We start from the raw sequence: 53,609 nt of genomic DNA, 5'->3' as shown, positions 1-53,609 counted from the left end.
CAGGCTCACGTTCCTACAGCTACCAGAGCTTCAATCCCAACCAGGTATCTCTGACTTCAGCGAGGTGACTAGGGTTGTGTCTACAAAATGGAAATGGAAGGATTTACAAAATATGCTGCCGTGAGGATTCAATGAGCTCATGAAAGTGAAAGTGCTAATAGAAGAGTCACTTGAGGGAAGGAACGACCTTTTTTGTCTCTGCATCACCAGTGCCTGGCATGTTGTTGGTAATCAATACATTTTTAAAAAATATACCTGTGAATGTATAGATTAATAAAAGAATGAACAAGTAAAGAAATGAGCCACCTAGCAGAGGTGCCTGGAACACAAGAGGTATTCAATAAATGCTGCTTTTCTTCCCTCACCCTGGAGGGTGGCAGCCATACCTGCAATCACTGTGCCTGGCACTTGCTAGGCCCTGATGAGTGTGTGTCAGTGGGATGAGAGAGTGAGGCAGCGGGAAGGCTTGTAAAGGCCCTCAGGCTTCCACTAAGAGCTGAGCACAGTTGGTCTGTCAGTGAGGGTTGGGAGCATATGGGAGCACGGAGCCTTTGAGGTAATGGGGAAATGCATGTCTCTTCGGCCGCAAGCAGAGGCTGGTGCTCCAAGCTCCAGGGAATGGCATGCCACGTTGGCCAGGGTTTCCCTCCACTGCAGGGTGAGGGCCACCCACGTTTTAAGCCTACCCTAGCCTAGTAGTTACCCAGACTCAGTGTCAGGCCCAGCTGCACACTCCAGGGGAGGGCAGTGGCAAATCCTCTGAGCTGTGGAACAGCCGGCAAAGGGGATGTGGCCACCGTGAGCAGAGGATGTTCTCTGCCCAATCAGACCCAACTTCATTCTATCCTTCCATCCCGCCTGTTTCTCTGTCTTCTTGGGGCTTCAAATCTCAGTCCCCTGTTTCTGGTGAGTTAATGAGTGCCTACAAGAGTGCCTGGAAAATAGTAGGTGCTCAATAAGTATTGGTGGAATGAATAAATGAATAAACGAAAACAGGACCGAAGGAAGAGACAGGCCGACTAATGCGTGTCTATTTATTGGCACAGGGTCCTACAGGGCCAAGACCATACCCTCCCCACCCTCTTCCCTGTAAAAATAAACTCTGTCCTTCCCTCTCCCTGTTCTGTCTGCTTTCTGGCTTGGTTCAGGGAGACTCCCCTAAGAGTTGTGCCCCCAGACACAGGAACTAGCATCCCCTACACATACACACTTCCACTCTGAGCCCAGGGAAACCAGGAGGCAGCAGAAAGGCTTGTAAAGGCCCTCAGGCTTCCACTAAGAGCTGAGCACACTTGGTCTGTCAGTGAGGGTTGGGAGCGTATGGGAAGCAGCAATATGAGGAGCAGGAGGTGGAGGGCAGCCCCTGAAGGGGATGCTGAGAGCTGAGTCCACTCCCAAGTGAGCACTGTGTGAGCCTCCGGAAGAAGCATGGAAGGTGCACCACCCAGGCCCTGCATTGTTAGAGTGCAGCAGGCACAGCAGGCCCCATGGCCATCAAGCCAAGTGAGCTTGGGACTAGAAAGGCCGACTCCTTCTTGTGGGAGCTGGTGCCCCTCCCGCCTCCCTGCCCAGGCCTCCTTCAGGCAAAGTGACATGGAAAGATGTCACAGTGAATGGTAGGGGCTCTGCTGGAGGCAGGGGCACCCCCAAAGCAGAGGCACAATGTGGTGGTTAAGCAGGGACTGGGACTTATGTCACCTGTGGTGTGGAGGGGCTAGACCTAGTCTAGCTGGCATTTGCCTTCTCCAAACTCCAGAGCAAACAGCCTTGCTGGGAAAGCTGCCCCAGGCCCTAGCAACAGCTGGCCATTTCTCCCTGGACCCAGGTCTACCACACTTCACACAGCTGCCCTGGGTTCATGGGGGAGCCGACAGGGCAGCCGAAGTGCCGCAGGAAGTCACGGGAGTTGGAGAGAGTGCCCAGCACGCGGAAGCGGGCAGGGCTGTGGGGGTCTGTCACCAGCCCCTCGTGAGAGCTCTCGGGTGTGCGGACCGAGCACCACACCTGCGGGCCAGGACAGACACGGGGACATATGGTGTCTAATGCGGGCAAGGTGACAGACTGGGCTGCAGCAGAGCCATCCCAGGGACACAACCACCACTGCCCCGTCCCTCAGCTCAGGAGGCCTCAGGGACACAGGCAGGGGGCTCAGCCAGCATCTCAGCCCCAACTGCTTGCTATTAGCTCTAAGGGAGGGGACTGTACCCTCCCTCCCAAATTCTTTGAAGGCCCTTCAAAGCTGCCCTGGAAATGGGGTTGCCCAGGATCCTCGTGTCTGAGGGGAAGAAGACCACCCCCCAGAGGCTGCCTGCTGTAGTGCAAAGTACCTAGAGGAGACCCTGCCTGAGTCTCACTCTGCCACTTACTTTATTCCTTGGTAGCCCCGGATGAGCCACTTTGTCCCCGAGCTTTAGTTTCCTCCTCCACAGCCACCTCACAGGAACATGGTGAGGATCCATCCTGCTCCCCACCCCTACCTCTCAAGCAGGGCAGCCCCGCCCTTTGAGGTCTGCAAAAGCCTCCTGAAGACTTCTCCCTTCTCAGGCTTCCTCACATGCTTTGGTGGGCCCCAGCCAAGAGGCTCTGGGTATGAGGTTCCCCAGACCACCTTCCGCCCCCCAACTTTGGCCCCATATCCCAGTCGCTTTCCTGCATGCCCCAGACTTCTAATGACAGGCCCAGGAGGGAGTGGGAGAGGGGCAGACCCCAGGCCTCCCAGGAGGGCAATACCTGGGCAAATCCCACAAAGAAGAGCTGGTGGTTGGTGAGCCCCACGGCTGGCAGCTGCTGCTCCTCCCCGTGCTTTCTCAACCACGCTTTGTAAGCCTGCGTCGGGCACAGGAGCGGTAAGTCCATCAGGGCCTACTCACCCCCTCCACCCCGCTGTCTTCCCCCGAGGGCGGGTGGGCCTCAGCCACTGGAGGGCTGGCCAGGCCACTCACATTGTAGGCAGCCTTAAGCCCTCCGTTGTCAGCAATGTTCTCCCCCAGCGTCTGGCGGCCATTGAGCTTCTCCCCATTGACCCGGTACTGGCTGTACTGCTCCTCCATGCAGGCCGTGTGATTCTGGAAGGCTGCCAGTGACTCATTCTGCCACCATGGCCGAAGGTTCCCTTCCTTGTCATACTCACGCCCTGAGGAGAATGAACCTTTGCACCCCACTGAGACCAGAGCTCAACCCTCGGGGTCAGGAGCTCCCCCATCCAGGGTCCTTTCAGCCTGCTCCCAACATCTCAAGGCCTTGCAGGAGCCACTGGGAATTCTAAGCTGAAGGGAACAACTCCATGGGCCTGTACCTTGGTCATCAAAAGCATGTGTCAACTCGTGGCCCATCACCACACCGATGCCACCAAAGTTCAGGGCCCTGGTAGGTGAGGAATACTGAGTGAAGACATGGTAGGGGGATTTCTGGATCCCACCTCCAGCCCTGCTCCCAGCCCACCCATAGGCCCACGCTCCAACACCCAGCCCCTCCTGCCTCAGACACACTTGGGGTGGTTGCGGGCGTAGAAGGGGGCCTGCAGGATGCCGGCAGGGAAGACAATTTCATTCTTGGTTGGAAGGTAGTAGGCATTCACTGTCTGGGGGGTCATGCTCCACCTGGGGGAGGGAGAGGGAAAGGCTTAGTCTCCTGACTCTGTTCCTCCCAGCCCAGCAGCCTTGACCTACCTCCTCCAAGGACCTTGTATCACTGGTTTGGGATCAATCTTGCCCATCCCCCCAAGCCCTGGAAACCTCCCCTGCCTCTCTTGCTGCCCAAAGTGTCTACAGCCCCCTAGTCTCACTGGTCCCGGCTGGGAGGCTTTCGGAGCTGGTCAGCCATCACTTTAGCAGAGAAGTTGTACAAATTCAACATGTTCTGGAAGAAGGAATCTTCAGAGACTTCATACTATGGGAATGGTGGAAAGGAGAAAACAGACAAAAGAACATGTTGAAGAAGATAATAGTGGCAGTGTGGCTACTACTTAGCACCTCTGTGAGCTTCAGTTTCCTCAACCATAAAATGTGAGTACAATATGTAGTAAATAATAATCGCCAATACTTGAAAAGCACTTATGAAGCAGGTGCTTTTTTTTTTACACGCTGACTCTTTTTATTCTCACAACAACCCTATGAGGTAGGGTACTAACAGGACCCCCTTTTTTCAGATGAAGAAACTGAGGCTCAGAGAGGTTATATAACTTGTCCAAGGTTACACAGTCAGGTAGAGGTAGAAACAGGATTTCATTCGGGTTTGACTGCAAATCCCTGCTGGTTAGCCCTGATTCTACTAGCATCTGACCTGCAGCCTAGCACAGAGCCAGCACTTGAGCGATGTAGGTTGCCTGCATTGCCTCTGAAAGGAACCAGCAAGCACCTCCTTCCCTGCTAGTGCCTGAGCTCCTATTATTGAGCCCAGACAACAGTGCCCCCCATGGGGTTGAAGTTCAAAACTGGTGAGCAGAGGTACTCACCCCATCATAAACATCATCCAGCTCTTTAGGCTCCAGAATGAAGTCCGGGAAACCGATCATATCATAGATGGCGTCTGCCTGAAGGGACCGGGTTAATGGTTTCCCCAGTCCCCCCAAAACTGTATCCTCCACCCCCACCTCAAGATGGCGCCCCAACCCTGGCCACAGCTTACTTTCTCCTTGGCTGCCAGGCGGGTCTTCTCATCCATCCAAACCAACTGTCCCAGGGCCTCTTCAAAGGCGGTTCGGATCTCGCCGATCATCCCCTCTGCCTGGGAGGGAAGGGACATAAGTCTGCCTCCCACTCGCATTAATGAAGCCTTTCTCCCCAATCCACCCTAGCGCCCCACCCCTGTCCTTCCAGAGGAGTACGTGGGAGTGCCCAATTCTTGAGTTAAGGCTGACCATCTGGGGAGATGAGAAGGAAACACAGTGTGTGAAGGTACTGGGAACGTGGGTGACTGTTTTCCTAATTAATCAACTATTTTAATTGACAAATTAATTGAATATTATAGTTTAATACAGTGCATTGACTTGTATCTGATTACGAAGGGAAGGCATGAACAGCAGAAAATTTAGAAAACTGAGAATTGAAGAAGGAAATAGACCCCTTATAATCTCTCACTCAGGTAACTTCATTTAACATTTGATTACCTACTTCTAGTGCCTTTGCCTACCTAGAGATGATTAGATAGATAGATAGATGATGAGATAGATAGATAGATAGATGATAGATAGATAGATAGATAGATAGATGATGGGTGGATGGATGGATGGATGGATAGATAGATAGATAGATAGATAGGAAGAAAGAATGAATATGGGATTATGTTGTACAACATATATATATTTTATAACTTTTTTTTCACCTGATAGATGATGAAAGAAAGAAAGAAAGAAAGAAAGAAAGAAAGAAAGAAAGAAAGAAAGAAAATGGGATTATGTTGTACAACATATATATATTTTATAACTTTTTTTTCACCTAAAGATATGTCATCAGTTTTAAGGCTGCCTCATAGTCTCTCCTAACTACAGTTTATTTTTCCATTCCCCTACGATTAGGCATTTAAGCTGTTTTCATTCCCCCTTATTATAAACAACACTGCCATAATCATCATCGTAGGTAATACTTTAAGCACATTCATTACCCTCTCCTAATAAAAAATACATAAAGCCCTGGCCAGTGTGTCTCAGTGGTTAGACTATCATCCCATGACCCAAAGGGTTGCAGGTTCTATTCTCAGTCAGGGCACATACCCAGGTTGCAGGTTCGATCCCCAGTCAGGGCACCTGCATGAGGCAACTGATCAGTGTTTCTCTCTCACATCGATGTTTTGTTCTCTCTCTCCCTCTCCCCTCCTCCCTCTCTACAATCAATGAAAAACATACCCTTAGGTGAGGATTAAATAAATAAATAAATAAATAAAATTTGTTTTTTCTAATTAAACAGGTAACATAAACTCATTATAGAAAATTTGGAAAATGCAGTGGACTTCAAAGCACAAAAATAATTGTCAAAATCTCCACACCCAAAGTAATCACTATTAACTTGTTAATGAATTTCCTTCCAGTTTTTTCCCCTATATGTACTCACGAATATGAACAGTGAATTTTAACTAAAACAAGGGGTAGTGTTGGAAGAAACTTGAAGACTCACAATTTCCTTGCTTTGCCGGTCAAATGTTGCCTTCACAAAGAGGGAGCCCAAAGCAAAGCCAAGGGCGTCATCCGTGTTGGAGATGCAGGTCTGCCACCTTGGCATGCAGGACTGTAGGGTACAAAGAGCCAGGCCTCACAGAGATGGCCCTGTCCTCCAGGCTGAGGGCCTCTCTGTTTCTGGAGCCAGCCCCTCTCAGCTCTGGACAACAGAAGCCTGGATTTGGATGCCATCTCTTCCTCAGACTCCAAGGAAAATGAGGGGGCACTATCACAAAGAGTGCCAACCCCAGCAGGGAAACCTCAGGAGGAACACGTGTGCTGTGCACTCTGTTCCAGGCACTCTCCCACCCTTAAGTTCCTAAGAGGCCCATTAGGGTCCAGACATTTCTTTGCTCAGCTCCACATTTCAGTCTTATATCAGTCAATCCCCCATGCCAGAAACCCAGGAGTCACCAGCTTCCTCCATCTCCCTACTCCTACATTCAACTTACCACCAGTTTCTACAAACTCTAATTCATAATCATCTCTCCCATCTACCCTGTTGCCTCTTCCCTGCCCTACAACACTATCATCTCCTCCCTAAAGAGTGCAGTGTTCTCCTAACTGGACACTCCAACTCCATTCTCGTCCACTCTCCTCCATCTTCCAGTTAGCCACCAGAAAGATGATCTAATACATAAATCTAACTGGGTTACTCCTCTCCTTAAAACCATCCCATGGTTCCCCACCCCTGAAAAAGTCAGTGCCGGACTTCTTAACACAGGCCCCTTCTTATTCAGATCCCTTCATGGATTGCCCCAGGCCCATCTCCCCACCCTCAGCTTCTCAGTTGCCCTGTCCTCAAGCTCACACCAGAACACATGCAAACCCACCATGCTCCCTGTGGCCTCTAGGAATTTGCACATTCTGTTCCCCCTGCCTGGACTGCCCTTCTCTCTCGTTTTCTTGGAGAACTCATTCTTCAAATGTCACCTCTTCAGAGAAGCCTTTGCTGATGTCCCCACCTCCCAGGCAGAATGTCCTGTCCCCACCTCTGTCCTATAACACCAAGAAGGTCTTTCACTCAATATGAGCTCTTATCACCCCTAAATAATTTTACATGTCCATTTTCCCCACTTAATGGGGCATCTTGAAACTAAGAACTGCATTTATTCATTGTGCAGATATTCCTGTTTTACAGACCAGGAAATGAGGATTCAGGGAGGCTAAGTGACATGACCAAGGTCCATTGGCTAAAAAATGGAGGAGTTGGGGTTGTAACCCAAGTCAGCTTGATTCCTAATCCTGTGCCCCATACTGCACCATGAGGCAGTTGGTGCCTGACACACAGTAAGTGTGAAGCATCAGCCAGACTGGATGGGAAAGTGGGAGCAGAGAAAGAGTGCCTACCTTTTTGGTGCCATAGAGGGTCTCCAACAGCTTCTCTTGTGCAGATTCAAAGCGTCGGTCTAGGCTTGAGGTTGTCTTCTGCACCAGGTTCCAGATCAGGTAATTGTTCAGGATGCTGGCATCCAGACAAGAACATAAGGAAAAGGCAGGTGGGTTACCATTTCTACCCCAAACCAGCTCTGTAAATGTGCAGGCAGCAGGGGTCCTGAGAGGCTTATGTGGGAGCTGTCCCAGAATCCCTCTCTCACCCTGGAACCACACACCTGCTTGCAGAAGTCAGGTTGGAGCAGAGATATAGACCACAAGTAGACCCCTGAAGCCCTGGCCCAGGGGAGTAGCCCAAAGATATTCCATTTTGATGTTTGGAATGTCCAGGGCCTTGTCAATCTTTCTGTGTCTGGTGTGCCAGTTCCCTATGGTCAGTTCCTGCCTGGGGCCTGCACAGAGCCCTGAGCTCCATCCCCCCCCATACCTTGGCTCCGTGTGGTTGATGAGCTCTGACACCTGTTGCAAATAATCTGTCCCATACACCACAACGGGCTCAGAGTCACTCAGCTCCAGCGGTGACAGCAAGAAAGACAGGAACTCTAGCCAGTCCATGGAGGGCGCCAGGGCCTGGGAGCAAAAAATATTTCAAGCCTCCCTGTTTGCCTGCCTGACTTCGAGCAGACCCTTCACCCATTGACGTACTGGAGCCCGGGAGTCCTTCCCATTGCCAAGGTAACAGCTATTAGCTGCTTTGTGGCCCCTTCCTTCAATAAACCCTTTTCCAGGCCTGAGCACCCCTCAATCTCAGAGCCCAATCACTTAATACACAGAAAATCACCATTTGTGATATTTAGCTAGGGCACAGATATTCACAGATTTTCATAACAATTGACAAGATATCATTGCCCTGATACCGCCCAACATCCCTACATACCTGGCCTCTCCTCCAGAACCTCCTACCCAACTTCTCCATTAATCCGACAACTAAAGGGTTGACGCCTGGCACAGTAAGGGCCCTCTAGGAGATGTTTCCATATCTCTTCTGATTGTTTTGTGGATATCTTGTTACAGGTTTTTAACTTGATCTCTCTATGCATGCCCAGGCAACATGAAATGGACCAAGGGATAGCCCAGTGAGAGATGGCCCAGAATGGATACCATTTTTCTTTCCAGGACAGCAACTATGCAGCTGGGAAGCTCAGAAAAGCAAGGCAATGAAAAAAGGACTGGCTGCCTCAGGAAAATGGCCTGAGGGGAAGCTGAGTGCTCTCTGCCAGGGGCCGGCCCCTCCCAGTTGTCTCGGTTCCCCACTGACCCACCTGCAGCTCTGCGATGCTCATCTTGTGATAGATCTTCTCTTCATCCCGCCGCTGGTCCTGAGGCACTGTGATGTTGGCCAGTTGTATCTCCAGCTCTAGCACCTGCCGCATCTGCTCCCGTGTGGAGGCTGGCTGTCCACCCAGCAGCATCCCCAGCTCTTCCATGTAGTCCAGGTAGGCGGTGAGCACCTGTCAAAACCCTGAGTCATCCTCACAGCCCAGCAACAAGTCCTGCCCAAGGCTGAGGAGTCTGTTCTGGCCGCCACCTCTGCTTCCCGTTTCTTCGGCTGACCCTCAGCCCTGTTTAACATTGACTCCCTGTGGTCCTCCTCCCAGGGACCACTCCTCACTCTCATCCTGAAGCCCTACCCAGAGCTCCCTTAATCGCCAAAGGTCATGTCTATGGAAAAGTTTTAGATCCCTTAATAGCCATTCTCTAAACTTCAGATTTTCTCACTTTCCCCACCTCTCCTTTTCCTTGCTGCTGTTGTCAGAGGGAGAGACTTAAGTATCAATTTCAGTCATCCCAGCTCCTCAGGGGGATGGTTAGTTCAACCAGTGATCTTGACCCCCCCACACACCTCACTTACCCCTTCGACTCTCTACCTCCTTACCTTCAGCTTCAGATTGACTTTTGATACTTTCCTGAACCTTGCTTTACTCTTAAGTCTTTATCCTACCTGAACCTTTTGCACTGAAGCTTCCCCGAGATACTGGCATAGGATACTCCCTGTCTATGACACCAGCAAAATGCTAAGAGCCTTTCTCCTTCCCTTTCCCAAGTCTTGGACTATGTGGTTCTCTCCTGCATTCTCCAAATTCTCTCCTCCTCTGACTCAGGTGATGTCAAAACCACACATTTGTTCACACCACTCCCTACATTTGAGTTTCTATTTCTTTTGGGATAAATGCTAAACTTGACCCACGATGTTCATGCATAATATGAGTCTACATAGTTGTCCAGAAGGACTAGGACCCCCCTTCCTTCCTGCTCCCCTCTATAGTCTGTCAATGGGCCATATGCCTTCCCACCTCAGAGCCTGTGCATAAACTAGCTGTTCCCTTTGCCTAGAACCCTCTCTCTTCCCTGCAGTCCGCCCTGACCCCAGGACTAGGCTGGTTGCCCATTACACTCACTCTCAGAATGCCATGTTTCTCCTCTGTAACAGTCTCAGCAACTGTAACAGGATGTACCGAGCTGTTTCATGCCTTCTCCCCCACTTGCAGAGCAGTGGCAATGTCCTGCTCACCACAGGCCTAGAAGAGGTCTGGCTGAGGAATGCTCAGTGTTTGCGAATGAATGAAAGGAGGGTAAATGACTCCCTGGGCTGTCCTATTCCATAGCAGCCTCCCTTTCTAGCTCTTTTTCTCCTACTGCCCTCAAAAAAGGATTTCCTTCTCTCCTCTCTCTCTTCTTCCCCTTCCTTTCATCTCTCCTAAAGCCTTTGTCTAGGTTTCTAAGGAGATGCCCCTCAGGCCCACAGCTTCCTCCAGCCTCATCCTCTCTCCAGGACTACCCCCAGCTTTCACACCTGCCTGCTGACCTCTACATAGAGATGGTGCCCAGGTCCTTCAAACTCACATGTCTAAAATTAGCAAACACTCCCTGAGTGTTTGCCACTTGCAGGAGCATAACCTTGCGCACACATACCCAAATACCGTATGAGGCAGATGCTATGATCCCATTTTACAGATGAAGGAAGTCTCAGATAGCTAGATCAACTTGCACCAAACCACAGAGCTGGGACTGGAATCAAGGTCTGAGTTCAGTGTCTGCTGGTTTGTGACATCACATTGTTTCCTCTGACCCAATATGCCCTAAGCTGGTTCTCCTACAGCACCCTTGATTTCCTAAGGACCCCACCATTCCACCTTCATTCAGGTTGACAGCCTCAACTCGCTTCACCTCTTCCTCCTACTCCTCTCTTCTAACATCCAGTCACCAACAATTCTCAATTCAGACTTATGCCTCTTGCATCCTCCCCCTCCTAACAGTCCCTCTGCCATTTCCCCCATTCGGACCCTTACAGACTCAGAGCCTGAAGTGCTGCAGAGACTCTTAACTGATCTCCAAGCCCCCGCTTTTGCATCTACTTTTCACACCCCAGCTAGACTGGCTTCCCAGAGCACCACTCCCTGGGTCACTCCCTCCACGCTCTTGAGCTTGCAGTGGTTCTGAAGCCTATACAGAAACTCCTCAGGCTGCCACTGCAGGTCCCTTCCACAGCTAGACCTTCCTAGCCTCTCTTCTGCTTGGAGCTCTACATTTTCACCTTCCTAGCCTCTCTTCTGCTTGGAGCTCTACATTTTCACCTTCCTAGCCTCTCTTCTGCTTGGAGCTCTACATTTTCACCTTCCTAGCCTCTCTTCTGCTTGGAGCTCTACATTTTCACCTTCCTAGCCTCTCTTCTGCTTCGAGCTCTACATTTTGCCAAACTGGATGCCTTCCCATGGTCCAAACGCACCTTAGCTTTTCCTTCTTCAGCACTTTGTTTAAACTGTTCTCTTTACCCAGCATGCCATCACTCACCCCTAGACAGTCTACAGGGCCTGGCTCAAATGTAACCTCATTAGGAAACATTCTCTGGCTACCCGAGTCTCTCCTGAGTCCCAAAGACCCTCTTCGAGTCTTATTCTCAGTATCTAGGTCCATGAGCCCGTCTACCCTGAAAGTTTCTTGTAATTCTGAAATGGATATCTTAGAATCCCCCCGCTGTACAGGCACACAGTAGGTGCCCATAAAATGTTTTCCTGGAGGAAGAGAAGGAGGAGGGAAGGAAGGAAGGAAGGAAGGAAGGAAGGAAGGAAGGAAGGAAGGAAGGAAGGAAGGAAGGAAGGGGGGAGGGGAAGGAAAGAAGAATGAAGGGAGAAAGAAGAAAGAAAGGGTAGGCAGCTCAAGAGGTGACAGGACAAGCTCATCTTAGTTCCCCACCCTGACCCTGGGCAAAGTAAACAGATCAGCCCAGCTCAATAGGGGGTAGGAGTGAGGATTCTGAGGATGCTCCTTACTTTCTCATTGGCAGTCTTGTTTAGGTAGTAATCTCGAGAGGGTAGAAAGAGCCCAGACTGGTCCACCTGCAACAGCAAGGTAAAGGAGTAAGCCTACCCCCACCTAAACCTGGACTCCTGTGCAGGGGGGCCACCCCAGCCTGCCCATCACAGGGAAGGAGAATCTGGGCTCAGCAAATGGTCCATAAGTCCTTCCCCACCTTTCCCTAGCCCTGTACCTGTATAACATTGCTGTTGGAACTCTTAGAGTCAGCACTGATGTAGACAGTGAAAAAGGGGGTGGCCCTGTAGGTCCCTGCTACTGCCTTCAGCACCTCCATGAAGTTGTCCTGGTTCCAGGGCCCCGTAACGTTCCAGCCACCAATCTGAGTAGAGACCATAATGGAACCTATAGCACAGGGGTACCCAAAGCTTCTGGGGGGCCACATCCTCTTCCAAGTCTTGTATTCTCCCTGCCCACAGCCCACCCAGGGGCTCTACTTTTTCAATGAGGTCTCGCAGCGGCTGGGCTCCCAGCTCCTCAATGCGCTCCACCTGTAGGCAGGACAGGTAGAAGCGCTGTGTCTTCCGCTCAGCTTCGCTGCTGGAATTGAAGGTGGTGTTTTCTGTGGAGAGGAATAAAGGTCCAGGCGGCAACTATGCTGACTGCTCAGAGGGTTCCCGGGCCCTTAATTGGTCCCTCTTCTTGCCTCCTGAACAAGGGGCAGTCTTCCTAATATAAACCCAGGAAGACTGGCTGAAACAGCCAAGTTTCACGAGGTCTGCCCTCGTGAAACCCATCTCCACCTCTTAGGAGTCCCCTGCTCTGCATCCCTTACCCCAGGAGTGTTCCCAGTCACTCAGTTATTATTCATTTGTGGACATCTATGAAGTACCTACTAAGTGCCAAGCCTTATGCTGGGCATGAGGCAGGTACTTGGCACAAGCCCCTGACAGGCCTACTCACCAAGCAGGTGCTTCAGTATGGCCTGGTTCTGGTCCCAGAGGCTATTGAACGTGTTCCAGCGAGAACGTCCATCAGGCAGGGGGTTCCTCCGAATCCAGCCTCCACAGGAGAATTGGTAAAAGTCCTCACATGGGCTCACCCCACGGTCAAGGGTCTCCAGGATTTTTCCAGCCACTCGAATGCAGGCCTCTGTGAGGCAGGTGCTATGGGGCAGGTCTGTGGCAGGGAACATGGCCAAGGATAGGGGGCTGTCAGTCAGTCTGGGAAAGGCAGATGCTTTGAGAGGGGCTGTGACAGCAGGAAGGTTGGGAGGAGAGAGAAAAGCTCAGGGTGGTGGCCCCAACCAGAGACTATCTGAGAGGCCCTTCAGCCTCCACAGTCCCCACAGCTAGGAGTGCTGGTGACAGGTGTGAGCGCACCTACCTCTGTGGTACTGGACCCCCAGGGCCACGAAGCAGCCCAGAAGCAGTGCAGCCAGCAGTAGAGAGATGCCTGCCAGGACCAGCTCCAGCTGGGTGTGCCGGCCTAAGAGGTGTCTTGCCCTTTTCTGGAATCCCACCTGGGGACACAGGGTGGCAGAGCTAGGAGCTGCAGGTGGGGAGGTGGGGGACCCAAGATCACAGAGGGTGCAGGCACAGGCCGTTTTCAGAGCCATGGAGCAAAGGCGCTCCTGGGGTTAGCTCTGGGCAACGAGGCAGGCCGGCTGAGTCCCCAGCCTGTTTGTGCAACGTCATGGCTTAGACTCGCCTCGCCACAGTCCTAGCGCAGAGGCCCCAGCGGGGGCGGAGGTGGGGGCAGGTGACCCTCCAGGGCGCCCCAAAACTGCTGGGTGTGCCAGGCTTCATACCAGGGCTGGGGCCCGCTTTGGAAGGGAGAACCCCCTTGCCCACCTCCACCGTGTCCGGGGAGGCCCCGCCCTCCACGGGGGTCTCGGTCGCGTCTTCTTCCCGCAGCGTGGCCCGTTTGTACTCCACCATCTGCCGGACGGGGGGCGCCAGGTCAGGCGGGCTGGGCCGTCTGCCCACCGCCCACTCGCGGCGACCCTCGCCCGGCCTGGCCCCCTCCCGCTCGCACCGAGGCGCCTTCCCTCTTACCAGGCTCGGTGCCCTGGAGTCCCTCCGACCCCCACCCCCAAGGACGCAGCCCGGGCCCCTCGGGCCAGGAGCCCCTGCCGGACTCTGCCCGTCGGTCAGCGCCCCCTCCCCGCGGCGGGGCGGGCTTCTGCGCGGGAGCCCGGAGCCCCCACTCACGTTACCGCCGCCGCCCAGCTCCTGCAGCGCGACGTTCATGGTGGAGTCCGGGGCGCGCAGCACCTTAGGGCTCCCGGCGGCTGGCCCGCGCCCAGGCCGCGGCCTCGGCCCCCGGCCCGGCCCCGCCGCTGCCCGCCATCGTCGCGGCTGCGGCAGCCCCCGCTCGGCCGCCCCCGCCTGCCCCGGCCCTCCCGCCCCCCGCGGTGCCGCGCCTGGGGGTGGGGAGGGGAGGGGAGGGGAGAGGAGGGGAGAGGAGGAGCGCGCCCGGCGCCCAGACCTCGCTCGGGGCGCCCGCGGCCCGCCCCCTGCGCTTCCCGAAGCTGCGGCCGCCGCGGGAGCCGGGGCCCTCCAGAGCCGCAGGAGACCCCGCTCCACTCCAGGGTCACCCCAGCCCCGCAGCACCCTCTCCAAAGCCACCCATAACTTACATTCCTTTGACCCAGGCCCAAACCCTGCTGATCTTCCTTGGCCCAATTACCCAAATTGCAGGCCCTCCCCATGCCCTTAAGCACCTTTGAGAAATCATACTTCGCTGAGGAACATCTCCCCCCGGCAGTGCACACAGCCCCTCTTCAGCCAGCACACGGGGCAGCACACGGGAGATGCCCCACAGACAGGGTGTCCACACTGTATCTACAGAGTGCACAGACCCAAGTACACAGGCAAGCCCCGGACACACACAGCGCTCACCAGATGTACACGTGCCCCCTCCAATGTGTGCACGCACCAGGCTCCCAGCCCAACACACGCGCCACAGACACAACACAGACGCGAGCACTCACACTCTGGCTCTGCCCTTACACGTTGCTCCAAGACTGCACTTTTACTCTCCAAGATCACTGTTGTCATCAGATCATCTCACAAAGGGAGGGTTACAGATGGTGACAAACTGGCAGGGAAAAAAACAGCCATCCACAGATATTTAAAGAAAAGACGTGCTAACACTTCTAGCTTGAGGAAAGCCATTTTACTTGGGAGGTTTACAAGAAGAAAAAAACCAAAACCCCAGCAATATTTAACGGAAAGGCAATAGTGTGGCATCTATGCATCTGCCATCTGCCTCCCATATTGTCATTCCTTCATCAGGCCTGGTGGTGTTGGAGTCTGCTGCACTGCAGAGTGCCTCGTGTTTTCTTTCACGTTTTTTGTTTTTTTTTTAAGTCTCATCCTCCACCCTCCTCCCCAACACGGTACATGAATTTGACCTGAGAAGGCTCAAATTCATTATCCATTATGAATCCATTTATGGTGGCAAATCCATTTCTTGACTGTCACCTCAGTTCTCAAACATCTTGCTGCAAGTGGTTCTCGCGCGGAATGCTCAGTGGCTGCGAAAAGGTGGATGAAGAATGAATCAGGCTGAGAAATGTTGGATCGCTTTCTTTGGCACTTTCCACCCCAAAACTGCATGTTCTCAAACAGGAGACAGTACAGTGTCCTAGTTAAGATGAAAGATTCTGGATTCAGACTGAATTTCTTCATTTGTAAAATTGAAATGAGAATAGTACCTATTCCAAGGGATTGTTGTGAGAATCAAATGAAACAATACTCATAAAATGCTTAGGACAGTGTCTGACACATACTAGTACTCAACATGTTAGCTGCTGTTAGTGTTGTTGGTGTTGTTGTAATTAAAATCCTATAGGTAGAAATGAGAATTGAAAGGCTGGAGAAAGCCTGTTCTGTTTCCCAGATAGTAGAGGAGGTGAATGGGGTCTAGGTTAGTCCGGTTCCAAGCAAGGAGCTTTCACATCCAGCATCCTGGGGTCTGCAGCAGCAAGGCCTTGGATAGCCACTTGGGACGAGTCTCTGAGTTGTCCATGTTCTCTCTGATGACTCTGGTACCACAGCCCTTCTTCCCCCTCTTCCCACAGTCCTGGATAAAGAGAAACATGGCAGCAGAGTTGGTCTTGCCCCATGGGAAATTTCACCAAGAAGTGGCCATGTGAGTGTAACCAAAGCTACTATATAAGGACTTCCTGGCAACAGGCTCGTAGGAAATAGTCCCATGGCTGCTGCTATGCCATACTGGAAATAGCAAGTTTATACAGCACTTTACTATGTGCAAGCCGCTGTTCTAGGTACTTTACATCTATGTACTCGTTTATCCTCATGGCACTTGCAAAGCCATTTTGCAGACAAGGAAAATTGAGTCATAGAGAGGCTAAGAGTCACACAGTAAGTAGCAGAGCTGGGATTCAAACTCAAGTGGTCAGGCTCCTTTCTGGAGAGAAGTTTGGCAATATTAATCTAAAGAGGTTATATTTCCAACAATAGTTGCTTGTTTTCTGCCATGTCCTCTCTGGAAGAGTAAGGGGACACACATCAATTTTCAAGGTAGGCAGGCCTGAACTCAAATCTTGGCTCAATTCTTTATCAGATGTATGATCTTTATCAAGTTACTTGAAAGCTCTGACCCTTAATTTTGTTCATCTGTGAAATGGGAACAGTCATCCCTATCTCATAGAGTTGCTGTGAGAAATGCAGCCACATATGAAAGACCCTATACCTACTTTTATCATGTTCTCAGTTTCACTAGGCTTGGCCTACATGGACAGTTCCTTTCCATGCCTCTTTCATGACCCAAATCATTTATTAGGCTCATAACTATTCCTGACTGCATGTTAAGTACCCTTTGTATAAGGGGCTTGGAGGTTGCTCTTTTCTATAATTCTATTTTCTTTCCTCCATGTTTATTATCTTTCACCCTGTTTTAATCCCTCATTCTATTATTTTCTCTCTTTTTTTTCTGCTCTTCTTTCCTATAGGAGTAATCTTTCTTCTACACTGATTGTAAATTGAGAGGGAATGGACAACAGTTTATGTGTTAAATTTGCAAGGATAATGCAGTCATGAAGATAAAAAACATCCATGTTCAGTGTTGACAAAGATACAGAATGTGGTCACTTTCAAATATTGCTGGTGCCTTATAAACTGATGCTTTTTGGCCAATATGAATCGATAGGTGTAAGTGTACACACTCTTTGATCCAGAAAGTCTAATTCTAGGAAATTGTTCCAGGAAATAATCATTATCCACAGGATGTTTGTATCAACTAACATTTGCTACATAACAAGCCTACCCAAACTTTGTGGATTAAAATAGCAAACATTTATTATTTCTCTGTTCAGTGGGTTGACTGGGTGGTCTTCAGGTCTAGGTCAGCTCAGCAGGAGCTGAGTGGTCTAGTTGAATGGCCTCATTTATATGTTTGGGCCTCAGCTGGGATGACTGGGCTCTGTCTCTATGTGATCTCTCCTTCTCCAGTAAGCTAGCCCATGCTTCTTTATATAGTAGTCATAAAATTCATAGCAACAAAGAAACGGGGCAAGGCACAGTACATGAACATTTTTTAAGTCTCTGCTTGCATCACATTTGCTAATGTCCCTATTGGGCAAAGCAAGCCAGAGGGTCAAGCCCAGATTCAGGGTTGGAGAAATAAACACTGCTTGATTGGAGGAGCTATAAAATATATGGGCCTTTTTTTCCCCCTACAACATTTGTTCACCACAGCACTGTTTATGATAACAACAACAAAGTGGAGGGGAAATTCAATGTCTAAGAGTAGAGGACTTGTTGAAAAATATTGAACACTCATACAATGGAGTGCAATGCAACATTTACAAATGATGGAAAAGAAGAGTTCATGCTATGGGGAAATGCTCTCCATATAGTTAAATGGGGGGGGGGGGGGGTTACAAAATCTCATTTTTGTTTAGCAAAAAGTATAAAAGCACAGGTTTAAAAAAAGAGAGATTGGAAGTATATTCAACAAAATGTTACTATGAATATATCTAATGACGAGATTACCTTTAACTTCTGTATGCTTTCCTGTATAATAGCCAACAGTTCTATTGTCCAGCACTTACCTAAACACTTTGTGTATGTTAACTTATCTAATCCTCACAATGACCCACTGTGGAGATTGTATCAGTATCACAGTGCCTATTTTACAGATGAAGAGCCTAAGACACAGGGAAGCGTAATAACATACCCAAAGTTACACATCAAGTAGAAGGCAGATCCTCAATTTGAATCTAAACTCCATGCTCCTAACTACTAGTCTCCTTTCTAAGTCAACTGATTTGTCTGGGGCCAGAGTGTGATGTTTGGTAAATGGACTATGTCATTGGCTTTAAACCTTTTTTTAAAAAAAATCATTAAAACTTTTTTTATTGCAAATGTAATATACTCCAGAAGTATATAGAATAAAAGATGAAATTCATTCTGCTGGGATCCCAGTATCATACTCAGAGGTAACCATTATTGGCAGTTTGGTGTTTATCCTTCCAGATCTTTCTTTTATATGCATTTACATACCTAAACACACACTATGTGTGTATGTATATGGGTATACCCTGTATATGCATATGTATGTATACTTTTTCACATATATGAAATCATACCTTACACTTGTTAGTTGGTGACACTTTTGCAGGCTTTGGAGATCTTACCATGTCAATCCACTCAGATCTGCCTCCTCCTTTGTTGTGATTTATCAGCCTCTGCAAAATAGAATGAGTCCCAGAAATACCCTCAGGGTTTGGGCTTCCTTTGAGTGGACAAGGTGGGAGCAAAGGGCCCCCAGAGAGAGTTTAAGGTGAAACATGGTCATGAGAGATGTAAAAAAATTACCCAAAAATATTTGTAACAGGTTGTATTTGTTTTCTAAGATTGCTGTAACGAAGTACCACAAATTAGGTGGCTTAAAACAACAGAAACTTATTCTCACAGGTCTGAAGGCAAGAAGTCCAAAATCAAGGTTTTGGCAAGGCCACATTCCCTTGGAAGTTTCTAAGGAAAAATCCTTCCTTGCCTCTTCCATCTTCTAGTGGCTCCCAGCAATCCTTGGTGGCCTTCTCCCTGTGTGTGTCTTTGTGCATCTATCCTTTTCTTATAAAGATACCAGTGATTGAATTTAGGGCCCACTCAAATCCAGTTTGACCTTCTCTTAATTTAAGTAATCACATCTGCAAAGACCCTATTTCCAAATAAGGTCACATTCTAAGGTTCCAGGTGGACATGAATTTTAGGGGGATCCTATTGAACCTACTGCACAGGCCTACATTTTCCACTTGAATAAAAGTGCCATTAATATTCAAACATCAAAAGGTATATTATTCTGTTTAGAACATATAGATCGAATCCACTAGGTTTTGAGGGACTTTGAATGGAGAAATCCAATACACAGTCACAAAATGCCACATAATTTTTTTTTTTCATTTTAGCTGTGAAAATGCATTTTTGTCTCATAGTCAGGGATGTAGACCATCAGAATTTTAAATAGGGGGATCATAATTTAAAGGACTCCCCCCACATTCTTAACACATAATGGAAGCATATATATTGCTGTATCTTTACAATTTTGCTTCAATCATGATCAGCATGCACAGCAGAGACAGGAATAAGATTATTTAAGAAGCTAACCAAATGAATTCCAAGTTAAATTGTTATTCCTCCAATCTCCCTTATCCTGGGGGAAGAAAACAGGATTGTTTCAAGTCCCCACCCAGCATTCTCATCTCATCCTTGATAAGAAAACTTATAGCCCCTTTAGCACTTTGGGTGAGGGGCAGCTCATTACCTCCTGAGACAAAACACCTCATTTCAGGACAATTTCATCTCCAAAACTTTCCTTAATATAGGTCCTATCATCTCTGTGCTTCAAACTAGAACATGAAGGCACAGAGAAGTATGCATATTATTCAGATGTATGGGAAAAGATTGGAAGGACATATGTACAGGGTGGGCAAAAGTAGGTTTACAGTTGAATACAAGAAACGGTTAATTCTTGTATTATTATTTGTTAATTATTGTTATCTATTTGTATTACAACTGTAAACTTACTTTTGCCGACTCCTGTATATCAAAGGTTTTGTATGATTTTCCACATTTTCCTAAAATGTTACAAGTACAAATGAATTAATTTTTTTAAAAACTATAATTATGGGTCCTTCAGTTCAAGGTCACAGAGAAAGTGACAGAACCAAGGTTGGAACCCATTGCTAGACAACCTCCAGTGGGAGTAAAATTTCTGGACTCTCTCCTAGTGATCCTGAGCTAGACTCTATTGTCCTTTCAGGTCTCCAGGCTCCTCTCTCTCCAGCTGGGCCCTCACCTCCAGCTTCCGCCTTCATCTCAGACTAGGACCCCGCAGAGGAGGGCTTGATCCGAATGGGCCCCCGGGCCCGGGGCCTTGAACGAGGCTTGCACAGAGGCACCCTCTGCCAGCCTCCCCCCAGCCTGGTCCCTGAGGGCAGCCGCCATTGCATTCATATCTGTGTTCCAGGGTCTAACACTTGGTGAATTATTGGGGGAAGGATACTCAGCACTAGCTGCCTCATTTGGTGGGGGAAACGCTTCAATGACAATGGAGACCCCCCTCCGCCTCGGTTGTGCACTGCACTCCGGTATGCACTGAACACAGGGAATGATTATTACCCTTATCAGTGCTACAGTCACAGTGGATGAAAGTGAGACACCACGCGCGCTCCAGGCCAGTGATTTCCACAGGGGCCCTAAGCGCAAGCAGCGGGTGACGCCGCAGTTGACCGCCAGCAGGGGGTGGGAGCAGAGAGATGAGGGCGTGTTCCCGTTGGTGCCGCAAGAACTGTCACGTGGCCCAGTTCAACAAGGGGGGAGGGGGTGCCCTCTGTCCCTCCCCTTCTACCTCCGGACGCACTCCGGCGCTCACCGCGTCCTCAGGCGCTCCGGGCTTCCCCGAGTCACCTGGCGCCCGGGCGTCCCTGGCGCCGCGGCCATTCATTCTCTCCCAGGGCGCGCGGCGCGCGGCGCGGGCGCGGCGGACGCTTTGAACCCGAGTTTAGGCGCCAGCGTCAGGGCTGGGGGTGCGCGTCGGCCCAGGTGCTGAGACCTCTCTACGAAGACGAAGATACACGGAAACTAGGGAGATGGAGACAGTGGCACATAGGTACAGGGGCCAAGCTTGGAGACAGAAGAGCAGACATTTAAGACAGACGTAGACAGAGACCGTAATACAAAGAGAGATGGGTCCCTGAGACATACAGACAACACGTTATAGACTGACATAGAGATAGGCAGAGGCAGACACAGAAGCAGTCCGAGAACACAGACTTCAGGTGAACACTGTAAAACTCGGAGAGCAACCCGAATACAAAAGCGCGCCAACGGCGAGGGTACCACCCACCGGTCTGAGCCATTCCCCAGGCCTCCGGGTTCACCAAGTCCCGCGGATTCGCTAAGTCCCGCACACCTCGCCCGATCCTCCCACGCCGCGTTTCCAGTGTTGCGCCCCAAATCGAAGGCCAGCCCGGCTCCCACTCTCCGGCCCTGCCTGCCCTCCAGTTCCCAGTCCCACTTGCTCGGCTCTTAGTCTCCTTGGCAGGCCTCCCGCCCTCGGGTGCCCCGCACGTTCCCGCCACTCCCTGCCAGATCCCGCACGGGTCGGCCAGTGTCCCTCCGCCGCCCCCCCTCCCACAGCCGCCCCTCCCCTCCCCCGCCTCCGAGTCCCGCCCGCCCCGCCTCCCTCCGCCGGCCGGTGGCCGCCCCGCCTCCACCGCACCCCGCCCGCCGCGCGCTGCGGCAGTCGGGCGCTCATCGTCATTCCGCTCTCGCCGCCGCCGCCGCCCCCGCCCCCGCGCACCGCCCCCGCCCGGTCCCCGCCGCCGCCGCCGCCGCCGCCGCCGCCGCTTGCCCAGCGGCCCGGGAGGCGGAGGCGCGGGGGAGGAGGCCCCGCTCGGCTCCGCAGCCCCGGATGCTGCATGACTTCATCCTTCCGCCGGCTGCCCCGCTGAGCCAGGGCCGGTCCGGCAGCTAGCCCGCCGTCCGCGCCCGCCGCAGTCCCGCGCCCACTCCGCGCCCGCCATGTCCGAGATCCTGCCCTACAGCGAGGACAAGATGGGCCGCTTCGGCGCCGACCCCGAGGGCTCCGACCTCTCCTTCAGCTGCCGCCTCCAGGACACCAACTCCTTCTTTGCGGGCAACCAAGCCAAGCGACCCCCCAAGCTGGGCCAGATCGGCCGGGCCAAGAGAGGTACGCGGCCGCGGCCCGGAGTCGCCGCCTGACCCAGAAACCCCCCGCCGGGCGCCCGGCCGCTGCGGTTCCCCGCCAGGCGCCGCAGCTCTTGCCGCAGACCAGCAGCCCACCGGCTGGGATTGGGGGTGGGGTCCCCGCGGCAGTGCTGTCCCCCTCTTACCCTCTCCTGGGAACGCAATGCCCCGGATTCGATGCTCGACAGCTCTGGAAGGAGAGCCCTGGCACCGGGCGAGGGGGAGGGGCCGGCCGGGGGCATTTGGGGTTACCTGGAAGTGGGAACGTGGGGAGACCGGCCGCTTCTTCAGGATCAAACGCCGAGTCGGTGGATGCTACGGAAGAACCTTCGGGTTGGGAGGGACGTCCGATTGGAGGGCAGGGGGGCCAGGAAATCGGGCATCCTGGTTCTTCGCTTGGGAGCAGGCTCTGTTGGTGCCAGGATAGGAAGAGGGGTTCAAGTGGCAAGGAGGTTAGTTTGGGGAGAGGGCCGGACTAGCTGGAGATTCTGTTTGAGGAGGGCGTTCAGTTGCAGTGAGGGCCGAAGAGGGGATCCCATGAGCAAAAAGGTTTCTGATCAGCTCGGATGGCGGAGAGCTCAGGCGGCGGGAGGACTCGGCTGGGAGGTGGAACAGCTGGAGCCTGAGAAAGAGGGGGCGTTCCTCCACAGGGAGGGGAGGGAGTCTGGGAGCTGGGCTGGGCAGTGGGCAGTCGGCAGGAGAGTTCGGACGGGGAGGGCACTGTGGCGCGGGGGCCGAGGGGCGTCGGTGGGCCGCGGGGCCGTATCTGCGCGGGGCGCGAGGACGCGCTCGGGCCCATTCTTGCCGCCGCCCCCCGAGGCCGCGCGGCTGACGCGCTTTCTCCTTGCGCAGTGGTGATCGAGGATGACCGGATAGACGACGTGCTGAAGGGGATGGGGGAGAAGCCGCCGTCCGGAGTGTAGACGCGCCGGCTCGGGCGGCGGGCTCCGGGCCCAGCCTCGCAGCGGCCAGGAGCGCGGGCAGGCGATGCGGCTGCCCGCGACCCCCGCCCCGGCCCAGGCGCCCGCGGGCGGGGGCTGCAGGGCCGCGCCACCGCCGGGTCGGAGATGCCGCCGCCGCCGCCCGGCACTCCGGAGCTGTCCGCTTCAGCACCACGGCAGCGGCGGTAGCGGCGGCGCGGACCCGCCCGGAGCCCGCTGCCGCGCTCATGCACTTTAGAACCTCGGGCCGCAGCCCCACCCCGCGCACCGGAGCGCGCAGAGACCCGCGGCCCTCAGCCCCCGGCCCACCCCTTCCCGCACGGCTCCCCTGCCCCGCCCCTCTGCGGCCGGTTTGGTCGGCAGACCTGGCTGCCGGCGGGTGTCGGACCGCGCGCCGCCGGGGATGTTTGGCTGCGTATTTGCATGAGCTTCCCGCCCACCTGAGCCCAGACCTCCAGGCCACTCCTTACCCACAACCCTGTCTGGCGTGACCCCAGCCTCAGCCTCTTTCTAAGGGACTTCCTCAGCACATTTGTATTTTTATATCCGACTCTTTGTTTACTGGCTCCCCTCATGGTTAGTGCCCTCCCCCCTCTGTCTCGTCCTTGCTCTTCTGCGCCTGGCAGATAAGACGAGTGTTGAGGGTGGGAATGGACGAGCCCCCAACATGGTAACCAACACGCGGCCAGTCTGCCCAGGCCTGACCCCAGGCGGCTCTCTGGCAGACCCCTTTCCTCAAGGTATCACCTTCCAAGGGGCCAGGTCTAATTTTACCGTGGACCCCTGCACCCTGCCCCTGAGAACCCAAATGGGGACTGCATTGCACCCTTGAATGACACCTGTGGCCCTAGAGATGTTCTCAACCCAGGGGTGTCCTTTGTAAATGTTCCTCCATCCTCACTGTACCAGGAGTGTGTGAATAAACACAGACATCCCTGTGTGTGTATGTGTGTGTGTGGCCAGTGCTTCTGGTTGCTCAGGAGCCAGCAACATGGCTCCTGAGCAAAAAACGGCTCCAATCCCTTTGGGGGGGGGACACGTACTTGAGAATCTCAGGTGCAGGTTGCTGGCATTGAAGGGTTGCCAAGTAAACACTGGCAGGAAACTTAGCCTGAGAACGTCATTACAATATAGCATTCTTGGGTAAATACACAACCAGAGCAGGATTGGTCACCAGAGTTGGGGCTGGAGCAAGGGTGAGAATCTTAAAGCAATCTAGATTCAAAGTCTGCAGCCTCCTGTGGATAAATCCATGTTGGGTGGAGGGGCAACAACAGGCCCCAGGGATGCAGGTCTCTGAGTCTGGCTGGCATGGAGAGGGGCAGTGGTGGATTCAATACAGTGGGAGAGGAAGTTGGGGAGCCCAGGAGAGATCTGAGGATCCCAAGAAGGAAGCCAGAAACCTGGATTTGGGATGTAATTTAGCCTGGGCTATATTGTTTCATGTGGGGTTGGTCATCAGCTCTATCTTAGGCATCAGGCCCCTAGGATGTGAGCACCTTGGACCCAACCCTAAGTCCTGAGTCAGGGATTACAACAACTTGAGGAGTCCAGGGCAGAAAGGTAGGGAGGGCTCAAGCATCATGCTTCTGGCTTCACAGCTGAATGGCACTAAGGAAGTCCTCATGATCTGAGTCCTGGAGAAAGCACGGTGAGGTGGGAGGGCTGCGGGGTGAGAGGATGTGGGTCCCAAGGGCCAGCTGAGCCACACTAAGCTCTTTGCCCTTGTGCATGATGTAGAGGTGGAAGTGGAAACCATTGCCATAGGTTGCATGCCTCAGGGACCAGCCATAACGGGCTTGAGCATAGTGTCTAGTCCGAAAGTGGGGGGCAGCAGAGGTCAGCGAGATGAACCGGCCCCCAGAAACCAGCACTCGGCTCACCTGGAAGGCAGACAGAGAAGCCATTGGTAAGGAGTCCACCTCCAGGTTCTCAAAGGTCAGTATTGTCCCAGATGCCCTCCTAGGTACTACCCTACATCCAGCTTTCCACGGCAAAAGAGTGAGCCTCCTGTGCCCTTGGTCATTCCATGGGGGTAGGGCTACATTCTAGACAGGTAGGAGAATGGGAGTGATGTCAAGTCAGGGGCTACTGCTTTCCTGCCAACTGTCCACCCTCCCAGTCTGTTATCTGGAACCTGGCTGCTCTATCATCCCTATGGCAACCCAGTAGCCAATCATCAGCCTCTGTGAACCTGGCCACTACAGCTCCTATAATCTTGACCCAGGGTAACTTTCTCCTTCCTTCAGGTAACCACAGTCCTGAGTGACTGCTCCAAACCATGCCTCCTCTGGCTTCTAAGTTCATCTAATCTCCTGAAACCTCAACCCCTCATCCCTACTTCTTGGTGTGCCCTCCTCTCTTGTTGCTCCCTCACCTCACTCAGCACCTGGTCCACAATGTGGACACCTTCAGAGGACACAGTCCAGGGATCCCGTTCTCCAGCCAACAGGGCATCCAGAGTGCCCTTCTCAAGCACCACATCGAAGGAGCCATTGGGAAAGCCCAGTGCCCGCACATCCATGGTCTCCCAGCGCAGCTTGGGCACATGCGCATAGCGAGCCCGCATGGCAGCCACCACTACTGATGAGTAGTCCACACTGGTCACATCAGGGAATCCCCCAAGGTATAGCTCATAGCTCAGGGCACTGTTCCCGCAGCCTGGGGTGGGAAAAGGTGGGCAGCAAAAGGTCTAGGTTAGCATTGGTTCTCCCCTCGCCAATTATCCATTCACTCTTGGCCCATTTTCTCTCAGCCCAAACCCTCCTGTACTGAGGGAGAAGCAGTATGGTACAGAAAAGAGCATGAGGCGTGGAGTCATACAGACATGGGCACATATCCTGGCTCTATCATTCCTAGCTGTGTGGAACTAGCAACTTAGATTTCCTATTCAGAAAAATGAAAAATGAAGATAAGACCTAGCCTGCACGCAGAATACACTGTACTGAATTTACAGCGTAGCTGAAAAAGTTCTGAACATAGGAATTCAAAGATCTGGGTTCTGCCCTAGCCGGTTTGGCTCAGTGGTTAGGGCACTGGCCCGCAGACTGAAGGGTCCTGGTTCGATTCCAGCCTAGGGCGGTACCTTGGTTGCGGACTTGATCCCCGGCCCCAGTCAGGGCAAGTGTGGGAGGCAACCAATCAATGCATCTCTTTCACATCGATGTTCCTCTCCCTTCCTCCCTCCCTCCCTCTCTCTCTGAAAAGCAATGGAAAAAATATCCTCAGGTGAGAATTAAAAAAACACACATCTGGGTTCTGATATTCCTAGTCACACTGCCTTGGCAACTCACTCAATTCTGAGCCTCAGTTTTCTCAGACTCAGAATGGGACAATATTGGCACCATTAGGATCATAATATTATTATTAGGATATTAGTATTATTCTAATACCTGACCTCTCAGAGAACCTCTGGGAAGACTCCATGTTAGGGGTTATTATCCTGCTTTGGTTTCCAAGGCAGAGTTAACAAGTGAAGGGGAAACTAGGTGGGGACACAGTGGAGCTGATCCCTTGTAATTCCTTAATGTATTGAGCACTACATATTGGGTTCTGCTGATGAGTAAGTGTCCCTGACCTTAAGGAGCTCATCATGCTTTGGTGGGAGGAACAGATGTATAATCAGGCCACTGCCACATAATGTGATGAGTGTTCCAAGAGACAGGTTGTGGGAGCACATAGGATGATCCCTGTCCCCACTTTAGGTGAGTTTCAGGGAAGCTGACAACCAATCAGTCTTGAAGAATCATAATACTGGTGGGAAATGCCTGTAAAGCAGTCCCAAAGACGACTGGGTCAGGTGAAAGAATAGGTGGAGGTTAGAGGCACGGATGTGGATCCGCAGCCCAAATAGCACGACTTCCTTCAAAGAACTGTTGGCCTCTTCCAGGCCCCCTTGTGGTCATCCTCAGCCTGAGAACAGGGCTAGATGACAGCTCTTGCTGGTCCCACATGGGGATGCCCAGTTCTTGGGATTAGATTGCCTTTAATCCCCATTTGTGTCCCTAAGAGGATCATAGGATCAGCTGTTGGGATAGCCCTAATCTAGCAGGGTTTGGTACCAGGTCAGGACACCCAGAGGATGCTGGCTGGTCCTCAGCTGCCCTTTCCTGTACTCTTCCTCAGGCCTCAGGGCCCAGGGAGATTACTGCCTCACCTGAGAAAAACCAATATGTGTTTCCCTACAGAAAGCTCTGGTAAATACACCACATAGGATGGGAAGTGAGGGTGGCTGAACAAGAGACTCTAAGTCAGTTCAGGCTGAAATCCCACTGGGTTCTCTGACCCACAAACCCTTTACCACCCTACACCTAATCTCATGCCTGCAGAGCTCTGCACAACTGCAGACAAACCCAAATATCCTTCCTTTATTCCCCTCAGTAAAGGAATGGCATCTCCCAAGAGAACTTCACGAAAGATGAAGGAAGAACAAAATCTGACCGTAGGGACAATCATGCTTACAAAGCAGTGATTTCTGATCCTGCTGCCTCAGGGATATGCGGCTAGCAACTAAGATGGGGCTTGGGAAGGCCCCTACCTCCCTAGGTGGAGCCTTAGGGAATCGGAGCCTTGGAGAATTAAGCCAGCTCCAAGAACCCATTACATGGGAGTCCAGAGCTAGTGGATGCTATCCTAACACCAAGAAAATGAGGTGTAAGCCTAAATACCAATTCATAATTTATAACAAGAAAAATAGCCACCATGGAGACTTGATAGTCAATCCTCTGGCTAGTCCCTTCTCTCTATACAGGAAATACAAATTGAAGCCAAGTTATGATAAGAAGATTCCTGCAGAGCATGGAGTCAAGCAAGAAGAGTCAGAGACATATAATGATGGCAAAGCTGGGACACCCATATGCATTCATTTGCTATAAGAATATTCTAGCTATAGGGACAAGACATACAAGTCCTCAGGCAGGGTACTCTCTGTTCTCTGAACAGTTTGTGATAAACTGCCCCTCTGATTCCCATTTTTAATAATAATAATGATAGCTAACAGTCATTGAACACTGGGCCCTAGGCTAAGCATTCCTAAGCATTACCTCAGTTTATTTTCACAGTACCTTCATACAGAAGATAACTGTTATCATTACCATTTTCTAGATGGGAAAACTGAGGCTGCCCAAAATGTATAAGGAACTTTCCCAAGGTCACATAGTCCAGTGGTAGAGTTAGAATTTGGATCCAGGCCTGTCTCACACCAGAACCAGTTCTTAAACCACTATGTGAAACTGTCTCCCAGTTTTCAAGAGGTCCACTCATCTTCAATTGTGACATTCCACTTTTAGTCATTTTACCACTTTCAACAGAGTTCTAGATGCCTCTCTATACCCATATGGGTGGTGCAGCAAGACAAGTAGAAGTCTGAAATCAGATGACACCCTTACTTTACAACTTACTTGCTGCATGACAGTAGTGGAAACTGTCAGGGCTCTGACCAGATGCCCTTGGAGTGTCCCTAGGCTTTGGTGTGTGCTTGCTTCTGACAGTTTGCATCTGTGACTCTTTTGGCTGAAACTACACTCAAGGATACTTTGCCTGTGATGACAGTCCTGCTTGGCCGCTTCTCTTCCCTGTTCCCTCACTCTCTGACCAATTGCTTCTTAGAGCACATTTCTAACAAATGACTGGGACATGAATCCTAATCTTAGAATTTGCTTCTGGACCCAACCTGAGACAATGACCCGGAGCAGGGATTACCATATTCGGCTTGCCAGCTGTTTTGGTAAATAAAGTTTTACTGGAACATGGCTACTCTCACTCACTTATGTACTGTCTGTGGCTGCTTTTCCACTACAACAGCAGTACTGACTAGTTGTAACAGAAACTGTATAGCCCACAAAGCCCAAAATATTTATTACTTGGCTGTTTTCAGAAACAGTACCGACCCCTGACTTAGAGTAAGTCTAGTAATACTACTCACCTCTCAGGGTTGTCATAAATATTAAATAAGTTAGAAAGGGTCACCCAACACAATCCCTAGCACCTACAAGGTGCTCAGCTTGTTTGTTCATGTGGAATGTAACATAGGGTACTGCTCAAGTTGTGGGTCCTCTGTTCAGAGCTTGGGAATAATGAATGGAAAGTTTTCCCTTTTTTTAGATGTTTCTCCCCTCTCTCCAGAAAAGAATACCTCCCAGTCTAGGAGATTTTAAGGCAGTGTTACTCTGCCATTTATCAGCATGAGAATCTGAAATGGGCTTGTTGAAACTATAGACTCCTAGGACCCACCTTAGACTGTCCCTAGAATTATAATCTCAGGGTGGGGTCCAGCTTTCCAGGTGACTTTGAGGCACACTGAAGTTTAAAAAAAACTTAGATCATAAATCTATAAATAAATGCAATGGTTTAAAAACAAAAAAATCAAGAATTTTTACCTCTGGGGGGAAGGGGTTTGGGAGAACTACACAGAAAACCTTAAATATACATGGGCTTTTTTATTTTGCCAGACATTGTTTTAGGTATCTTTCAAATTCAATCATAAGAACCCAATACGTAATCTTTTTTTTTAAGGCTGAGAACATGGAAGCACAGAAATTTAAGTATTTTTTCCAAGGATTGCATCACTAAGATTCCATGATTTTGCCATTATTCCATAGCTAAGATTACATGAGCCTAGATTTTGACAGAATTAGCTGCTTCCAGGGTCCAGGGTTCAAGTTCTTTTTAAATTTAATTTAATTTAAATTTTGTTATTCCTCCACCAGAGGATATTTTTTCCATTGACTTTTTTTCCCCACTGATTTTTTTGTTGTTGTTAATCCTCACCTGAGGATATATTTTTCCATTCATTTTTAGAGAGAGAGGAAGGGAGGGAGGGGGAAGGGGGCACAGTGAAACGTTGATGTGAGAGAGACACATCGAGTGGTAAGCCTCCCACACATGCCCTCACCTGCAGGAGTCCTGCAGGTTCATGCCCCTGAACCCATGACCCTTAGGTGCACAGGGCAATGCCCTAACCACTTAGCTACACCTGGCCAGGGCCAGTTTCTTAAGCACTAGGTTATACTTCCTTTCTAGTCTTAGGAATGTTCTATTTTTCAAACTGAGTATAATATACACATATATATTAGATTTATTCTTTATACCTTTCATATAGTGTATTAAAGATGTTTCATATATTAAATATTTCACTTAAACATATACATGCTTTTACAAATACCAACATAAAAATTATAATTAGAAGGAAACCCATTGCTCAATTAAACTTCAGTATAGCTCTCAAGGCTGGCACTGGGACAGAACCCAATGGGACAGCCCCATCTTGAATCCCAGTACCTGTTCTTGGGGAATCTCGTCAATTTCTGCTGCAATATCCCCTCTGACCTCAGAGGGCGCTGTCCTCATCCTCACTGCACACGGGGCATAGCGTTTGGAAAGTGATATTACTCACTCTTAGGTGACAATACCTCCCGGTGCCCATCGACGCAAACAGGAAAGTGGTAGGCATTGTGCTCAAGGTGCCTGCATGTGCCTTATCCGACATGAGATCGCATTTCCATTTCTAGAAGTGATTCCAAGGCTCAGGACGGGTTTACTTACGACTTGTCCTGAGTCATACAGCCAACTAGCGTTGGGACTTGAACTAGGTCCTCTGAGCTCTCCAGTACTCGGGGCTGCCTTCCGAGGGTGCGGAACCGGGCCCTGGGTCATCTACCAAGCCCAGACTCAGAGAGACTGTCTTACTCGGGTGGGGTGGGACTGGCTCTTGGCTCCAGTTTGCCCTGGCTAAATACAACCCAGATTCTGAAGATCCTGGACCTTGACTCCTGACTGGGGCGTCCTCAGAGAGGGGCAGACAGGCGCGAGGAAGGCGGACCGGGACGGACGAGGCAGAGCCGGTCCAGTCAGCTCCACCTGGGCTGGGCAGCGCCGGGACTACCCACCTAACACGAGGATACGGTCCTCGGGCCGCAGCTCCGGCTCTAGGAGGGCACGGAAAGAGGAGAAGTCCCCGAACCATTCGTAGGGGGCAGAGTCGGCCGCGCCCCGGTAGCGCTGGTCCCAGTACTGGACCTCTCGGTACTCGCAGTTCTGGTCTGGTAACTCCGGCCCGGGCTCGGGGGCCCCAGGAGAGGCCATGCTCGCTGCTGCGGGGCCTGTAGGGCAGTCGGCTGGCACGTTTAGGCGGGACTTGGCTCCCCCGTGTAGCCTGTCCGAATGGTGGAATGTGGTGGGGGCGTGGCCTTTGTGTCTCCGCCCCCAAGTCAGGTTGCTCAACATAAACACGTGGAACTTCCGTCCTCAGCTAAGTGCGCTTCAAAGAATCTTCCGGCTAATCATGTGTCCAGACTGAATCTTAACGAGTGTACTTCTGAGAACCACACTTATAGCATCAGACTCCCTCTGGTTCATCACTGCCCCTCTCATATTTTCAGTTTGACCGACTACTTCCATTAAGTATGAAAGTGAATGAAAATTCATTTCCCAGTTTTGAGCACTCGAAAGGCTCTGAGGGGTGGAGGGAGGGGCGCGGACACAGGTCTTGCCCTCCAGGAAACACTGGCATGAACACAGATATTCTCAATACAGGCGAAATGTTATGCTGGGCCCGGGGTGGTGGCGTTTAGAGCGAGGGCAAGAATATTTTTCTGGGCAAATGTGTACCCAGGGCTAAGTATATACTGAGGAGTAAGACCATTCCTGCTCGTAGGGAGCGTGCAGTCCATCAGGAGAGACGGATGTAGAAGTAAATTTTAGTGCAGTAAGTAAGGACTGGCAACTCGGCTCGAGGCTCAGTGCGTTAGGAAACCGGCCCGCGGAGCGGAACCTAAGTGCCAAAGGGTCCGGCTTCCACGTTGGCGGGCCTACAAGAGCGGAGCACCGTCAAGATGGCGCCGGGCGTGCGGAAACGCGCCCGGGCGGGACCCTCCGCCCGGGTGGCGGGACTGTGCGGGCAATGGCTGCGGCGCGCCTGGCAAGAACGGCGCCTACTGCTGGTGGAACCGCGCTACACGCTGCTGGTGGCTGCCTGCCTCTGCCTGGCGGAGGTGGGCATCACCTTCTGGGTCATTCACAGGGTGGCATGTGAGTGCGCCGAGGGGGAGGGGAGGGGAGCGGAGAAGGCCGGAGGGAGGTGGACCCGAACCCTCTACTCGAACCCGGACTCAGATGCGGAGCTCAAACCCAGACCCTAGATCCACTTAGTCATCAATTGCAGGCCCATACCCTTTACCCCATGTTCCAGTCCTGCTCCACAGAAAACCAAACCCTATCTTAATCCCTCCCCCTTGACGAAAGGGGCAACCCTAGAGAGAGGCCCTCTGCCCTGAAGGTACAGCCTGCAAGGCTAAAAAAGTAAATCAGACTGGAAGTAAGAAGGCCTGGGTCCAAGTTAATGTCCTGCTGCTGCTGGTGGTCTCTGTGGATTTGGACATGTCACTTCCCCAGCTGGGTCTCATCTATTCAATTCTGGGGTCTTTTTAGAACTGGAACGTAGAACCCAAGTGAGGGTAGTACTAAGAAATGAGACTGCAGAAGTTGAGACCAGATCTTACAAATCTGTAAGCTGTGTTGAGATAGTTAGCATAGTGGTTAAGAATCTAGGATCCTATGAATTCCAGTTTCAACTCTACCCTTTTAGCTCGCTGATCTTGAGCTAATCACTTAACCTCAGTAATTCTTAGGTTTCTTTTCTAAAAATGGGAGTAATAGAGCTTGGTCTTTATCTTAAGAGCCTGGGGAATGATTGAAGGGTTTTAAGCAGAGGGGCATGATATGATTACTATTATAGAAAGAGCTCCTGGTTGCAGAGTGGCAAATATATTGTGGTGGGGTGAAAGTGGAACCTGGGAGCCTAATTAGGAAGCTGTTATATCATTGAGGCTAGAGATTATGTTAGGCACAAATTTTGGTATGTAATAGTAGAGAAGGATGAGATCTATAGAATGAAGAATAGATAGGACATGGTAACTAGGGGTTGGAAATGGGGGAAGGAAGTTTCAGATTTGTGACCTGGGCAGTTGGGAGGTTAATGGTGCCATTCATGGAACCCAGGAAGGGGAGCAGATTTGGAGTAGAAGATTATGAGTTCAGTTACAGACATGTTGAGTTTGAGATGCCTGAGTTCATCCAGAGAATGTCAGGTAGGCAGTTAGGTAAAGGGTTGTAATAGAATCCCTGAGAGTGAACTGGAACTGTGCTTTGATGGGCTGGAGATGTTGGGGGCAGCCAAGTTTTAGACTTAGAAGTAACCACACTGTCCTTTCCTTTTCCAGATACAGAGATTGACTGGAAGGCCTACATGGCTGAGGTAGAGGGCGTCATCAACGGCACCTATGACTATACCCAGCTGCAGGGTGACACTGGACCTCTTGTGTGAGTGGGGATAGCAGGTTCAGCGAGGATGTGAGGGGCTGACTGGATACCAGTCTGGGTAGCCTGACCCAGATTAATGTTCCTTCTCATCTTTCAGATACCCAGCTGGCTTTGTGTACATCTTTATGGGGCTATACTATGTCACTGGCCATGGCACTGACATCCGGATGGCCCAGCATATCTTTGCTGTGCTCTACCTGGCCACCTTGCTGCTTGTCTTTTTGATCTACCACCAGACCTGCAAGGTGAGTGCACAATACCAGGACCCAGGTCTCCAGTCTGGGAGGGCTGAAGTGTGGTGATGGCTCAGGGTTGGTGAGCTGACCATCTTCCCCACTATGCCCACCTTTTAGGTACCTCCCTTCGTCTTTTTCTTCATGTGCTGCGCCTCTTACCGTGTCCACTCCATCTTTGTGTTGCGGCTCTTCAATGACCCAGTGGCCATGGCGCTGCTTTTCCTCAGTATCAACCTTATGCTGGCCCAGCGCTGGGGCTGGGGTTGCTGCTGTTTCAGGTCAACATCCTTTCCTTCTGGTCCCCTTTCTTAGTTTTTGTATTTCCATCACTTTCTTCCCAATTTTCTGCAGCAAAGGGAGTAAGGGAATGGCCAGAAAATGTGGTCATTCAGGCCCCAGTAGGTGAGTCTAGGATCTGTAGAAAGTCTCCACTCTAACACACAATACACACAACTCCTCTTCCAATCCTCTCTTCCTTCCAGACAGCATCTGTTACTGGAGTTGGTCATTGAACATTCTTAATACTCAGTGTATATTGCTTGCTCAGTCTGGGCATAGAGACTAGGTATCTACTCCCTACCCCCAGCCTCCTCCCAGGCTACCTTACTCTCCCTCCAGCAGTTCTGAGTGTGGGCCCCATCCTGGAGCTTGGTGGTAGAGGGGAGGAGTTGCTCTGATGGTGGGGAAGTTGCATCTTTGGGTGGGGTGTGTGGCCCTGGAGCTGATCTCCACCCTTCCTCTCTTCTACCCACCCTAGCCTGGCAGTCTCTGTGAAGATGAACGTGCTCCTGTTTGCCCCTGGATTACTATTTCTTCTCCTCACACAGTTTGGCCTCCGTGGGGCCCTTCCCAAGCTGGGCATCTGTGCTGTCCTACAGGTACTCCTGCCTTCCCCTTTCTAATGAAGGGGAGGCCACTCTGGCCTCCTTTCCTCCTTGAGACTTCCTCAAAGCCAAGAGACAAGGGTTTTGGAATTGATTCTGGACTGGGCAGCCACTACCTCTCTGGGCTTTGGTTTCTTTAGCTGTATAGTAAGGTTATTGAACTATATGGTCTCATAGGGCCTTTCTAGCTCTGCCCATTTATGACTTAAAGCACTCTCATTATCTGCCTTCTCAGCTTCTTTGGCCCTGGGGTTTGGCAGGGGCAGTGGTAGGACTTGCTTTCTTGCTTTAACTGATGGGAATTAAGGAACCTCTGAGACCTACATCCTATTCCCACTCTTCTGATTAGTATGATGCTGGGGGTGAGCCTGGGCGATTCTGTTGACATCACACCCATCCTCAGGTGGTATTGGGGTTGCCCTTCCTGCTGGAGAATCCCGTCGGTTACCTCTCCCGCTCCTTTGACCTTGGCCGCCAGTTTCTCTTCCGCTGGACAGTGAACTGGCGCTTCCTCCCCGAGACCCTCTTCTTGAATCGTGCCTTCCACCTGGCACTGTTGGCGACCCACCTCACCCTGCTCTTGCTCTTTGTTCTCTGCAGGTGGCACAGGTGAGAAAGGGGAGCATGCCATGGGCAGAGTTAGGGGAAGGAGTGAAGAGCCTGGGCCTTAGGGGCTGCTTGGGGGAGATGTTGAGCTTATGTAAGTGAGTTTTAGAGTTTGGCTCACGATGGGAGCTTGATAAATATCTGAATGGCTTCTCCCCAGGACAGGGGAAAGTATCCTGTCGCTGCTGAAGGATCCCTCCAAAAGGAAGGTTCCACCCCAGCCCCTCACACCCAATCATATCCTTTAAGTCATGGGAAGGTAAGTTTTGCCCTCTCCAGGTGCAGATAGGGTCCCTGGTCAGGTAGCCCTGGGTGATTGGTGACCTGGGGGAGAGAAAAAGAGGCCCCAGTAATAGCTACAGGGCCTTAGAGCTCCTACTCTGTACCAAACACTGTGCTGAGCATTTACATACCGAAGCATGTTTATTCTTAATTTTAAATATTATTGAGTTATTATGAGTGCTCATCCTCTGCCTAGTGCTGTGCTAAGAGACTTATATATATTCTAACATTTAAAGCTCACAGGAGACCCTGATATAGAGAAGCATTTTTATTATTCTCATTTACAGATGGCAAAATTTGGGCTTTGTTGTTGTTAATTCTCACCCAAGGATATTTTTCCCATTGATTTTTAGAGAGAGTGGAAGGGAAGGAGGGAGGGAGAGAGAGAAACATCAATGTGAGAGAGACACATTGATTGGTTGTCTCCTGCACAAACACACCCTGACGGGGGCTAGGGATTGAACCTGCACCCAGTTACGTGCCCTTGACCAGGAATTGAACCCATGACCCTTTGGTGCATGGGCTGACACTCTAACCACTGGGCCACTCCAGCCATGGCCAAAATTAAGGCTTTAAGAGGTTAAATAATTTACCAAGGTCACCCAGCGAGGAAGTGATGGACTCTGGCAGGTATTATGGCCCCAGGAATCCACCTTAGACTGAGGGAGGAACAGGTCCAGAGAACTTAAGAAACTTGTCCAAATATATGCATCTGGGAATGGTAGAGCCAGGGGGCTGTCTGACCCAAAAACTTTTACCCCTCTGTTTTGGAACCTCCCTGTCTTCCCCCACCCACTCCCTTCCCCTTCTGCTCCTGCCCTTGGCCTTGACCACTGCATACAGATAGTTTCCACCCTCTTCACCTCCAACTTCATTGGCATCTGCTTCAGCCGTTCTCTCCACTACCAGTTCTACGTCTGGTATTTCCACACACTGCCCTACCTCCTGTGGGCCACACCTGCACGCTGGCTCACACACCTGCTCAGGTACTGGCTGGGACAACCTGGGGGAGGGGTAAGGGTTAGTGAGCTCCTCATCCCAAGGCTGTGACCATGGAGGGGCTGGGGGTGAGCTGAAGGGCTGGAGCATAGAAACTGGATAAAACCTGGAATTTATTTCTCATCTCCAGGTTGCTGGTGCTGGGGCTCATTGAGCTCTCCTGGAACACATATCCATCCACATCCTGCAGCTCTGCTGCCCTGCATGTATGCCATGCTGTCATCCTGCTGCAGCTCTGGCTGGGCCCCCAGCCTTTCCCCAAGAGCATCCAGCACAGCAAGAAAGCCCACTGAGATCCACCTCTTTCCCATTCTCAGGACCCTGGATGTGGATGGACTCCATGCCCTTCCCAATAAACCTTACCCCAAGTCCACTTCTGTGCAGCCTGCATAGAAGTGCCTAGACCAACTTGTGAGGAGTATGCATGCAGCACATAAAGAACTCATTCAGGCGGTTTTAAGAGGCACTTTATTGCATAGGATTTGGGGACTGGCTCTCTCCCCTTTTACTGCACTGTACAAAGCTCAGAGGGGAAGGAGCGGGGGGGTGGAGGGAGCAAGAGAGAGCACAGGCAGGCACTTTCTGTGGAGGAAAGAGGATTCTGGGAAGGGGATGAGAAGCAGTGGGGGATAGGCTGTCACCAACCTACCCCTTCCCAGCACCGAGAAGCCGGCCCTGGGTGGCAGTGACTTGAGTCTGTTGGGGGGCATCAGCCCCAGCAGTGGGCAGCCTTCACATGTTTGCTGGGCTGTAACACAGCAGGTGTAGCTGCAGGTTCTGGTCCCAATGGCGCAGCAGCAGGAAGAGACCCCGGGCTGCAGCCTTGAGGGCGGCCAGGTCAAGGCCGTCAGGCAAGTGCTGTGCCCGCAGCCAACAGTCAGCCTTAGCTGCTGCCAGTTCCCACTCACCGAAGGCAGCGGCACAGCGGTGCTCCAGCCACGCAAGTGCCACTGCTGTGGCCCAGGTCCGGCCCCGCAGGTCGGCACCACTTGGCCCTTCTGCCCCCTCTGAGGCCTCAGTGTCTGAACCCTGCCCACTGTCCACCTGTCCTGGACCCTCGGAGCCTGAGCTGGGGGATGGGCTGCAGGAAGCCGTGGCACTATCTCCCTGGCTGACACCAGGGCCCAGAAGTGCCCAGGGAGATGAAGCAGAGGTGGGGCTAAGGCTGGCTCGGTGCGCAGCAAAGGGTGAGGCACGGCACAGGCGCTCTTGTGGTATATGCACCGCAGTGCAGAAGGGCGCATCCAGGCGGAAGGAGCCGGGTGCCTCCTGCAACCGCACCTGAGGAGAGAGGAGGTGGGGGGAGAAGTGAGCTGAGACAGTGCCCTGGCCCTTATAACACCACCCTCCACCTCCCGAGTCCTCACCAAGGGCAGGTAGTCATGGTTGCTGCCTTCATTGTTGCTGTCACTGGCCTGGCCTGCGTTGGGGCTGCAGAGTCTGTGGCTCTCTGAGCCTCTGGCCTTCCGACAGCCCAGGCTGAGCCTCAAAGGAGGCTGGGGGGACATAGTATGAGGACCTCCAGTAGGGGCTGCAGGGTCCTCCAAAGCAGACTTGGAGTTGTCGTTTTGGTCTGGGTCCGAGCCACCTGCCAGAGAGCCTCCCTGAAGGTCTGCAATGGAGCCAATCAGTGCTACTTGTGATCCCTAAGCCTAGGTGCTCCCTACAATTTCCCCACATTTGAGTGTTACCTTTACAGTGGACAACTGTGGGCAGAGGAGCTGCATCTAGGTGGCCCTGAGAGGCAGGAGAGGTGCCTGGGGGCTCAGCTGGCTCTGCAGGGGCACAGAAGACAGGGCTGAGGTTTGGGAGGTGGCCAGTGAGGTGAGGGGCAGCACCTGAGAGGTCACCTGGGAGGGACTCTACCTGAGCTCCGCACCTGCAGGGCTGAGGGCAGGACCTCCCTAGTGGTAGCATCCACAGCTACCGGGCAAGTGAAGCAGGAGGGGGCAGAGCTGACCTTGCTTGTCTGAAGGGCTCGGAGCCAGGACCTCCGGGCATGGTCTGTGAAACCCAAGGAGCAGTTTGCTGAACAGGAGGGGGTGTACTCCCACCATCCTGCCCCCCCTACAGAGGGCTTCATAGAAAAACTCAGTGTTCCCATAGCTGCTTTGTCCACTTTTGAACAGAGTAGAATTTTGCAAGATCAGGACCAGCTTGGACTCCCCAACTTTGACAAGAAGTGGTTAGGCTGAACCCTCAACCCATAGTAGGGCTGGCCCCCCTGGCCACCCCAAAACTCAACATTCTGGACACCTCTCAGGAAGCATTGACTGGTGCTTTTTCCATCCACTCATTTCAGCACTGTCCAATAGAACTTCCTGTGAGGATGGAAATGTCCTATATTTGCATGGTCCAATATGGTAGCCACTAGTCATGTGTGCCTATTAAGCACTTGAAGTACAGCTAATGTAACTGCAGAACTGAAATTTTAACTTTATTTGGTTTTCATAGTCTTCTTGAGTAACATTTGTTTTTATGTTATGGGCACTGTAAATCCTTACAAGAACTTGTTTCCCTCTATTGGCTGCTAAGAAGCTTGCTAAGGTTGGGTCCCATGCTTGCAAAGGCACATTGCCTCCTGCTGTGCACCTTTAATAAACCTCCTCCCCTTCCTTTTAGTATCCTCTTTTTCCCTATTGCCCTGCTTAATTTTTTCCCCTGTCAATGTGGGTGGGCAACCTCAAATTGTGTGCAAGGTGCAGTATAGTGAGTGATCAAACAGACCCATACCTCTGCCACTCTGCCCCATACAGTCTCCTTAGGCCTACTGGACCCACCAGCAACTCACCCCAGTCAGCCATGGTCTCAGCCCCTCGGAGAGCCAGCTGCTCATTGTCCCGGACCACAGATGCTGCTGTCAGCCGATGGAGTGCTTGGTCCCAAGCACCTTCTCTTTCATGGGGTGATGGAGGCAGTGAGCCATCACCCCTAGGACCCCATAGTGTCTCTAACCCAACACCCACCTCCCAGCGCATAGGCTGCTCCCCACACAGGGCCCGGATCACCACATGGCAGCGCGGAGCCTGGGGAGGCAGTGGCACTGCTGGTGGGGCAGGTTCCCCATCAGGGGGCACAGCTGTGAATGAGAAGGGTGGTTCCATCAACATGTCCCAGTCCATGGGGGCTGGCGAGAGCAGGTTTCCTGAGGAAATAATGGCAGGGACAGGGGTAGTGTGGTGCCCTGGGCCCCACCTTCCCAAGGCCTCCCTGGTGTCAGAATCCAACTCTCCATCCAACCCTTACCTGAGTCATCCAGGCCTTGTCCCAGCTGCTGCCCTGACTCAAGGCCTGGCCCATCTGGTGCTGCACCCAGAGATGGGTGCCGGGGACGACCAGGAACTGGGTTCACCCGGCCTGGGGGTGATGAGAGGCTTCTGCCAGCCAGAGCCACTCTGTGTCGACGGTTTAGCACCTCAGCACTCAAGGCCCCAGCCTGCATGTGAGAAGTGGGGTCCACTGGCCAAGAGATGCAGAGCTCCTGGCCATGATACACACATACTTGGCCACATGTCCCTTTGTCTGAAACTCTGAACGGCTGCTCACCACCCTTGGGAAAAAGGCTCCTTAGGCCCTGATTGGACCCTTTGGCTCCTATGGCCTCTGGCCCCCTTCTCAGTGTCATCTAACTCCACACCCTATTTCTCACTTAAGGTTGTTACTTGTCTTTGTTCTTGTTCATGTTGTGTCCTTTGCCTGGCTCACTTCTACTTGTTCTTCCAGATATGGCTCTTGCTTACCTGACTCCCTCAGACAGGGTTAGTCGCTTTAACTCTAAGCCCCCATAACACCATGTCCCTGTGCTCATCACTGTATGTTGCATGGTATCATAGATCTACCCACCTAGCTCTTCAGCTAGACTTATCCACTGTACAATGTATGGCATACAGCAGATGGTCAGCAAATGTTTGCTGGTTGTATGGTAAATGGATGTAGACTGAATCTCACCTTGACTGGCGCCAATGGGGGCAGAGGCAGGGGGCAGGAGCGGGAGCCTGCAGGTTCTCCCCAGGCCAGGCTGCGGCATCCCTGCTGAGAGGGGGGATCCAGGGGAACACTGCCCTCGGGGGAGCCAGGGCCCTGGGAGCAGGGGGACTCACTGCTGCCTGTGGACCCTGGGCCTGGCTCAGGGCTGGCAGAGCAGTGAGTGAGCACATACTGCTCCCGGATGTATGAGGACTGGAAGATGCGACGCCATATGGCTGTGTCAGAAGAGGGGTTAGGTCCAGGGTCGGTCACTGGGTCTGTCAGAGCATCGGTACCTAATGGAGGCAGGAGAATGGACCCCAGCCCTGGCCTCTCCCACTACCCACTCTAACAGCCACATGCATATACCCAGCACTCACTCTTCTCTGAGTCCCCAGCAGCCCATGGAGTGGACAGCTCTCCTGGCACAGTGCCTGTTCCCAGTAGCTCTGAGGTGCCAGTGGGCTCAGTGCCAGGGCTGGTGGCAGATGGCACCTCCTCTGGGGATGGGAACACGGAGCCACCCAAGCTCTGCCAGCCAGGCTCTTGTCCCTAGAGAGGAATAGTCATTGGGAAAAACCAGATTGTAGTTAAATGCTACCTCTTTCCAAACAGGATTTAAGATGGGTAACTACAAGAGGCAATAAAGTTAATAAACCAAAAAGGAAAGCCCAGTACTAAGGAAGGAGGAAGCATCCACAGGGTAATAGAGCTGCTATGGCTGAACTTCAGGTCTGGCCCTGAGCTTCCTGGCAACCAGGCAAAAAGGCAAACAGTCCATTATATAGCTCTCATGATCAAAAAGGAAGAAGCATGCTTAGTTTTTCTAGAGAGAGAAAGCTTTTCATAATAAAAATATCATCTCTCAAACTCTTACTATGTGTGGAGTATCCTTCCAAGAGCATGTACATTATGACCTCTAATTACAACAACCCTATAAAAAAAATGAGTTTGAAGAAATGGTCTCAGAGGTTACGTGACTTGCCCAAAATCAAATGGCTAGTTGGCAGAGTTGAGATCTGAGAGTTCACCTGGACTGTGCTGCATCTGTCTCTGAACGTTCCAGGAAATAATCGGATGGTGCCTTCTCTAGGGCACTGTGTGAAGTAACGAGCAAGTTTTGACAAAAATCTCACAGCAAATGCTGGAGCTGTTCCCTGTGTGATTTAGTAACCTATGGTAAAAAGCCAAGGGCAGGCCCGGCTGGGCGTGGCTCAGTGGTTAAGCATCGACCTAGGATCTAGGCGATCAGGGTTCAATTCCCAGTCAGGGCACATGCCCAGGTTGCGGGCTGCAGCCCATCAATGACTCTCTCATCATTGATGTTTCTATCTCTCTCTCTCCCTCTCCTTTCCTCTCTCTGAAATCAATAAAGATATATATTTTTTAAAAAGCCAAGGGCAACACTTTACAGGACAACTCAGTGGAAGACCTCAAGAGGAGGTGGTTGCAGTCACCTTGGGGGGCCCAGTGTGATCTCTGAGGAGGCCTGAAGGTAGTAGGAGGGTTTGGCAGAGAGGCACAGGAAATGGAAGAAGGGTTTGGAAGAGATGCAGAGGCTTCAGCCATCCCAGGCTCACCTCCCACAACCCAGCCCAGGCCTACCCCAGGGGGGTGAGGCCGGAAGCCATCCACCCTGAAGAGTGAGCAGTAACCGAGCAGCTGGTCCCCCGGGTAGAGTGCTGGGATCTCCCGGGGCGTCAGCAGCGCCTCCACCGCATCGGGCACAAACCAATCCACAGAGATGTCACTCAAGGCAGGCTCCAGTGCTTTCCGCAGAGCCTGTACCAGCTGTGAGGAGTGGCCGGGGAGGCCATGGGAGAGAAAGAGGTGCCACACAGCTAACAGAGCAGAAAGGCTGCCCTTCCCCTCATGCCATGTGCCTAGTCTCTGGCTGAGGGGAGCAGGGTCAGGCTGGGGTCAGGGGAAGGGATGGAGTAGGAACAAACAAGGGGACTGAGTGCTCAGTCCCCAGGTCTTGGTCTATCTCCTGGCCTAAGCTGTGCCAGGTGAATGGGGAAAGGCTTTTCAAGGATATGGCTCAGTACCAGGACACAACTGAGAATATTTGGGGGGTGATCAGAGGCCATGCCCCCCACCTTTAGCCTCCTGAAGCACCCCACAGCAGCACCTGTAGCACCTCCCCTCATTGGCATCTCAAGGGAGAGTAGGGATTGAAGTAGGGGAGGAGCCAGGAGACCCCACAACTGGACTGGGTTCTGTTTCAGACTAGGTGTAACTTGGAAGGTCTTTCAGGAGCAGGGAACAGGGCCCAGGCTCAAGCTCACCATGGGCTGCAGCCTCTCCCCAGGCCTCAGGAAGTAGGCCTGGCCCCTGCTGAGGGCAGACAGACCCTGAAGCAGCTGGTGGCAGGCAGGCCCTAGCCCAAAGGAGAAGCACCTGATGAAGGAAGGGAAGCAACTGTGACCTACAGGAGCCTCTTAGGGGGTCAGTCTCAGTCACCTGCCTCTGCCCACCCCATACCTGGCAGCCCCCTTGTGCCACCTCATGAGCTCCAGGGTTTGGTGTGTAGTGGGGGCCATGGGTGAGGCAGCAGTGAGCAGGAACAGCTGCCGAGGGTGGGCCCTGTGCTGGGGCTGCCTCATGGCCCAGTCCAGCACAGCCAGCACATCTGGGGGACCTCCTCCAGCCTGCAGGGTCTCAACACTCTCACAGATCAGCTTCACAGTATCCTGGAGAGAGAAGGCAAAGTCTGGGCTGCACTGAGCTGAAGTGTCTCCACTAGGCCCCCAAATTCCTGGACCACACTCACGTCACTGCAAAGCCTGCTCTCAGGGAAGAGGGGCTGCACTGCTGTGCCAAACGTGGCCAGGTTGATGAAAGTCTGGGACGGGAGTGACTTCACGGCCAAAACAATGGCATCCTGGGGAGGGGCAGGGAGGACAGTGTGAGGCAGGCCCACGGCCACTGGTAGAGAGGAGGAGATACCAGATTGCCTGCCTTCTCCAGGTCTCCTGTAAACTGAGGCCCTGTGTGTGTGAGACTGTGTGAGAAAGACTGTGAGAACAGGGAGTATGAGGGAGACTGAATGTGTATGAGAGACACGTGTGTGTGACTCTGGAGGTGTATATGAGACTTGGCTTTGGGGTTAGGTGTGACTGAATGCAACTTTATGTATGAGAGAGGCTCTTGGAAGCGGGGAGAGACACAGCTGTGTGAGTATGAGAAAGAGAATGTGTGGGGGGGTGCTCGCACACTGCTGCCCACCTCAGACCCACAGCCCTACCCCACCCCTAGACCTGCCCACACCGTGCCCCCCACAGGCCTTGTGTGCTACACCACTGCCATCCAGCAGGAAGAGGAGCTCTCGTGTAGCTGTGCCCAGGTGTCCAGGCTTGGAGCTCAGATCTGGGCAGAAGCTCAGCATCAGCACGGGGTTCAGCAGGATGTCCTTGTGGAAGCGTCGCTGCAGGAACCACACCTGAACATGGGAGCCTAGAATCACCCTGGGCCAGGCTTAGTGCAACTCCAACCTGCGCTGGCGGCAGGACTCAATCTAATCCACCCAGAGGAGTCACGTTTTTGTAGTGATCTGAATAAAGGCAAGGACAGAGGCAGGTGGCTGTCCTCTGCCTACGTCAGATTCGGCCCCCGTTCTCTGAGACACATTCCAGGGAGGCTTGTATGGGCTCTCCCATGACAAAACTCATCAGCCCTTTGGGATAGCGGTAGCAGCTACTGAGAGGTCTTACTGAGAGCAGAGGCCCCCCATTCATCCCAACGTGAGTCTGCCCTTCTGTTCCTCACGCACAAATGCAGCTGGCAGCCAAGCCAGGGGCCAGGTCAGCCCCCCAGGCAGCTATACCTGCCGGTCCCCATCACTGTTCCTTCGCTGCAGCCTCTGAAAATCCCGGCGGGCCCTCACCCGGGCCTCATATTCTGCTGAACTCAGGCTGCCAGCCTCTAGCATCAGGTGTGGCTGGTGGGGCTCTGGGGAGGAGGGGACACAGCTCTGTCAGAGAAATCCCTGTTTCTGGACCCCAACTGCCCAGACCTGCTGTCCAGGGAGGGCCTTGTAGATCCAGCCTCCTTGCACCACCAGGCCCACCCTCACAGACGACTTGGTCTATCTGCTAGCGGCCCAGGAATCTATACTTGAAAAATGCTACCCAGGTGGTCCTGAAGCTGATCACAGCTGGCCCACTGTGTGCCCCATTCTCTCACCACTGGGGTGCAGCAGGATCTCCAAGGCCCGGTCACAGCGGTGGCCCTCTGCCAGTGTGACACAGATGGTGGCTGCAGAACTGGCATGAGGTGGGGCATCTGCCCGCAGAGCATGAGAGGGGCTCTCCAGGCCTGAGGGACATAGAGGCAGGGAGGGGTAATGATTGCCCCACCCCAAGTCAGCACTAAGAGTGTGAACATCACCTTCCCAGACCATGGGGTGGTGGGGAGGGGCAAGGATCACAACTGATTCAGCTCAGCTCTCAGAGCCTGATCATAGGCTTGGGTGGACAAGGGGGGATTTGTCTGCTTTCATGGGCTTGGAGGCAGAGTCCCAGCTCTGTTCCTGGCTGGTCAAACCAATTGCTGATTTAGCATCCTCCCCCATTTTTTGCACAAGGAAACTCCATCACTGGGACTGGTCTCACTGTAAGCCTCTCTCTCCCATTGGTAAGTGGAGAGGTATATAAATGAATGACATTGATAAACTGAGGGGTGTGTGTGTGTGTGTGTTGTATAGCAGTGTCCAGAAGATGCTCCTACAATGAGAATGGAGGTCCCTAAATCTTAGGTCCCTGACTTCTTTTTGTCTGTGTTCCTCCCATCCCTGAGCCTTGAATTATTTCCCAGTCAGCTATGCTGGGAGGGGCACCCACCTGCCAGCAGGCATGGCCCAGTCACCAGCATCTCGAAGGAGAAGGTGTATGGGGCAGGGCAGCGGGCAGGGCCTAAGAACACGTCCGGAGGGGCAGCTGGCTCTTCCCAGGCCAGACCTTCCTCCTGAGGGCTGCCCACCCCAAAGCAGCTGGTAGGGCTGGAAGGGAGCAGGAGGAGGGTCACTGGGCCACTCACAAGGACCCTAGCCCCTCTGGCTGACTGGCCCCAGACCTTCTCCATCCTCACTATCCCCAGGGGCACCCTGCCAAAGCCCCCTCACCCGCACTAGACCCAGAGAAGCCGAGGGAGGGACGAAGAGAATCACCATAGGCCCAACCTGTCGTCACAGAGCCCCGGAGGTCTGGGGGGGCCTGGCGGACCTGGAGGGGCCAGTGGGGTGAGCACAGAGGGCAGAGCCACGCACAGCACCCCATCAGGCCTTGAGGGCAGCTCCCGGCTGCTGCACAGGGTCACTGTCATGGTGCCGGCCGGGGTGATGAGGCCAGTGGGCAGCACCAGTGTGGACCGGGCCTGGGCCAGATCCAAGACAAGGTGACCTATGATGAGTGAGAAAAGGGGTCAGAGGGGGCTAGAGGCAGAAAAGGATGAGGGATGATAGGGGTGGGAGCAGCACTGAGTCAGGGGAGCCTGGGCAAGGGGTGCTTTGTGTGGCCGGAAGGACAGTAGGCTAGTGCATCGGTAGCACAGGAGGAAGACATGAGGTGAACGACAGTAGAGAGAGAGGCAGATGGATGGCAAAAGCATCTGGCTGTCATAAGGAAAGGGAGTAGTGACAACACTGCTAATGGACAGCTGAGAACAGGGCATGTGCACACCATGCCAAGATTCTGGGGGACCCACACCCTCTGTCCCTCTGCCCCTGTCTGCCCCTATCTATTTGACTCTTGGGCAGCATCTTCCTAAAGGACCATCCCTGCGGACTGACATTTCCCATAGCCCAGGACCCTCAGATCCCTTGCTCATCAATAGGAAGGCGCTCCCCACTGCCCCCTAGGGGTGGCTCCAGAATTTTCTACCCAAGAGGAGTTTAGGAGCAGTAATCTGCTTGGAAGCTGGCTAGAGGACATAAAGCTGTATTTGCACACCAAGCACACCATTTTACTTAGGTCATAGGTTTATTTGGGGACCGGGGGAGTGGTGGGAGTCACTACTGCTGCTCAAGGAAAAATGGCCAGGTGTGTGCACAGCGGCAGCCAGGCCCCAGCCCTACTTCACCTCCCTTTCCCACAACAATCACTTATCCATTCTTTTCAGAAATGCGTGCTGAATAAACGAAGGGGGGAGAGACGGAAGGTAAGAAGGAAGACAGTGCCTTCCTCTTCAGCCCACTGAGGCTTGGGGACAGCCTGCTACCATGGAGAGGGCACAGTCTGAGTCTCAGCTTGTGGTTTCTAACTCTGCCCTTTGGTAACTCTCTTGTTTTGAGGAGCCTCAGTTTCCTCATCCATAAAATGGGGACCATAGTAAGTATATCTCAAAGGTAGTTGTGAATAAATGAAATAAGATATGAAAAGCATCCAGTGGTAAGAGGCCATTGCTGTTATTTTTCATCACCTATGAAAGGGGGGACAACAACAACTGCGTTCATACCTCTCAGGGTTCAAATGAGGTGACAGTGACTGGGCTCTGTCAAGTGTAAATCCCTATAAATACGGGGTATTTCATTACCATCACCCAGTACAACTTAATTCCAAACCCTGGCTTACACCGTTGCCCCCGCGGGGCATGCCCTTCCCCTCCACTCCACTCCACCACCCCCTCCTTCCTTTCAGTCAAACGCTGGCCCCACGTCCTTCTAGAACATTCCTCACTCTGGCTTCTACCTGCCTGCTGGACTCAGACCAGCCCTCGACACCACTGTGGATTCTGTCCCTCTTCTCACTAGGATGGTAAATCCCATGCGCAGAGATCAAATGAATGTACAAGTAAATAAAAGAATGGAGTGCCAGCCACGAAACCTAGCACCCGGCCCTGGGACTTGGAAATGACCAAAACCCTGCCCCAGGCTCAGGAGCTAATGAGGCTCCTGAGGGGCAGACAGACGTGCGGCTGCCTGCTGTCTGTCTCACTGGCTGAAAGCCTGGGTCAGGCCTGGGTCACAGTCCCCAGCACCTGGCGCGCGCCAGGCGCCCAGTCCGCAGCTGTTGAATAAAGGGATGAATCAATGAATTTAAAGAAAAAAAAAAAAAATCAGCGGCTGGAGGGGGCAGGAGGAGCGGGGGGACGAAGAGCGGGCGCAGCTCGCGGGCGGTGGGGCGGGGCGGGGTTCCCGGGACTCACCCTGCGCGCAGCGGCGGGGCGTCGAGGCGCCCCCCGCGGGACCCAGCGCGCGGCAGCAAGCGGCCTGCGAGCGACGCCGGCTCTGCAGCTGGAAGGAGACGCGCCGTCCCGCCGCCTCCGCCTCAAAGCCCGACACCACTTCGGCCTCCGCCAGCGGGTACACGAACACGCCTGGGGCGGGGGCGGGGTGCACAGGCGGCGTCGGATCTCGCCGGGCGCCCGCCCCGCACCCCCTGCGCCCCCTCAGGGTCTCACCGTCCACCGGCTGCGGCTGCGGGTTGCGGTAGGTGAGCCGGGCCCGCAGGCTGAGGCAGGGGCCGTTGGCGCAGGCCCGGACCCAGGAGTCGGTGAGAGGCAGCGGCGTCCAGTCGGAGGGGCAGTAGAGGCCCGGCATGGTGCCCTGGGAGGGGTGCTCCGTGAGGGGGTGCGCTCCGGGAAGCCCGCTGGACTTTTCCAACTCAGGCAAGAGGACTGCACCTGAAGGGGGCGCCAGGCTGCTCGGGGGCTCGGGCCGGCCGACAGGTGGAGAGCGGAGGGCGGAAAGGAGGCTGGGGGCGGGGGGTGGCGAGACCCGCGTCCTCGCAGGTTACCTGGGAAGCGGGGGCGCAGCGCAGCTCCGGGCAGCTCGGAGCCGCGGGGAGCGAAGGGTTAATGATTAACTGGCGCTCGGGGCGCCGAGCAGTCCCGCGGCGGGCTCCTCCAGGGGCGGGGGGGGTCACAGCTGTTCCATCTCCCGCTCCCAGCGTCGCCGCCGCCCCGTACCTGCCGGCCCCCCGGGGCTCCCCGCGGCCGCCAGCTGTCGGAAGTAGCGCGGGTGGAGAGGTGGAGGATGCGCTGGGCCAGGAGCGAGGGTTTAAAGGGCCAGGATCCTCCCGGGCGCCCCCAGCCCTGCAAGGGAAGCAGGGGCGGGGCCGAACGGGGAGCCTGAGGGTGCAGTCCTCCGTCTAGCGCCGCAACTGACCCGGGTGCGGGGGGAGGCTGCAGGCCGGAGTGGGGTGGGGTGGGGTGGGGTGGGGTGGGGGGAGTTGGGTTGGGAAGAGCGAGGTAGGGAAGGGACAGGAGGGGTCTTTCGGAGTCAAGGCCAGGGGAAGGGGAGGGGAGGGGAGTCTGTCCGGGGCACCTCTCCTCACCCTGGCAGAGCTCATCTGGGAGTGCGGGGTGGCAGCTGCAGTAGCCCCCCCCCCCGCCGGGCTGTCAGGGGATGCTGAGGACCGCGGCTGGCGGTCGTGCCCGCCCCGCAGGCAGCCCAGCCTCACCGTCGCGTCCTCTGCGGAGTTCTGGACGCAGGTGCGCGGTGCCGCCTCTGCGCCCGGGCCGCACTCAGTCCCGGCGCCCGCGGGCTCCCGCTCGGGACTCCCGCAGCGGCCGCTCTGAGTCCGCGCAGGGGCGTCGGCCCTGAGGGTGCTGGTCCCGCCCCTGTTCGGAAAGGCCGCCCCTCTGGCCAGCCTCGGCCCCGCCCGCAGCTGTGGCCCGGCAGATGCTCCACACTCCCCCAGCCCCTCCCGCTTCGTGTGCGGTACCGCCTCCGCGCCAGCCCCGGCGTTCCTGCCAGACCCGGTACCGCAGTGCAGGGACCGCGTCCCCGCCGCCGCACGGCCCCCCATCAAAGCGAGACTGAGGCCTCCGAGGCCCCACCCTTTCTGTCCTTCAGGAAGCGAGGCGTCCTGCAAATGCAGCAGAGCTGCTCAGTCTGCAGACCCCCAGCACTGAAGCGACCACAGCTATCCGAGTCTCAGCCCCCGCCCCGCCCCAGACCTAGCCAGGCTTTCCATCTCTGCAGTGACCCTCCCTCATCACTGCAGCGAACCCCAGCTCCCTATCACCGTTGGACCCCAAGCACCAACAAGCTATCCCCTTTCCTTTGCAAAGCGCTCCTTCCTCACTGCAGAAACCTTCCCCCAGCCCTGCATGTATCTTCAGCTTGTATGATCACTTCAATGACCACTCACTCCAAGCAGGGATCCTCATCACAGCAGAGACTTCCCCCCACCAGGAAGCAGACAGCCTTCCCACCACTGCAGTACCATCTCTCCACTTTTTCTGGGAATGGAGAAGGTGGGCAGGATCACCCCCTCAGGCTTTAACTCCCTTTACTTTAGTTGACCACTGCCTTGGAAGGGAGGCCTTCCAGCCTGCAGAACCTTCTAGTGGCTGCAGACTACCTGCCACTGTAGCTGTGACCCCCACCCCATCACTGCAGCAGGAGAAAACATCTCTGATTATAAACAGGTTCCTTGATATTGGCAGAATTTTCCTGTGACTTGAAAGTCTTATGCTGCAAAAGCTTAGGGAAGTCTGTAAAACCAACCTCTCCCCAGTCCCTGAGTCTGAGATCACTGTGGAAATGACCATGTTGGGTGGGGGTCACCCATGCAAACTTTCTTGAAGAGGCCACACTCAGATTCTGCAAAGAGAACTTGAGGAGAGCTGAGACTGAAGGGCAGCAGGTGGGGAGTGAGCTTTCAAGCACTTAGGTTCTCACCCCTCCCCACTATATCCTTCTGACTCCAGTCACCATCACCACCATTCTGCCCCAGGGGGGTCCTCTGCCTCCTTGAGCACCTGAGCCCTTAACCACACCCTTTCCTTTGCTTAAACCACTTAGCATGGTGGCCTTCATTTGGCCTTTTCCCAGGGAACTTCATGGGTGGAAATGCACAAGGATGACACCAAAAACACAGACACCATCACAATGACCCAACCCACAGGGAGCTAGCTGCAGCTGCGTTCTACCCCGGTTCTTTCCACAGTATCTGGGCCCTGGTTCCATTGACTTCTGTCTTCCCTTCTCTCCTGAACCCGCCTCCAGCCTCATTCTGAGTGAGCTTCCCTCTTACAGGTTGAGGGAGAAACACTAGGTGGTGAGTGGGCAGCGGAAGGGCCATTCAGGTGCTCCAGGTCTCCAGGCAGGACCAGTCCAGGACCTGAGGGCTCCACAGAAGTCCAGGCAATGGTCACCTCCCCATGGGGGTTTTGTTCTCTGCTCCTTGCAAAGGAACCAAGAGCTATATGTGGCCCTCAGGCCAAACATGAAGCTGCAGAGAGCAGCCATTAGGGGGGCTCAAGCAAACGGAAATGGAAAAAGAGGCCCTTTTCTTTGGTCCTGAGAAGAGCTTGGATGTACAAGTGTCCCAGGAAGATGGCTTTCCTGTCAGTGACTAGGTAACACACTGGTAGAAGCCAACCTTTGCTGGGAAGCTGGACCAGCCCTGAGAACCTGCTGGGAAGGCTGTCTTAGCTGAAGCAAATGAAGGGAGAGACAGGTCAGCAGCTCCAGCTCTACAAGAGGCATAAAGCATCCTGTAGGATGGGGCAGGGCAGTGCAGGCTGCTAGCACCAGGGAGAAGAGGGGCTTTGTGGGGATGGCAAGTAGGGTCTCTAAGGCCCAGCTGGGAGCACTCTGGTGGTAGCATGGCAGGCAGCTGAGGACAGGGAGGGACAGCTCAGCTCCAGACGGCCCAGAATCGTGTTCCAGGTGGAAGAGACTAAGGAATGGCGTCGAGGTTGGGTGGTCTGCTATGTGCCAGGCATAAGGAAAGGGGCGGGTAATACAGAGCTAAAAAGACATAGTCTCTGTCTTGAAAGGCTCATACTTTGGTGAAAAAGGCTCATAGTTTGATCAGAAATTATCATTCCTTTTTCTTTCGAAATACTGACATTTCTCTCTCTCTGTGTGTGTGTGTGTGTGTGTGTGTGAATCACCTGAGGATATTTTTCCCATTGATTTTTAGAGAGTGGAAGGAAAGGAGGGAGGTGGGGGAAGAGACAGAGAGAAATGTATGAGAGACACACCTATCGGTTGCCTCCCATACATGCCCGACCGGGGCTGGGGATCAAACCTACAACTCAGGTACGTGCCCTTGGCTGGAATTGAACCCAGAACCCTTCAGTCTATCAGCAGATGCTCAACTACTAAACCACACTGGCCAGGGCCACAATACTGACATTTTTGAGGAGTTTTGGCCAGTTGTTTTGTAGAATGTCCCTCGGTTTGGTTTCGTCTGTTGTTTGCTCATGATTAGATTCAGATATAAACTTTTGGCAGGTATACCACATAAATAATGTACCCTTCTCACTATATCACATTAGGATGTGCATGTCTGTTACTATTACTGTTGATGTTAATTTTGATCATTCGATTAAAGTGGTATATTAGGGCTCTCCCATTAGAAGCAAAACCAATAGGAGATGTGTCTATAGCTATGTGTGTGCTTATGTTTTCATTTAATTATTTATTATAAGGAATTGGCTCAACCAGTTATGGAAGCTGGCAAGTTCAAATCTGCAGTGTGGGCTAGCAGGCTGAAGACCCAAGGATTGCTGATAATGCTGGTGAAATCTGAAGGAAGTCTGCTAGAAAATCCCCTGTTGCTGGAGAGGCTGGTCTTTTAGTCTACTCAGGTCTTCAACTGATTGGATGAAGCCCCACCACATTATAGAGAACAGTCTGCTTAATTACACTTCACAAATTTAAATGTTAATCTCATCCAGTACCACTCTCCAAGTTGACACATGAAATGAACTATCACAGGTAAGGTTGCCAGGTTTTTCCACTGTAATGCTATTTTTTCTTTGTGTAAATAAATAAGTACATTTGTGGAGATAGTTTGAGTCTATGTAAGTATCCCAATCTTCATCAAAATCTTACCTACAAGTTTTAGCATCCATTAATGTGACAATATTTTATGTCAGTTTTATTGAGGTATAATTTATACACAATACAATTAATCATTTTTTATTGTGGTAAAAGTAAAGATAAGTAAAATTTGCCATTAGGGATATTTAGTACATTCAAAATGTTGTGCAATTATCACTATTACCTAGTTCTAGAACATTTTCATCACCCCAAAAGGAAACCCCATATTCATTAAAAAGTCACTCCATTCCCCCTTCCTCTCAATCCCTGGAAACAACTAATATGCTTTCTGTTTCTATAGACTTCTGTACTTTGCATATTTCATATAAATGGAATTACACAATATGTGGCCTTTTTGTCTGGCTTCTTTCACTTAGCATAATGTTTTCAAGGTTCATCTATGTTGTAGCATGTATCAGTACTTTATTACTTTTTTTTGGCTGAATAATATGCCATTGTATAGCCACATCACTTTTGTTTATCCACTCATCAGTGTGTGAACTTTGGGTTTTCTCCACCTTTTTGCTATAGTGCATAGCACTACTATGAACCTTTGTGTACAAGTTTTTGTTTGATTATCTATTTTCAATTCTTTTGGGTACATACCCAGGAGTGGATTTGCTAGGTCATATGGTAATTCTTTGTTTAACTTATTGAGTCTTCCATACCAGCTGAAAAATTTTACACTCCTACCAGCAACATAACAAGGGTTCTGATTTTTTCACATTTTGCCAGCACATTAGAACCTCAGTTTATTCTATTTTCCCTTTATGGGTCATGCTTTTGGTATCATTTTAAGGACTCTTCACTTAGCTCTAGAACCCAAAGATTTTCTCTTGTGTTAGCTTCTAAAAGTTTTATAGTTTACATTTAAATCTTTGGTTTATTTGAAAAAAAAAAATTAATAAGGTGTGAGGTTTGGATCAAGGGGGGTTTTTTCCCCCCCTCTATCGATAGCCAATTGCTCCAGCACCATTTGTTGAAAAGGCTATCCTTCCTTCATTGAATTGCTTTGCACCTTTGTCAAAATCAATTGTACTCTGGGATTTGTGGCTCAGTTGGTTGAGCATTGTCGCATGCACAGTTTGATTTCAGATCAGGGCACATGCCCAGATTGCAGGCTCGATCCCCAGCAGGGGGTATGCAGGAGGCAACCCATCGATGGTTCTCTCTTTCTCTCTCTCTTTTTAAAATATATCTTTATTGATTTCAGAGAGAGGAAGGGAAAGAGAGAAAGACAGAAACATCAATGATGAGTCATTGATCGGCTGCCTCCTGCATGCCCCCCACTGGGAATCTAGCCCACAACCTGGGCATGTACCCTTATCAGGAATCAAACCGGGATCTGGATCCTAGGTTGATGCTCAACCACTGAGCCATGCCAGCTGGGCTGGATGTTTCTCTCTCATAGATGTTTCTCTCTCTCCTTCTCCCTTCCTCTCTCTAAAAATCAATAAAAACATATATTTTTTAAAAAATCAGTTGGCTACACTTCCACAGGGCTGTTTCTGGGTTCTCTATTCTGTTCCATTGGTTTGTGTGTCTGCCCTTCTGC

General features: G+C 52.4%; 5 protein-coding genes across 9 annotated transcripts; 2 read left to right on the top strand and 3 right to left on the bottom strand.

The window, feature by feature from the left end:
- Positions 1-998: 998 nt before the first annotated feature.
- ECE2 (endothelin converting enzyme 2) lies at positions 999-14,851 on the bottom strand. 4 transcript variants are annotated; one of them, XM_081138587.1, is made up of 19 exons: positions 14,796-14,851; positions 13,654-13,740; positions 13,187-13,322; positions 12,764-12,979; positions 12,298-12,422; positions 12,036-12,182; positions 11,818-11,883; positions 8,809-8,997; positions 7,974-8,116; positions 7,502-7,616; positions 6,111-6,221; positions 4,627-4,725; positions 4,454-4,531; positions 3,785-3,888; positions 3,489-3,599; positions 3,296-3,363; positions 2,943-3,133; positions 2,731-2,826; positions 999-2,004 (listed from the first exon to the last, which is right to left on the bottom strand). In XM_081138587.1, exons 2-19 carry the CDS (start codon positions 13,738-13,740, stop codon positions 1,828-1,830), a joined length of 2,259 nt encoding a protein of 752 aa, XP_080994713.1. In that variant the 5' UTR covers positions 14,796-14,851; the 3' UTR covers positions 999-1,827. The 4 variants fall into 4 exon arrangements, with proteins under 4 accessions (XP_080994713.1, XP_080994712.1, XP_080994710.1 ...); XM_081138586.1 differs by lacking the exon at positions 14,796-14,851 and adding an exon at positions 14,526-14,699; XM_081138584.1 differs by lacking the exon at positions 14,796-14,851 and adding an exon at positions 14,014-14,120.
- Positions 14,852-21,556: 6,705 nt separating this feature from the next.
- CAMK2N2 (calcium/calmodulin dependent protein kinase II inhibitor 2) lies at positions 21,557-23,931 on the top strand. Its single transcript, XM_081138589.1, has 2 exons — positions 21,557-22,027; positions 22,897-23,931. The coding sequence occupies exons 1-2, from the start codon at positions 21,859-21,861 to the stop codon at positions 22,965-22,967; spliced, it is 240 nt and encodes a 79-aa protein (XP_080994715.1). The 5' UTR covers positions 21,557-21,858; the 3' UTR covers positions 22,968-23,931.
- Positions 23,932-24,104: 173 nt separating this feature from the next.
- EEF1AKMT4 (EEF1A lysine methyltransferase 4) lies at positions 24,105-31,131 on the bottom strand. The gene is made up of 3 exons (XM_081138588.1): positions 30,872-31,131; positions 25,363-25,646; positions 24,105-24,868 (listed from the first exon to the last, which is right to left on the bottom strand). Exons 1-3 carry the CDS (start codon positions 31,065-31,067, stop codon positions 24,581-24,583), a joined length of 768 nt encoding a protein of 255 aa, XP_080994714.1. The 5' UTR covers positions 31,068-31,131; the 3' UTR covers positions 24,105-24,580.
- Positions 31,132-31,798: 667 nt separating this feature from the next.
- Positions 31,799-36,764, top strand: ALG3 (ALG3 alpha-1,3- mannosyltransferase). 2 transcript variants are annotated; one of them, XM_081138267.1, is made up of 9 exons: positions 31,799-32,012; positions 33,203-33,302; positions 33,400-33,547; positions 33,656-33,816; positions 34,296-34,416; positions 34,826-35,031; positions 35,189-35,266; positions 36,153-36,296; positions 36,440-36,764. In XM_081138267.1, exons 1-9 carry the CDS (start codon positions 31,817-31,819, stop codon positions 36,600-36,602), a joined length of 1,317 nt encoding a protein of 438 aa, XP_080994393.1. In that variant the 5' UTR covers positions 31,799-31,816; the 3' UTR covers positions 36,603-36,764. The 2 variants fall into 2 exon arrangements, with proteins under 2 accessions (XP_080994393.1, XP_080994394.1); XM_081138268.1 differs by having other exon boundaries at positions 31,801-31,975.
- On the bottom strand, positions 36,762-48,693 carry VWA5B2 (von Willebrand factor A domain containing 5B2). The gene is made up of 20 exons (XM_081138266.1): positions 48,675-48,693; positions 47,674-47,818; positions 47,419-47,589; positions 45,455-45,674; positions 45,117-45,274; positions 44,461-44,592; positions 44,102-44,226; positions 43,562-43,717; positions 43,049-43,159; positions 42,760-42,968; positions 42,564-42,675; positions 41,881-42,066; positions 40,656-40,827; positions 40,258-40,571; positions 39,556-39,745; positions 39,101-39,454; positions 38,176-38,313; positions 38,001-38,084; positions 37,677-37,921; positions 36,762-37,590 (listed from the first exon to the last, which is right to left on the bottom strand). Exons 2-20 carry the CDS (start codon positions 47,810-47,812, stop codon positions 37,042-37,044), a joined length of 3,765 nt encoding a protein of 1,254 aa, XP_080994392.1. The 5' UTR covers positions 47,813-47,818; positions 48,675-48,693; the 3' UTR covers positions 36,762-37,041.
- Positions 48,694-53,609: the final 4,916 nt, after the last annotated feature.

This window comes from Miniopterus schreibersii (genome assembly GCF_964146895.1).
Source record: "Miniopterus schreibersii genome assembly, chromosome: 5".
In the NCBI taxonomy this organism is placed as follows: Eukaryota; Metazoa; Chordata; class Mammalia; order Chiroptera; family Miniopteridae; genus Miniopterus; species Miniopterus schreibersii.
This window is presented reverse-complemented; position numbering and strand designations above follow the sequence as displayed.

What these genes read in the sequence shown, in the direction of transcription:
- ECE2 (XM_081138584.1), bottom strand. Translation starts at nt 14,052, where the DNA reads ATGAACGTCGCGCTGCAGGAGCTGGGCGGCGGCGGTAAC. An exon ending in TACGCCCGCAACCACCCCAA is followed by an intron (nt 3,364 to 3,488) that starts GTGTGTCTGAGG and finishes CTCACCTACCAG; the next exon opens with GGCCCTGAACTTTGGTGGCA. An exon ending in ACATGCTTTTGATGACCAAG is followed by an intron (nt 3,134 to 3,295) that starts GTACAGGCCCAT and finishes CATTCTCCTCAG; the next exon opens with GGCGTGAGTATGACAAGGAA.
- EEF1AKMT4 (XM_081138588.1), bottom strand. Translation starts at nt 31,067, where the DNA reads ATGGCCTCTCCTGGGGCCCCCGAGCCCGGGCCGGAGTTACCAGACCAG. An exon ending in GGACCGTATCCTCGTGTTAG is followed by an intron (nt 25,647 to 30,871) that starts GTGGGTAGTCCC and finishes TTCCCACCCCAG; the next exon opens with GCTGCGGGAACAGTGCCCTG. An exon ending in TGGACCAGGTGCTGAGTGAG is followed by an intron (nt 24,869 to 25,362) that starts GTGAGGGAGCAA and finishes TCTGCCTTCCAG; the next exon opens with GTGAGCCGAGTGCTGGTTTC.
- CAMK2N2 (XM_081138589.1), top strand. Translation starts at nt 21,859, where the DNA reads ATGTCCGAGATCCTGCCCTACAGCGAGGACAAGATGGGCCGCTTCGGC. An exon ending in GATCGGCCGGGCCAAGAGAG is followed by an intron (nt 22,028 to 22,896) that starts GTACGCGGCCGC and finishes CTCCTTGCGCAG; the next exon opens with TGGTGATCGAGGATGACCGG.
- ALG3 (XM_081138267.1), top strand. Translation starts at nt 31,817, where the DNA reads ATGGCGCCGGGCGTGCGGAAACGCGCCCGGGCGGGACCCTCCGCCCGG. An exon ending in GGTCATTCACAGGGTGGCAT is followed by an intron (nt 32,013 to 33,202) that starts GTGAGTGCGCCG and finishes TTCCTTTTCCAG; the next exon opens with ATACAGAGATTGACTGGAAG. An exon ending in CAGCCCCTCACACCCAATCA is followed by an intron (nt 35,267 to 36,152) that starts TATCCTTTAAGT and finishes CCACTGCATACA; the next exon opens with GATAGTTTCCACCCTCTTCA.
- VWA5B2 (XM_081138266.1), bottom strand. Translation starts at nt 47,812, where the DNA reads ATGCCGGGCCTCTACTGCCCCTCCGACTGGACGCCGCTGCCTCTCACC. An exon ending in AGAGCAGGCTTTGCAGTGAC is followed by an intron (nt 42,969 to 43,048) that starts GTGAGTGTGGTC and finishes TTCTCTCTCCAG; the next exon opens with GATACTGTGAAGCTGATCTG. An exon ending in CACAGTTGTCCACTGTAAAG is followed by an intron (nt 37,922 to 38,000) that starts GTAACACTCAAA and finishes GCTCCATTGCAG; the next exon opens with ACCTTCAGGGAGGCTCTCTG.